We start from the raw sequence: 71370 nt of genomic DNA, 5'->3' as shown, positions 1-71370 counted from the left end.
ATTTCATACCAAACAATAAAAGCAGGTGAAGCGCAAGAAGGAGCAGGTGCAGGGATCTTTTACACAGTTCTCACAAAAGCCTCTTGGAAAGGCTTTGAATGGGCAGAAACGCCCTTAGACATTTGTAGATATAGCTGCATTTATATTTGCTGGCAATATAATACAGTTTACCTCCTGAGAATGTAAACTATTCTACTATCCCTGTCCTCTCCTCTGCAAAGTAACTGTCAAAACCAGCAGAGAACACACGAGTATTAAAAAACGCATTTAGGAAGAGCAAAGGACCAAGCATTTGTTGATCTGCACAGAGCTGCAGGAAAGAGTTGTTCTAGCTCCCCCCTCTTTTTTTTTAAGTAGTGCTGGCATAGTGAGAAGGAAAAGGAACTTGGGTCGTATGATGCTCGTAAAGTTTCAGGACTGACAGGAGCCATAGCTCCATGCAGCTTAATGAAATTCTCCCCTTTGTTTAGTTTTCCATAAGCACGCTAAAAACGCTACTGGCAATCTCACCAGCCACTCTGTAATTTATTTTCCTTCTCTCTACAAATCAAAATATTTATTTATTGTTTGCTTTGCATGTTCTACCACCACGCTCTACATCAACTCCCAGCTGTTTGTACTTATAAAAAAAAAATGCACATGCTAAAATACTAAAATAGTATCAATAATAGGCACTTAAAGATCATAAAAATACACAGAGGTATGGTAAGGATAATGGCAACAATCCAATATGAGGGCTGCAACTGAAAAAATTGGACCTTGCCCCCTTCACCTCAGAAAACTGGGAGACAATCAGATTTTGCTTCCGTGTATGGGCCAGATGGGTTGAATTGGCCACTTGTATAAACAGTAGATGGTCCTATAATGACAAGTCCTCATTTAGTGGCTGCCTCATTTAGCGACCATTTGCACTTACAACAGTGATGAAAAAGTAACTTTGTGACCAGTCCTCACACTGATGACCTTTGCAGGTCTGTAAAGCAAAGGAAAGCTGAAGTCAGATCATAAGCACAGTTGTGGTTTCCCTTAGCAACTGCTTCACTTAACTACCAAGTTGCCACCAAGGTCTACCTGTGCTTCAGTGCCAAGCCATGCAGGCTTCATAGGTTAAAACCAGCATTTGGAACCATACCTAGGAACTAGCTGGTAACTAACGCTGCAACTGCAACATAGGTGCTGTACGCAAGCCATTGCATGTTGGATTAATAATTTCTGGATGGTCTTCAAGGCCATAAGTAATCCAGATCACTGGTCATAAGTGCCTGAATCTAGGATGCCAGGGCTTCTTGATCTAGGTAGTACCCCAACTCACGCACAAGCCAACGCTAGGAAAGGTGCCTTGGCCACAGCCTCCACCTGTAGCAGTGCATTCAGGAGGTCACCCTGTCCAGAGGTATCACCAGAGCTGGCAGAGGACTCTTCTGCATAAACAGTAACTCCTTCCTGCTCCTTTTCCTTCAACCTCCAGTCCATCCAGACCTCAACAGCCTCCAAACACAGGATCAGCCAAGGTCGAGATGTAGAACAATATCATCAGCATATTGAGCTGATGAATGACCTCTTCCAGTGCTTTCATCCCTATTATTATTGCTGCCCAGAGTCACTTGGTTGAGATGGGCAGCTATAGAAAATAAATGAATAAATAAATACATTTTTAAAAAAAATATGGTCCCATAAACTCTAGTTTGACATTGTAGCAAATCAATCAGGCCTGTCTCATCCTAAATTCAGTCCACATTCAGCACACTCGCAAGGCAACTCAAAAAATGCCAGCATCAGAAGGAGGAGATGAGAGAAGCAATCACCAAGGTACTACAGATCGGTAATCCAGTCACTTCACTAATTCCAACTGTCTCCTAAAGAACAGCAGCCTCTGACCCCACCCAACCACAACTGGCCCTCATCAGGTCTGGCTTTCTTCTGCAGGCTACTCCTGAGTCATCCCCCAACCAGCTGTGTCTCGCCATCGCCAAGCACCCCTCTGCCTCTCTGGTTTTGAAGTTTTCCTTCAGACGTGGATATTCTCAGGGGTTGGGTGGGCCAAAGTCTGCTGAGTTCAGAGCAGGAACAGTGGGACCAACTCCTGGCTCAGCATTGTTGCTGGGTCTCACCAAGGCAGGTCCTAATTGTTAAGATGTCTCCTTCCAGTTCTTCTCTTTGCCTGAGGAGACCTGTTGAGACTCCATCCTAGCAATGTTTTGTAGCCGCTCACCCTTTTGTGAAGTCTTACATGGACTCTTAATGTCAGACTAATCAAGAGGGAGAAACCCATATATATTGCTCAAGGGGAGGGAATGATGAAGTGCAGGCTGTCCCCATCTACCAGCTTCAAAGACATTGTCAATTCTCACAACTCCACCGAATTACTATTGTGCAGAATCCTGTCCCCTGCTTTTGAACGTTTCTTTGCTGTCTGCGATGCATTCATTCATTCATTCATTCATTCATTCATTCATTCATTCATTCATTCATTAAATTTCTCCCCCACCCATCTTCCTCCAATGGGGGAACTCTGGGCGACTCACACAAACATTAAAACCATAAATATATATAAATACATAAAACATCAATTTAAAAACATTACTAAAAAGAAAAGGTGAGTCCAAGAGATGAAGAATCTGGGGCTGAAGACAGCAGGCCTCTATGGGGCTAGCCATCCCCACGCTTGAAGTATTCCCTCCAGCCCAGAGTTTTTCATTAAATTGGAAGGATTTCTTCCAAAATGAGCAATGGGAATAAAATTGCAATCCATGAGGCAATCGACTTTACGCTAAAAATGCCTCCGGTTCTCACAAGGCTTTGTTCCTTCAACTTTAAATCAGGGATTGGTCAGATGACCGTGTGATGCTGGGTGCGGTTCCAAGATCCTTCCAGGAATAAAGGATGCTATGTGCAAAAAAATGCAGTCTTCACATACCGACCTCTTTTTCTGCAAGAGCGTTTCCTAAATGATTCCTTTGATCCAACATGGATGCCTGCATTTGTATTAAACTGACTTGTAGTCTGCTGAGGATACCTTCAGGCAGCAGAGGATGACAGAGACTTCAATCCTAGTGGTATTTTAGATTAGCCGTGCTACTAATGATGCTACAAAACAATGTATAAGGCGAGGAGCAGCCCCTGAAAGCTTAAGGTGCAACCCTTAAGTTGCCACCAAATTATAACTTTCCAATGCAAGAAATGAGGAAAAATATTTGATATCCTACAGGTGGGTAATCATGTGGATTGCAATTGTAACTGTCAGTCAACTGTAATTCATTTTAAAATCGCATTCTTCAGCAAGTTGCAGTACCTGGCTTTTTCTGGGCTTTAAAGTTAAGGAGAGTTGGACCTGGCTAGGACTGGGATATCTTAGAGTGGCACTTTAAATTTGGAAGTAAAAAAAGGAGAGCCTTGGAGGGAGACAATGGAAAAGCACTTCATGCTCCCAATAAAAGGACGTGGAAGCATCCACGGAGCCACCAGGAGTTGGCCTGTGTTTCAGTTGCAGCTCTGTTTGGAGCTTTGGGCAATGGTAGGTCACGGTCTTCTCACCACTAGGCTGGATTACTGCTGTGCACTTTGCATGGGGCTGCCTTTGGAGATGATTTGGAAATGGCAACTGGTCCAGAATGTGCTAATCTGCCTGCTGTTGGGTGAAAAATATTCTAGCCATATAACACTCGTTCTGCAGATGCTGCTTTGGTTCCTGGTAAGTTTCTAGGTTCAAAGTCCTGGTTTTAGCCTACACATCCCTAAATAATGGGCTCCAGGGCCAGCTGCTTCCAATGGTACATGCCCACCTGTTGGTCTGGTCCAGGAGGGGTTGATGTCCTACCTTCCCTCCAGGATACCCGCCAGGGTGGGGCTGGAGGCAGCATGTCCTAGTGGCAGCCCCTCCTTCAGGAACAATTTCCTCCGGAGATCCGGATGGCGTCAACCCTGTTATCTTTTCAGAAAATATTTCAGATCAGGTTTCTCTAGGCTACTTTGGGTGCCCGATGACCTGTTTGAGTTGGGCACAGTCAGTCAAAATGGTACTGGATTTGGAATTTTTACTGTGGTTTCCATCAGTTTGCAAATTTTTGGATTTTTTTAAAAAAGCAACAACCACCACCTATTGTATAAGGATGCATTTTGAAGTCACTAAGAAAAGAAAAACCTGCCAAACTTGGGAAGGACCAAGAGGAAAATTAAAATGTAAAGTAGTTTAAGGTAAAGTCTCCGAGTTTTTATTTGCAGTTTTTTGTATCCCAGGCCACTCAAAACCACGTGTGGCTTTCAGTCATGCAAAACCTGCACACTCTTTAAAATAATCTGAAGGAACACAACATGACAAAAGACAGAGCTAAATTGAAAAAAAACAAACCTTTGCTGATGGATTGTGTGAGTTTTAATTGAACAGTTGGTAATATGAGCATTCACTTCTATGGGAGTAAAAGGGAATTCCAGAGGGAGTGTGTTTTGGTTTTTAAGTTGGTTTGTGTGTTGAATCAAATCCCCTTTAAGAAGAATCCCAATGTTAGAAAGCAAGGAACTGGATAAATGTAAGTCTGCTTTCTCTAGCATGAAGTCCAGACATTGTTTTGTAAGCCATGATTTATGGCTTCGCATGTACTGGGAATTCAACCCATTGTGGTTTGTTTAATAAACCTGGCTTAGTATGATGTGACATTTGTGAGGCTGCATTTGTGTGGCTTATTTATGTCTTTATAAAGTTTAAAGATTGCTTCAGTCTAAAAGAATAAGCAATGTAGTGTTTTTCAATCTTGGCTACTTTAAGATGTGTGGGCTTCAATTCCCAGAATTCCCCAGCCAGCTTGCTGGCTGGGGAATTCTGGGAGTTGAAGTCCACTGATCTTAACATTGCTGAGGTTGAGAAACACTGGACTAGAGCAACATTATACAAGTCAGCACAGTGCAATAATATAACAATAAAGTATAACAGTAGAATCATGATAATAGTTTTATAATAATAAAGCAGTTATCCACAGCAATAGCAACAACCATGTTGCTCCTTTAATCCACTCCCCCAAATGCGAAAAACTGGCCCAATTTTTGAGGGAGGTTCAGCATTTTAAAGAGATGATGGGGAGGCCTAGAGGCTGCCTTTCAATGGGGTAGGATTTGCTCTACCAAGTTTCAGGGACCATCTCTACAACGACCTTGGGAATAATGGTCCAAAGCTTCTGAACACCACCCTGGGGAGATTCCCTGATTATCAGGTAATGCGTCAGATGTTAGGAGCCAAAGCAAGACATGGGTCAAGCTCTACATGGCTGGTCAGGTGCACTCGCATCATTTGAGCATTTCATGCAGTCCAGAGTTGGAACTAGGATAGAACTAGGTCTGGTGGGCTACACGCTGATCCTTGAGGTTATGATATCCTCTCTCTCCAGTGAGGAGAAGCAGAGAAGCATCTTCTAGAAACCCACTCAGCAGCTACCACATAAACTAAAACAGCTTTCTCCAAGATGGTGTCTTCAGGATCCCTTGGAGGTACAGCTTCAAAAAATGTATGACAGTTATGGGAATTATCATCTCTGCACATCTCAAGGACTTTGGGTTGGAGGAAGCAGGCTAAGGAGTGGATTTGTTCTGCCAAGAGGTGCTCATCTCTTTTGTAACCAGGAGTTAGTAACCATTAGTCATTTTTTAAGGAGGAGAAGGTTCAGAGTCATGCAGCTCTGGCTGTTGATAGGGGCCTGCAGGGTTGAAGAGCTGGATATTTTTTTTCCATGCATGTAAAAAAGGTCAGGTCTTCCAACACATGGTTGAGGCCACCATCTTGACTTTCTGGACCCACTCCCTGCACACACCCCTGGCCCGCTGTATCCCACCCTTCTCTCCCCCCAAGCAGAAACGTGAGCCGGTCTTCCCTTACCAGCCTGAAACTTGGAGATGAGAAGCAGCTGAGCGACAGCTCTCTTTAATGTGCAGCCCTGCGTGCAGGGCCTCTGATGTGACATGCAAGATGCATTATCAGTAAAGTAAGCCCCTGACTTTGAAAAATCAGGCAAAGCGGGTGCATCTGTTTCTAATGAGAGGTACAAATTTAGACCTAACTCGGCATGAATCACAGCTTGAAATATATCTGGCAGGGCCAAGTTTTCTTACATTGATGCCATTGTAATGAGCCTGGATGGGGAAGCACGTCAGGAGAAACGGGGTGTGCCGGGGTGAACGTTGAGAGGAACTGCTACTTTGTGGTTAACAGCCCCACCCGGGGCTAGTGGGTGACCTCATGTTCCTGCCATGTGCAGGACCTGTTCCCCCCCTTCCCTCTTTCTGAGCGGACCCACATCTGGGCAAGGCCTTGGAGACCCACCCCGCTCCCGGAAGAAATGATGGATCTGCAAAGTGCCACAAACAGCCTGTCAAAGCTACTGAGCAACCAAGCGAGCCCCCCTTCCTCTGGCTTGGCGGGTGGGACAGAGGCTACCCCAAATGAAAACCAGATTGGTGGGGCTGCCGCTGAGTTCAGCCTGCTCATGGTTGTTTGTCAGGTTTCCCGGCTAGCTTCCTTGCTGCGTGCTGGGCTTTTATCAAAAAGATAATTTAACCGAGCAGATCTGTTCCCGTTTGTTATTTTCTTCACTCAGAATGCGCCGGAAAGGATGGGGTAGCAGGGGAGCCCTTGGGTTGGAGGAGCGACGGGTCTTTGGGATGGCCTGGGACAGTTCTTCCTTGGCAGCAGGATTTATTGTTGGAAACATCAGAGGATCTTTGATTTGCTCAACGATGGAGAAAGGAAGCAGCATCAATATTTGGAGCAGCTTTCTCCAAGCCACAGCCTGTCAGAGTGCAGAACCACAGGCCCCATCATTCCCAACCCATCTGACTTCCCGCAGGAGAGTCACCAGTTCTCAGATGAATCAGCCAGATGAGGTACATGTTGTCCCCAGTAGATAATGGTTAGACAACGGGGATTTTTGGGTGACGGTGCCTCTTTGGTATTCTCCTCTCCACCACTCCATCGCTCCTACGAAGGAAGCCCCAGGGAGTCAAACTGGACACATGCGCAGGTAAGCGTGGATAGGGGAGGATGGGCACTTTGGTCCTGCACATCTGGAAAGTTGAACAAACCAGTTGAAAAAGACTCTGCTGTAGAGACCCCTTTTCATTTTCCCAGAATTCTTTGCTTCTTACAAATCTCACCGTTTTGATAACACTGCTATCTGATTGTTTAATTCTCTGTGTATCGTGCTTATTGTATTTCGTTACAGACCCCTCACGCCATCATACCTGTCAGAAAGCAGGCAATTTTCGTTTGTCTTTCTTTTCATTTCAGTCGGAAGGGTTCCGCGGGGCCTGATCTGTTCTACGCTTTCCTGCTCTCCTGCCCGTGTCCCCACGCAGAAAGGGGCCCTCAAATCAGCTTCCCAATTAAAAAACACAACTCATTTTAAGAATAATCAAAATGCCGATAAAGACAAACAGTGTAATCAGTTCAATTCAAGGAATAGCAAGGCTCAGACAGAAAATGATTGGATCATTTTGAAAAGAGAAAACTGTTAAAAAGAAACAGGTGAAAGGAAAGGAAAGGAAAGGAAAGGAAAGGAAAGGAAAGGAAAGGAAAGGAAAGGAAAGGAAAGGAAAGGAAAGGAAAGGAAAGGAAAGGAAAGTTTTACTTAGGTATGCATTTGGGCAGTTCCCACAAGATCCTGAATCATAAACTAACCAAGCAGACTGGGTCTCTGCAGCCTGTATTTCTCGAGTTTAGCAACTTTCAGATGTGTGGGCTTCAACTCCCAGAATCCCCCAGCTGGCATGCTGGCTGGGGAACTCTGGGAATTGAAGTCCACACATCTGAAAGTTGCTAAACTCGAGAAACACTGGCCTAGACCATCCAAAGAAAGATCATTCAAGAGCTCTGATTCACAGCATCTATTGGAAGGGAGGTTAAGATAGCCACACAAGAATTCCAGCCTCCCTAGAGAGAGGCAACTGAGAGCGAGGGGTCTTATCACTTTCCTCCCTCTTTTCCCGGGTAGAGGGCTAGAAGCGGTGCACCCCCAAAATGGCATAGCCCTTGAAAGAAGGAGGCCAGTTGGACTTTCACAAGATTTCAGGTTAGGGTTGAAAGGGGTTGGATGGTTTGCATTCACTATGTTGAGGAAGCCCAACTATTTGTGGAAATCAGCTCTCATGTCGAAACCTCATATGAATGCTATGAGCATAGCAGGCCAACCTGGGTTAAGCACGTTGTATGAGTCGAGCCACACTACACCTCCCCTGCTAAATTTGGATCTCATTCTCCAGGGAATTAATGAAATGGGCTGGCTGGCTGGAAGGAAAATATATATACATTTGAGGGTGGAGAAGAGAAACCACTTTCTGTTTTCTATTAATATAATTATAAATGGCATTTTAAAGGGAAGCAGAGTACCGAATCCTGTTTTGATGGCTCTGCTGGGAGAGGAAGACACCATAGGCTAAGTGGAGTATGACAGAATAAGGTTTACTTAGGGTCGGATCCTAATATTCTTATATTCTTGTTCATTTTTAAAAGAGAATAGCTTTAGCCTCTGAGGATTCAGATGTTTGTTTCAAGCCACTTGAATTTCCAGGCGAAAATATCCAAAACTGATATTTTTTTCCCCAGCAAGGGACTATCTTAAGGATTAATGCATTTATTATTGCACAAACTTTCATGGCTCTCAGCCATTTCACAGGGCGCATAGCATATTGTTCTGAAAATGGAGCGTTATGTGTCCAAGGATCTTCTTGTGAAGGGGAGGGTAAAGAAGGTGCAGTGGTGAAAGAAAATGTGACCCAAGGTTATCTCGATCAAAGGTATCAAATGTGCCAACTACCAGCGTCCTTTGTGTATTTCTGGAATAGAGGTAGCCCAGGTTTGCTGGACAGGGGCTAGTCCGGGCTTCAGAACATTAATACTAAGATACAAAATCAGGTTTTTGGCAGATGTTTCACCCCTGTCTTTGTGATGCTTCCTCAGTGCAACGATTGGGTGTGTGCCTGTGTGGAGTGGGGTGTCGCCTTGTGGTATTTGTTCTGCGTCAGATTTGAACTCGGGGGCTGACTGGCGATCGGAGTTTTCCTGTGAAGTGTTGAATCATTGTTTCTGGGGAGCACCGTTGCCTCCAGTTAGATTGGTCCTTCTGGTCCGTTGGCTGTACGCGCTGTGGATCCGCCTCCCTGAATGAGTGGGGGCCAAAATGCTTTGCTCTGCATTTTAAGAAGCCAAATGAGCAGTCCCTGGCCTCACCCACTTTTGGAAGGCATCCTTGGACATTTGCCACCCACGTAAGTGGTACAGCCTTAGCTAAACAGACCCAAACTAAGTGGTGAAATACGAACCCAGATCAGGGGCAGCATCTAGCCAATCTTAGCTGCTCTTAAAAAGCTAAGCAGCATTGGGTGTGGTTAGGACCTGGATGGGCTCCTACCAGGAAATCCTAGGGTTGTAGGCAGGATTGGAAAGGGGGGAAACATCTGAGGAGAAGGCAATGGGAAGCTACTTCCACGCTGTTGCCGAGAAAGCTACTTGGACATTAGTAGGGGTCAAGGTTGGCCCAAAGCGGGGTGGGACGGTCCAATGGTGGCACCTTGATTGCAGAACCACATGCAGGCCATTGCTGTGGGGGGGAATCTGTTTTGCAGCGATGCTCCAAACAAAGGCAAACTTCTTCCACAGAGAAGGAAGTAGGAAGGAACCAATGAGGATTATACACCGCTGAGCATTACGTCTCCGGCGACTCTCTTCCAAGAGCTGAAAATGGTCTGGATGTGTGCTCTGGGGGACGTAGCTATGAAGGAAAAAGAAGGGGTGTAAAAGATGCAGATTTCAGGGTATTGGAGAGTAATGTGTATAAGTCACTGAAGCAACAATCTTATGGCTTTGGAAAGGCTCCTTTCCAGCGACCCAAGTTCCATTCTGTCACACGTCCTCCTCTTTTAACCCTTTTGCTGTTCTTCTCCTTCTTTTGCAAGTTACGCTGAAGCCATTTTGGCTCAAAAGGCAGTTCGTAAACGTATTTTAACGAAATAAAATACAACCAGCCCCCAAAGCAGTCCAACCCATCACTCCAGCAGTTTGTAGTAACCTGTGAACGAGCCATCTTTTTCAAATGTGTCATTTGCTAATTTTGTACCTCCCCAAACTGGAGAGGAATTGGAATGCGTGTGCATGCCGAATGCACCATTTTCGGACTGTTGCAATGTGCAAAAGAAAGTGCTCAACAGGGACATTAAGGAACGTTTTTCTAAAGTTGCATGCCAGCTAAGGCAAATGATCTCAGGGGAAATTCCTTTATAAAAATCCAGGCACTAGGAAATGTGGTCAAAATGCATATACTTTGATATGGCACGTGTTTTCCTCAGATCAAATTCCAGATCGCCTGCAGGAGGGTCCGAAAAGTCAAGATGATGGGTATTCTTGTGCAACCGCAGTTCCATCTCTTTTTTCCATGCATCAAATGTGTGATGCCCAGTTGCAGACACTGTCTTGACTTTTTGGACCCCTGCTGCAGATGCTCCTTGGTGTACAGTGCATATAAAAACGGACAGAGTTTTGATCACACCACTGTGGCCACTATCTTGACTCCCTTCAGCCGTGGACACCCCTGCCTCCCTCATTAGGTGGTTTCTCAATCAAAAAATATTCCTCCACTGATGTCTCTGTCTCTTTCTCTCTCACACACACCTTGCACAAACTCATGTGGGTCTGCTGGAGAGCACCGAGACATCTGGAGGACTCCAGATCGGAGAACGTTGTTCTATCTTTCCAAAGTCCTGTAACCTCACTCAGAAAAGCCACTCTGAGGTGGTGCATTAAATGAAAACCATGCAACAACGCCAAAAAGCAATAAAATAGAAAATCCAACGGCTAAAACTAACCATTCATTGACCAGATGCGATGAAAAAGCTGCATTGAACGTGAACTCTGCCGAAGTGTTTCACAAGCGGCTGGAATTGTCCACAAGGCGGAGCCAAAGGAGCAAACTAATTGTAACTTGTCTTCGAGGAGACTCAGAAGAGCAGAATGTCTCCCCCCACCACCCCTTTTCGTTCCTTCATTCAGAACATGCTTTATTCCCCCAACACATGTGTCCTTAAAGCCCAGCTTGGCCACCCAACTCTAAACACAGACAAGCTGTGGAAAAGCGCCAGGGAGGAAGAAGCAGAGAAAGGCAGAGGGCAGAATGCCAGCGCAGCTCTTCAAACGTCGGATCGTGGGATGGTTTAGTTAAAAAAATGTGAATAACCAAAGACAAATGGCTGCCCTCGCCACGGTGACAACCCTCGGTTTGTGCAACGCAGCTGGTTGTTGGGAGGCCACCTACGCATTTGCGTGCCCTCCAGCATATTTCGGAGGAAGGAAGAAGCACGCTGCGAAGGCTTTTTCTCGCACCAACTTTCATCAGTGCTCCATCGGTTGCATTTATTGTTTTCCATCCAGGGCCTTTGGAACACGCCGTGCTTGTAAAAAGCAGGCAGGGCTTCCAATTGCACCATTGGCTGCCATTCTGACTTTTTTGACCGCAGGCAGTAAGGAGTTCGATGCAAGGGTTATGCACAAAATACAGGATCTGGGGAAAGTGTGATAGGAGTCTCCAGCCCTCTTTTATTAATGAGTTCAAAATCAAATCCAATTTATTTAATCGGGGTCCATGACCAGCAAGATAAAAACACACCAAAGCAACAAAACCAGTGTCATGATTGTGTCACACCTAAAAAAAGGCTTAGAAACCTGAATGAGGAAAACATGGAATGAAATGCAATAACCCAATAGAAATAGAATAAAAGAAAACTACAGTAAATGAGACAGACTTCCTAGGATCTGAGCGATGATCCTAGGAAGTCTGTCTCTTTTACTGCAGTTTTTTAAAGTTTTTAATTTTTAATTTTAAAAGATTAGGACTTTTGTGCCTTCTTATGGAAATCGCTGCAGAGAAAAACTTAGCAACTCTATTGTGATGGCAGAATTTTTTGACCTGCGAGTAGAAAACAAACTCTGTTCCCTTATAGCAGGTTCATTAAAGCAGAGTCTCTTTGATCACTTTCATTTTTTTCTTCTCAGGCTTCCTGCAAGCTAGACTGAACTTCTGTTTATGAAATAAACTACTAATAAACTCTCTCATTTGCTGATTATGTCTAGAGGGAGGAGATAGGCTGGTTGTGTAGATGCAGGTGACGCGTGAGACAGGTTGCAACTGTGTTTCTCAAAGTTGGCAACTTGAAGATGTGTGGACTTCAACTCCCAAAATTCCCCAGCCAGCACTGAAGTCCACACATCTTCAAGTTGCCAACTTTGAGAAACACTGGGTTACAAGGACCTTATCAATGAACAATTGCAATGTGTTAAAAATCCACAGTGTGTGTTGAGACCTTCTAAGACTGCCTGAAATCTTTTGATGCAGATGACTACAAAACCTGAGCCATTGAAAGACTAGAGTTAGACCAAAAATCTGAGGGTGTGCATGGTTAAGTTGCTGCTTAATACATCAGCTGGAACATCATCAGGCACGTAGTAGGGGTATCTGCGGGGTATGTCAACAAAGGCAAGATGGCAGCTGCAACGGTGAACTCAAAGCTCTGCATTTTTTTATATGTGTTGCTAAAAAACAAGTGAAGCTTTTATGGCACTGTTGTGGCCACCATCTTGACCCTATCCTGTGGACACCCCTGATGCAGAGGGCAAACACTATCTTTGAAATGGCCAAGGGGCTTCCAGAAGCAATATGTCCTGGGAGTCATCACTTCATGGGACCCCATTGTCTTCTGGAGCATCAGTGACTGGAGCAGGTCCAGAGAAGGGCTACCAGGATGGCCAAAGGACTGGAAAGCAAGTCCTATGAGAAACAGTGAAAAGACCTGGGTATGTTTAGCTCGCAGAAGACAAGGTTGAGAGGGGACATGATGGTTATCTTCAAATACATGGAGGGCTGTCACATTCTAAAGTAGTGTTTCTCAACCTTGGCAACTTTAAGATGTGTGGACTTCAACACCCAGAATTCCCCAGCCAGCATGGCTGGCTGGGGAATTCTGGGTGTTGAAGTCCACACATCTTAAAGTTGCCACGGTTGAGAAACACTGTTCTAGAGGGTTTGGACGACTTCTCACTCACTCCAGGAGGTAAGACCAGAACGAATGGGATGAAACTTCAAGGATGTTGATACAGATGACATGAGGAAGGACTTCTAGACAGGAAGAGCTGTCCATTGGGGAAGAGGTTACTGCACAGAGTAGTTTCTTCCCCATCAGTGGAAGTTTTCAAACAGGAGCTGGATAATCATCTATCTGGGATGGTGTAGTGAATCCTACAGTATGCAGAGGTTGAGCTTCATGACCTCTTAGGTGCCCTCCAACTCTATGATTCATTGGGAAGGGGCGGCTGCAACTTCATCTCATTTAAAACTGCTCATGGGATTCTGGGAAATTGAGTGCTCAGCAAAAACCTTTGCAGCCAGGAACTCCTTCACTTTGATTCTTCAGCTGGTTTCAAAGTTCCAGGTATGGCTGTGAGTCTATTTTTCCTGTCGGTGCTTTGAAACGGCAGGCCAGAAGTTTAAATTCATAAAGTCAGGCATTAAGATCTAGTCATCCTGGGCTATCAAAAGGAGGAAACAGGAACAGAAGCTGGAGATCCTTGTTGGCCAACTTCTATCTTTATCTTTCATTGATTTGATCGTAATTTCTTTGCTGGATTGCTGTGAGCCTCCCAGCATACAAGTTTAATAGATGATGGCTAGTTGTTTAGATGTTTAGACTGGATTTGGCATTTTTATCCACCCATTGAGTCCTTCCCAAGGACCTGGGATAGGCAGATGGTTGCTGTTATTATTATTAAAAGAAGAGCTTTTGCAGAGCCAGCTAAAAGAGCTGACCTCCCTGAGCCCGGGGGACCCCAATGGAAAGTTATCTTCTGCTAAGAAAGTTGCAGGGAGTCTGGCAGCATATAAACTGATATAATAATAGTTGTTATTATCTACAACAAACCAGGGTTACTGCATTCCCAAGAGATCCTTGAGAGCGGTGAGTCCAGTGCTATCTTGGGGCAGCGGGGCTAGAATAATATATAACTTCGTGAAAAGTGAATCACCGCCTGCCAGAAGATGCGCATTTCAGACAGAGGCCAAGACGACAGCAAAGCAACTCTCAGATTTTACGCTGGCCCCAAATCGGAGAAGGATGTTTTCTGCTTTGTCGCATCAATACATCTGCCTTCCTCTTGAGCATCTGATGAAGGGAGCTGCAGCTCACAGAAGCTGATGCCTTTTGACACAATTTGTGAGCTGGGAAAGATGCTACCAGACTCTGCCTTTTTTTTTTTTTTTTGGATAATTTTATCAAAGATTTTTTACTAAGAAAATAAATACTAATACAAACGAATATAAAATGAGAAGAAGAAAGAAATCAAAGAGAAAGCTAAAAAGTGCCAGAAAGGGGAAAAAAGTAAAAGAAAATTAGAAAAGAAAAAGGATACAAAGAAGTGGCTTCCGATCTTCTTTACAGCAGTGATAAGTACAATTATCAGTTTACCTCTTATTCTATGGTGACAACGTGACTCTCTTCTTTCTAAATCTATTCTTCCAATCATCAAAACCATAAATCCTAAGTTCATTTTTTTCTGTTTCACACAAAAAGCCTACAAGGGGTTTCCAGTCAGCAATAAGCACAGATATTGTCTTTTCTCTGATCGAAGAAGTCATTTGAGCCATCTCAGCAAGTTCCATCATCTTCACCAACCATTCCTCCATTGTGGGGCTATCAGACTCTTCCTGATTTGGGGCCAGCAGAGGCTAATGTGGTTCTCCTCCTACAACGTCCTTCTCTTGAGGAAATCATCCAGTTATGACTGTAAATCTTCTCCATCCCAAATTCCATTCCAGGAGGTGCAGTGTTGGGAAGTGATTGGGCAGCCTGGAGTGACAGGTGGGCTCAACTAGTAGAGAGCCAGTTTGGTCTGGTGGTGAAGGCCCCAGGCTAGAAACCAGGAGATCATGAGTTCTGGTCCCACCTTAGGCATGAAAGCCGGCTGGGTGACTTTGGGCCAGTCTCTCTCAGCCCAACTCACCTCACAGGGTTGTTGTTGTGGGGAAAATAGGAGGAGGAAGGAATATTAGGTATGCTCGCCACCTTGAGTTACTTATAAAAATAAGAAAGGTGGAACAAAAAATTTAAAAAACAAATGGGACTGAGGAGTGTGGAGGAACTCAACCATTGTGTAAGCATGATGGGTAAACCTGGTCATCGTCTTAACCCATCATGTGGTCTACCTGCTTGGGAATTTGCTGGTGGATGGGGGTCAAAGGGGTCAAGATGGCGTCTAACGACCATGCAGTCAAAGCCTTGCCTGCATTTTTCACACGCATCACATAAACAATAGCCCTAAACTATTCCAGTGGCCTGGGGTCCCCCAACCCAGCAAGCTGGTAAATAAAGAAAGAAAATCTGGGTTCAGCATAATGAAGTTTGCACGGTGGGGGAATAAAAGTGCTCCCCAACCTGATTCAGATGTGCAGCGTGACCCTAAAATACCCATTCTCACCGAGTGCTATTTCATTCGGTTGCTGGAAACAGAAAGGAGTCAGAAATCTATGGGTCCCCCCCCCCCCTTTGAATTTGACGGTAGGTGAACAAATAAAAGGAAACAGCAAACTGTAATACAAGTCAAGTGTAGATTCCCAATAGCCACTAGATGGCAGCCTTCTTTTACTTTTCACAACTCTGCAAGAGAGACAGAAAACCTGGGTAGCAGCTGCGTCTGTATTTCTTATGGCCTTTGCTGGACAACGTCAGGGTTGATGTAACCGGTTAAGCTTTAACCTTGGTTAATTTTCAGTGGCTGAGTTGTGTTCTGGCTTAGTGTACAGCAGTGTTTTTCAAACTTAGCCACTTTAAGATGTATGGACGTCAACTCCCAGAATTCCCCAGCCAGCATGAAGTCCAGGTGAAGTCCTCACATTTTAAAGTGGCCAAGTTTGAAAAACACTGCAGTATAGCAAGCAGCTAGTCTGGATAATTGATGGTTAGATGATCTGCATGAATTCAGAACATGGGTTAATTCAGTAACCATAATCTTTCACTGTGCATAGGTCATTTCAGAGATTTTCATTCAGCCCAAGTTTTTATCACTCTGATGTTACTCAATATTCAAGACTTTCCCTCCGTAAGCTTCACCTTGCCAGACATCCAAAGTTCTCTAGTTTTCTTCAATGGCTCCATATTTTCCTTTAGTGGAAATTTCATTGCTTGCATTTACATTATCATTCTTTTCCTTCCATCCTTCCTTCTTTCCTTCCTTCCGAGTGTCCAAGAAACAGCTCAAAATATCAAGCATTTTTTGAAAGACTCTCACTGTTGTGGTTTTTCTTCTTGGTTGCTGAAAATCACAGCTATAGCTTCAAAAAGCTTCTATAGCATTTAAACCAGAATATGTGTATTTCCGTTTATCTGAGCAACAAAACCAGTCCACATTATTCAGGATTTTTTTCCCTCCTCCCTTCCAAATCCCTTTCTTTGTGTATCATGTCTTTTCAGCAGTAAGTCTTTGACCTGTGTGTGTGTGTGTGTTTGTGTTAAGAACGCATTTTGCCTAAACAGCAGGGAAAAAATATTTAAAGAGAAACACAGAAGAAAGGGTTCTCTGTTGCCTCCATACTATAAACCAGTATTTCTCAGCCTTGGCAACTTTAAGAAGTGTGGACTTCAACTCCCAGAATTCCCCAGCCAGCCATGCTGGCTGGGGAATTCTGGGAGTTGAAGTCCACATATCTTAAAGTTGCTAAGGTTGAGAAACACTGCACTAGACAATACTGGGACTCTCATGAAGCAGCTATCTAAAAGAGCTAAGCCGGCCTTCTGGGATGGAGAATCCCTCAGCTGGCTGGGGAATTCTGGGAGTTGAAGTCCACACATCTTAAAGTTGCCAAGGCTGAGAAACAGTGCTATAAATATTCTGGTTCATCCAATTAAATGAGAATGTGCATGTTCAGCGCTAAAAATGCAGGGTGAGGGCTGCTTCCAGTCTGAACACCTTAACTGGGATGGGTTCGGAGAAATTTCTGGAGAATAAGTTTTAAAAAGAATTCTAAAGCCCATCCCATTACTTCTAATTAAGGACAGGGACAGGGAGCAATTTATTCTGATCTTCCCTTTTGCATTTTCAGTGAAAACTGTAACACCATTGTTTTTGCCATCCTCTGCATGTCACGATGCAATTCCAATTTAAAAGCTATGTACGTAGAATTAGATTTAAAATCCTTGAACATACGGCTTGGATTTGAACGGGCAAAATTTTATTCTGATCTCTGTTGAGGGCCAGCCAAGCTCTAGCCAGAGAAATTTGCCACTGGGTGGGGAGCGTGGAACATGGTTCTCAGGAAGCCGGCTTGGCCTGATCCTATCTTAGATATGTCCTCATTAGCATCAAGGTGTGTGCCACACATGAGGCTTAGTGCCTTCACTTCGAATCATTGGCTGCTGGAACAAAATGTAATTACTGCATTAGCGCGTAGCTCTGTTTTATTACATCAGTTCTGACAAATGATTTAAACAGAACTGCATGGGAATAAGGATACAAAGAGCAAAGTAGACAGATAACCGATGACTAACAAAACAAAGTAAAAACATTATGAAAAACAAGCCTTGGTAATATCTTCTCCTCCCCCACCCTTAATTTTCCCAACTGCTAACTACTACCTAAATATTTGTCTTGTACTTTGAATGTTAAACATTGGAGATTATTGGTAGTAATGTCATTTCATCCATAGTTTTTGACTGGTCTCTTAACTCTTTTCTTAAAAAACGTGTTCCAAATGTCTGAATTTGCCTTGCTGTGTACGTACACACACACACACACACACCCCTCATATATATATATATATATATTCCTGCTTGAATTTCAAGTCATAATAGAAGTTCAGCTTCTATTATGTATATTGTCAGTTTGGCCATTACTGAATATTCTCCAATTTTGGTTTCCCGCTCTTCTGTCGTTGCAAAAGTTTCATTTTTCCAATATTGTGCCAAATTTGTGCTTGCAGTTGTCAACATATATATTAGTATATATATACATACTCTCTCTCTATGTGTGTGTGTATATAAACACACACACACGCACACACAATTTACTATATATATGTACTTATATTTTGTTAGTATACATGAAATGGTACTTTTCATATATGTTTTCTGGAATCATTCCTCATAAAAATATTTGTGGTTGCAGTTCAAATATTATGTTTCAATGTTTCTGAAAGTTTTGATGTGTTTTCTTCCTTCAATACTTCTTGAGTTTTTTTGCACAATCACCCCAAGTAGTAAGTAAAGTGTTCCTCCTCTGTTGTAGTGTTTTCCACTGTTGCTGTTATATGATTTGTCTATCTTAGTCATCACATTGACGGAGTTATATACCATCTGTAAAACATTTTATATCAATTTTCCCTGAAATTACAGCTTGAAGTAAATTTTATTGATTTTCCCCCTAGCTCTTCCCTTTGTTTTCTTGTGTTTACTTCTTTCACGTTTTCCATCCACTTTATCAATTTTTTTTATTTGTTCCATCTCAATGTCAGTAACAGTTTATATACGTGCCCTAATAGATTGCCTTGGTATTGTATCAGTGTTTCCAATGCTGTCACCTTTCTCTCTCTTTTTTTTTTCATAATATTTTATTGAAGTTTTAAAGATACGTATTTAAAAGTTAGAAATAGAAAATTTGAAATACAAAATATAAAGAAAAGGAAAAGAAATGGTGAAGTAAAGAAAAGGTATGAAAAATAGATAACTTCCAATCTATCTCTGGTCTTAGAAATAATAAGGCTATCATAAGTGCTAGTTTTTAATACATTAAATAAGAATAATTCTTTGTCTAATATGTCCCATTACATTTATAATCTAATCTTCAAATCCCCATGTAAGCTTCACCCCACCTGCATTTTGCAAATAGTCCATCAATGGTTTCCGCTGTCACCTTTCTCAAGGTCCCCCCTTCTTTCTTGGAATCACTTTTGAGCAGTTTGTAAATTCATCAACGGTAGTAAATCTCTACCTTCTTTGAGCAGTTCTGGCTGTGCGTGTCAGAAACCTCACAATCAATCACTTTCACTGCTAGTCCGCTTGCTTCGTTTCTGCCATTGCAGTAGAGGGGGAGGAAGGGAGGGAAGGTTGGGAGTGAACCGTGGGCCATTATCTGTCTCTCAGGAATGGCCAAGGTCGTACCAGCGTGGGAACCTGAGAGCATCTTCAACGTGCGCAAGAGAGATTCAAAGACAGAAGGCAGGGGGTGAAATAGGAGTGAGGTAAAACTCAGTTTTGGCATGCGTGGGACTCAGTTCCAGCTATTGCCTTAGACCTGTGCACTACTTCCCAATAAATGAACTTTCCTTTGAACCGGCCTTGGTTTCAATGAGAGTTGCTTTCATTGGGAACTGAGTGCCATGGTTCGTAGAGTGTTTTTTTGAGTCTGGATGTACCACGTTGGTATATGTGATTAAATCCCTCTTACTATCGTTGTCCTTGAGATAAAAGGCATTTGACAATGATGCTAATGGCTAGAATACTGGACTTATTCATCTTTTTAGAAGAGTTCATATTTTTAACAAACATCTTATACAGTAATATGTCCCTTCAAATTCTTCTGTTTCTTTATATCATAAATACTTATAAAGTCTGTTGGCTAAGCCAGCTTCTTCTAGAATTGACATTCTGCTGTTCAGGGATTTTATCCATTCTGTTCTCCATGACAGACAGCTTTCTTGATAATATAATTTTAGAAAATGCAAGTTTGACTCTTTTTCCGAGTCTTGCAAAATTTTGAATCTTACTCTCAGTTTTTCCCTACTTTGTATAAATCTATTGATCGCTTTTTGACGGTCCTGCAAATTTCTGTCTGAGATTGGAACTGGTGCCATTTGAAATAGGAAATTTAACTTATATAATACATTCATTTTTAGTGTCACCATAAACACTTTTAAGCTTTTCCACCCATCGAGCTCTTGTTTTCTTTCTTTCCATAATGTATTACTATAATGGTTTTGAAATATGTTTAGTTGCATCATGTCAGAGTGTCCCAAATATTTCACTGGTTATTTTGTTATCTTCCAACCCGTCTCTTTTTTCACAAAGTCTTCTTCAGAGGTTAAGTACCTTGTTAACTATTTTGGTTTTTTCCCATAAATTTTGTATCTGGACAATTGGCCAAGGTCTTTGCTTGTTTTCATCAACTGTCTTATGGAGCTCTGCAGTTGCATAATTGTTAAAACTACACCACCTGCAGAGCATTTCATTTTGTATACCTCTCCTTGAATTTTGATCCCAGTTCTTCATTCGGACCTTGTCCACCAGAACCTCTGGAGCAATTACAAAAAGGAGAGAGTGGACAGCCTTGCCCTGTACCTTTACCTCTTGACAAACGTGTGGAGGATATTCCACGTGCTGTAATCTTTGCAGTTTTCTTTTGCCCAAGAGAAGATCTCAGTTCCCTTCCATGCCATCAGCGGCAGCATTCAGGCAGATTATTCAGAAACAGAATCCGGGACCTGGACTAGAGTCAGAGTTAGGGTTTTTCTTTTAACATCTTCAAATGCGTTTGATAATGAGGCAGTCATCTGCAGAAAAGAGAACGTTAGAAAGTATTAAGCTAGACCAGTGTTTTTCAACCTTAGCAACTTGAAGATGTGTGGACTTTAACTCCCAGAATTCCCCAGCCAGCAAGGCTGGCTGGGGAATTCTGGGAGTTGAAGTCCACACATCTTAAAGGGGCTGAGGTTGAAAAACACTGCCCTAAATTCTTCGATGCTTTTTGCACACCTAACAGAGTTTCCTCCAAATGTTTTTGCTGCAGCAAAACAGTCTCTGAGGATCTTTGGCCCATTTTATCTTTTTAGGCTGCTGCAGCAAAATAAAACCACTTCTGAAAATCCCACAGAGGCCTATTCTAAAGGGACCATGCAAACATCTACAGATTGCATGTTTTGATTGGCTGGTTCTGCACCGAGGCATCTCCAACTCTTTTCTTCATAAGTGAAGTTAATTGCATTAATCCAGGCAAAGCAGTATCTAAAGCCAGACTCACTCTTCTTTCTCTGCAGGATGGCAGGTTTTCTTCCTTTGCAGAAAACAGCTGCTTGGTCCTGAGTGGCCTTTTTTGACTTAGGACTTCTCGGAGGTGCAATGACTACAGTTCCCATAATTTTATATCAGCTTGATTATTGTCTGTGTTGACGGAGAGTGAAATGACTTGTCCAAACCAGTTGGGCACAGTAAATCATGTTGATTACAGACTTGCCTTTCATCTACATCTGGACATTGGCCGTAATAAAGGATTCTTATTTTATTTTATTTTATTTAACTTGTCCTTCTTCCTTTGCTTAGTAAGGTGACATCACTCAGCTGGCCTTGATGGACTTCAAATCTTAACAGGGTCAGATTTAGATGGGAAACTGCCCAAATTGCCAGGCCTGTTGATTAAACTAAAACAAAAGAAACAAACATTTCCCACTGGCTAAGTTTGCACAACTCGCTCACCCCATTTTAGTCTAGCTCAGTGTTTCTCAACCCTGGCCACTTTAAGATGTGTGGACTTCAACTCCCAGAATTCCCCAGCCAGCCATGTTGGCTGGGGAATTCTGGGAGTTGAAGTCCACACATCTTCAAGTTGCTAAGGTAGAAAAACACTGGTCTAGCTTAATACTTTCTAACGTTTTCTTTTCTGCAGATGACTGCCTCATTATCAAACGCATTTGAAGATGTTAAAAGAAAAACCCTAACTCTGACTCTAGTCCAGGTCCCGGATTCTATGTTTCTGAATAATCTGCCTGAATGCTGCCGCTGACGGTATGTTGCATGTTGGCTGGGGAATTCTGGGAGTTGAAGTCCACACATCTTAAAGGGACAAGGTTGAAAAGCACTGGTTGAGGGGCTCATCATGGGCAGCCCTGGATCAAACCTGCACTCAAAAGCTTTTGAGTGAGCCTCTAGCTCCAGGGCACCTTCTCCACCAGATCAGCTACTTCCTATTACGTACTTCAGCAATTTTTTTGCAAAACAGTATTTTGGGCAACGGGTCTTTTAGCTTTTATTGCCTCAGGATGAAAACATCTCAGCTGCTCCTTCCCTGTCACCCAGAAAGGACAGACAGAAATGGGGGAGAACCTGGAAAGGTTAAGATGGTCTTGCTCTTGCTCTGCACACATGCAAAGTATCTATTCATTCATTCATTCATTCGTTCGTTCGTTCGTTCGTTCGTTCGTTCCATTTATATAGTCATCCATCTCAAATTCATGACAGTGGGCAGCAAACAATACTTAAAACACAGCATAAAACATAAAAAGCAGGAAATGACAATATACCTATTAACTGCAGTAGGGGAGAAAACAAACACATCGATAACCAATTTGTGTACAGTAACCAGCATACAGGCACACCCACACCTTATGCCTCTGAGACTCGGTAACAGGAGAGGAAGGCGGGAAAATGGAAAACCGGAGGCACCTCTGAGCATGTACAGAGTGCCCCTACATTTTCCTCTTTGGGTCACTGAGATTTGGAAGGCAGAAAGTGTCTTGAATCAACTTGTGCTTAAGAGATAAAAAACAATGAAAGTGTCAGGTCATGTGCAGAGTGCCTTTCCTTGTTTTGCAAGGTGGGGTAGAGAGGAAGGGAAGCACACAAGCTCAGAGGAAAGGAAGGAAGGAGGAAAGGAAGGGAGGAAGGAGGGAAGGAGGGAGGGAGGAAAGGAAGGAAGGAGGGAGGAAAGGAAAGGAAAGGAAAGGAAAGGAAAGGAAAGGAAAGGAAAGGAAAGGAAAGGAAAGGAAAGGAAAGGAAAGGAAAGGAAAGGAAAGGAGAGAAGGGAGGAGGGAAGGGGAAGGGACTGGGAACGCAAAGGGAAGCGGCTGGACCGGCTTGGAGTTGGCTCCGATGTGCGTCCGCCAGAGACCCGCTCGGAGCGGCGTTTCTAAAGCGCGGTCCGAGGACCCCGGGAGTCCCCCAGACCCTCGCAGGGCCCGCAGGACCAAAGCCTTCTGCCAGCCGATGCGGAAAAGTGGTGCAGCGTTAAACCCCCACCAGCCGCCGTGAGGAGAGGCGGCGAGCGCCCCGCGTGAACTTGGATACGGCGAGCACTGACAGGCGGGCCCGGGAAGAAGCTCCTTCGGGGTCCTCCGGATTCCTAAAGGCGGGAGGGAGGCCCTGAGGAGAAAGCTGAGGGGCGGCCTCGGGGGTCTGCGGGCCGTCAGAGCGCGTCGCCCGCGGGCGCTGGCACCACCCGGAGAGACTGCTTGCCGAGGCAGGTCGGGCCAACTTCCAGGCCCCTTCCCCGAGGAGGGAGATGGGCGAGGGTGCCTCTGGGGGGGTGCAGAGTCCCACCCTCGCCTCTCCCGCGGGCGAAGGAGACGCCTCACCGCCGTCCGCCTCCGCGGGGAGTGGCCCAGAGGGCGCGGGGGCCCGAACCGCCCCCGACTCCTCAGCCCACCAGCAGATGGCAGGAAGGCGACCGCGGGGAAAGACGAGGAGGCCTCTGAGCACGTGCAGAGGGCCCCCCTTCGAGAATGCAGGGAGAGGGAGAGATGGGGTGCCTCTGAGCATGAGCAGAGTTCTCACCCTCGAGGGAAGAAGAGGCGGGGGTGCCTCTGAGCGTGCGCAGAGCTCTCCCCCCTTCGAGGCTGTAGGAGAAATGAGCGTCCTTCCCGGAAGAGGGTGCCCCTGAGCGCGGGCAGAGCGCCCTCCGCGGCGGGCCCCCAGCGCGCAGGCGCGGCCCCTCCCTCCTCCTCCTCCTCCTTCCCCTCCCCTCCCCTCCTGGGCTGGCGGCGGCGGCGGCGATTTTCATGCTTTTTGCGGCAGCCGCAAGTGAGGTGAGTCGCAGCCCCGCCGCCCCCTCCCCTCCCCTCCCCTCCCCCGGGGGAGCGGCGGCCCCCGGGTGAGAGAGAGAGAAGGGGGAGCCCCTTCGGGCGGGGGTCCTCCTGGCGCCCCTCCTCCTCTGCAGGGTGCCCGGCGCCCCCTCCGTGGGAAAGGGCCCCCCGAAGAGAGCGGGTCTTTGGGGCGGGGGCGCTTGGGGCTGCTGGGGAGCAGCGCCCCTTCCGGCCCGCGGGCTCTGCGGGGCGCCCTGCGGAAAAGCCTCGGCGCCCCAGCCTCGCACGACGCTGCCCGCCGCCCCGCGCCTCCGGGGGGCACCAGGTTGGAGAACGCGGGGCCGGGGGCGAGGCGAGGCGAAGGAGCGGGGCGCCTCGGGCTCGGGGGCTCCTTCCGGAGAGGAAAGCCGGCGAGGAGGGGTCTTTCCGCGCCCAAAGCCACCCCCACCCCACTGCGGGGGAGTGTATGTTGCAGACCCCTTTTTGGGGTCGGGGTTTCCTGGGTGAAGCAGCCCGGCGCTCGGAATAATAAAGGTGGTGTCGCCCGGTGCGCTTCCCGGGCAGCCTGTGCCCATCAGTGGGGGGCCTGGGGCTAGGGCCCTGTGCCGTTGCCCCTGGGCATTGCCCCCCAGATCCCTCCGGAAAAAGGTGGCCCTCCAGATGTGGAAAAACTACAATCCCAGCATCCTTCACTCTTGGCCAGGCTGCTGGGAACTGTATTCCAGCACCATCCTTTTTGGGGCGGGGTAGCGCTAAACATCACCAGGTGGTGTTGAATCTGCCCCCTTTCCTGGATTTGCACAATACAAGGACTGTAGGCTAACACGACCGGCATGTCATTCAGGCAGTTGTGTGAATGTCGCTGCCAAGCGTTTCAAGAGCATTGGGGGGGGGGGGTTTCTCTTGGGTAAGCCCCGTCTCCTTTTGGGGTATGTCCATTACCGGGAAGAAATTATCCCAAACTTTGGCAGGCAGGCAAGGAATCAATAAGACTCACTTTTATTCCTGGCAGAGGGACAAAGGGGCAGAGGAGATAGCGAACAGGCCCCCTTGTCCGCCTGCCCCTTCTGAAAGCAGCCTGTGCTGAAGCAGAGCAAGAGGGACGTTGTGGGATCTGCCTGCGTGCTGCAGGATACTGCATATTTAAAGAGTTTGGGAATCTCCTTCAACTCCTTGGATGCATCCCCAAGGGAAAAAGGAGGATTGTTCTGAATAAAGAAACAACAGCATTCCCAGAACAGGAAGAGGGTCCTCTTTGAGCTGGGGCGGGGAGTGTGTGCGGATAACTTTGCTTTGGGTTGAGACCGGAGATGAGAAGGAATAACCACCACCCCGCCCCCCGTTCTCTCCACCTTCAGGACGAACCACGCTTCACGTCGGGAACCAGCGAAGGGGCAACTGGGCCATTCTGCTTAAACCAATGCTAGATTTAGAAGTGCTTCCCGAACGGTCTCTTGGGAATGAACAATGGGAATTCACCCTGGGTAAGTGCCGGATCCCCTCCCCTCAGGGGCTTTCCTCCCAGAATTAGGGGAAAAGTGGGAAGAAACTTTCCTTCGATCCAGCCTTATCATCCTTCCCCGCGGGGTGGGCTTCAGCCCCATCATCCACCTCCAGCAGAGCAATGGCTGAGGATGATGGGAATCTCAGTGAACATCCCACCTGTTTGGGGGAAGATTTGTCTCAGGTGCTTGGAATGGACTCAGTTTGGGGAAGCGGAAGCATAACATTAATAGGGAGCCATTAAACCTGAGTTTCTCAATCTCAGCCACTTTAAGCTGGGCGGGCTTCCACTCCCAGAATTCATAGCATGGCTAGATAGGGAATTCTGGGAGTGGAAGTCCACCCAATGTAAAGTGGCTGAGATTGAGAACATTGCTTTAAACTCCCCATTTTTAGCACTTTGGAAAGCTGAGATGGAGGTATTTGCCTGCATGTAGTAAATTAGCACCTCAGTGAGAGATTTAACAAAGCCGCCTCCATGATAAGGCTAGGATTTTTTTTCCTTTTTTCTTTTGCAGAACTCTCAAAATACTTAAAGAAGGCTTCCCGCCTTCTCCGGAGTGTCCTTAAAAGGGGTCGTGTTCTGTTTTTGTTTGGCTTCGGGACTCCAACGTGTTTAGCAACATGCATTAGCAATCACATGGGCATTGCTCAGATCACCTGGCATTTAGCCTTGTTGAAAGCTTGGCTAAAAAGATGTGGGGTGTTTTTCCAGATTCTGGTCTGGGTGCCGTATTTCAGAGTAAAGCTGGCAGAGAGGATGCCAAAAGGGGACGGGAGCGGGGTGGGAAGGCTGTTGGGCCTGGAGTCTTCAGCAAGGCTCAGTTTTAGTTTCAGTCAATGTTTGTCACCAGGTTTCTTGGTGGTCTCTCTGGGTTGAAAGGCAGAAGACAAGGAGCGATGAGATCATGTCTTTGAAGAGAGGCGCCCCAGGCCTAGATCGTTGCACTTGAGCCCTGGAGACACCAGTTCAAATCCTCTTTTATGCTAAGTGTTCTTGGCCTGATCAGGTTCCTTAGCCTTTTAGGGCACTTTAGAAGAACAAATGGAACAGCCTTATGCACAGCTTCTTAGAGGGAAAAACAGGGCCAAAAATAATTTTAAAAACAGCCAGCAGTACTGAACTGAAGAATTGGAAATACAGGTAGTCCCCAGTTTAAGAACGATTTCTGTTCCCAAGGTCTGTCCTTAAGTCAAATTTGTATGTAAGTCTGAACGGTATTATTGTATAATACCGTATATGTAGTATTGTATATTTAACTCAAATCATTGTGTATTTAACTCAAATTGTGCCACAGTAGGCTCCGTTCTTAACTTTGGGTCATCTGTAACCTGGGAATTCTTAACCCAGGGACTCCCTGTACGTTTGTCTTGGTTTCAATACTGAATTTACATTGCTGGACTCTCTTACTGTGTTGCTTTGAAACCTGGATTATTTTCATGCCCAGTGATATCTCTCATGGAATTGATTTAGATACTAGCCACCTTTGTGGCTATAGTTTAATACAGGTAATCCTTGTTTAACGACTGTCTCATTTAGTGACCATTTGTAGTTACAACAGTGATGAAAAAGTAACTTTATGATCAATTCTTGCATTTATGATCTTTGCAGGTCTGTAAAGCAACTTGCTGGCTGAGGAATTCTCAGTCCATACATCTTAAAGTTGCTGAGATTGAGAAATACTGCTGTAAAATAAAGGAAAGCTGAAGGAAGATCATAAGCACAGTGCGATTTCACTTAGCACCCACGTTGCTTAATGACTGAGTTGCCAGTCCCAATTGTGGTCACTAAACGAGGACTACCTGTACTGTTTCTCCACATTTTAGGTGCTTTTGTAATCTAGTACATGGGTTAGATGCATGTGTTAAACAGACTGCTCTTCTCTTACCCTTTGCACAGATTCTTAATGAAGGCTACCTTAAATCCATAGATTTTTTCACTTTGTCAGCAGAAGGCAGAGGAAGTGCTATGTAGCTGAGTGAAATTCTTCCACCCAGCTGTAGCTTTCGGTTTGTTCATTAGGGCTGTGTTTCTCAACCTTGGCAACCTTAAGGTGTGTAGTCTTCAACTCCTAGAATTCCCCAGCCAACAATGAACTAATGGATAACCTTTTCCCATATTTACCTACTTAGAGTTTTTCTTCAAATGTCAGAATGAAGTAATTTTCTGGTTTCTACTCATTTGTGTTTTCTGCTCCAGAAAAAGTCATTTATTTGCTTAGCATCCTCATGCTCATATTTGAATTTAATAGTTATTGTTCTATTTTTATCTCCATTTTAATAACATTTTGGTGTTCTTTGCTTCCTCTGTGATGATGCACAGTAAATAAATAAAAGCTGATTTGGGGTTGACCCCTTTGCAAGACAGTTATAAAATACAAAGCCTTTATTTTGGTTCTGCTGTGGTTCTAAACTGGCCAGCCTTTGGTGAATTTTTCCACTCAGTGTACTATTTCAAGAAAACCTGCAGAGACCATGCATTGAAGGGCATATTTTAAGCATAGCCTTATGTCTTGTATAGGCTGGGCAAAGTCTAGAGAAAAGTTGTGCTGCTATTGTCGTCCAGCAACATCTGGAAGGCCTTGGATTATTTTGAGGATGATGGGTTGATAAATATTTAAGTAAACAAATGGTAGACAAGTTTTACTATTGGAATATTGTTTCACCTTTTACTGAGTTTTCCTGTTGGGGCCCCTCTACTAAGTAATGAGAAGTTTCTCAAAAACCAGTTTGAGGAACTTGAGTTAAACAATAGCTCGACAGCAAGAGGTTGTCTTTTTGGACTATGCAACACTCTGGATTCAGAGAGAAAGAGAGGCCTCAGGGGCACACAGCCCACAAGTAGCACCTCTTAGCAACTCAAATCACATGTGTCTTTTCTTGGGATTGCGTGCTCTGCAGCTGCAGCGCAATCCCTGGATCATGTGGTTTAAGGAATTGCAAAAAGAGTCTGGCTGTGTCCTCTGGAGCACCCGGTAGCCTTTGAACCCAAAACATAGCATAGCTCTTTCATCCATCCTTGCTTTAAATCAGTGTTTCTCGACCTCGGCAACTTTAAGATGTGTGGACCAACTCCCAGAATTCCCCAGCCAGCTAAGTCCACACATCTTAAAGTTGCCGAGGTCGAGAAACACTGATTTAAATGTTTGCTGAAAGGATCTGTATTCTTAATATTTCGACCCCTTTGTTCTCATAGCACCAACCATGGCTGGCATTATGGTAGTGAAAGTGTGAAACACCTGTGCGAGGGGAGGCAATTGATGAAAGAGTGTTGCAATGTAAGTGCTGCCCTTTTTGTATGGGTATCATGATCTTACACACACATATGAAAGAAGCAGTGATGGCGTTGCAATGGCGCAGCGCTCGTTTTGTCATTTTGACAAAACTCAGATTTGCAGTGGTGGTGGTTCTCTTCGTGGCTGGGTCAATCATTTCCTGGTTTTGGCTTGGAGTGATACGTATTCTCAGCATAGCATTATCTGTGATGCAAGCCAATTATGGTTTGTTCAACAAACAATGGTTTAGGAAGTCTTGTTGAAAAATGCTAAAATACAGTTCCTTCCCAGATTTTTTCTGGGTCAAAAGGTGGTCCTTTTTTTATAAAAAATATTGCTAAGGCTATTTTAAGCCTTCCATTTCATCATTGCGTTTTCCCGGTCAGTATGGTTTAAAACCATTCCACCATGGCTAGCGGAAAATATTCTGAAAACAGCCCCCCAAATATGAAGAGGTACAAAAGTGTCAGGCAACCGAGAGGATCTTAAGTCTTCCCCCTTGGAAGATGGATATGTTTTAATGTAGTTAAATATATAATAAATTCAGCTGTGACTAAAAAGTGAATATTACCCATATTTTGCATTATTCTACTTTAAAAAATGAAAGAAGAAATTATGGAGAATTCCACCCTCCCCGTGGTTAAAAATTTCCAGATTTTTTCTGTTTCTAGTCTGAATGGTAAAATGCAGCTTTTTTCCTGAAGCAAATGTGAGAAATGGAAACTAATCTTTTTCCTGGGCTAAGACCTGATGTGGTTCCAGGTTGCCTGTTCATGTCTCAGTCATTATTCATTTAACTTTTCTCCCTCTTGCCTTCTCACCCCAAAGTCTCTTTCACTTCCCTTCACATTCTCCTATTCTTCGGTGAGATCAGAAGGGTTAGGGGGTTCACATTTAGCCCAGAGGAATATCCTAAAAACCAAATGACCAAATATCTTAAGATGATAACAGGAGTTTATTCTAGTTTTGTACACCACCCAAAGTTCACTGGAGTTGAGCAGCCAATAAATTTAATAACATTAATAACGTTAACAACCCCTACTACAACAACAGCCTGTCCCACCCAGTCAGGCAGAAGGGGCGTGTTGCGGACCCCATCACCAAGAGAATGTGGGCTGGTGGGGGCCAGGAGGAGAACCTTCTCTGCCGTTGCCCCCACCCTTTGGAATACTCTCCCCCCAGAGGTGCAGCAGGGCCCTACCCTCCCGGCTCTCCTGAAAGGATTAAAGATTGGACTCTGCCAGCTTGCATGGGGCGATAGGAGTTCTAGTCGTCCCTAGCACTGGTTAGCGCCCTGATGACGCTTCCTGAGTTATTGTCAGGCCTAGCCCAAGGAACTCCAAGAGACAATGCAAATTCAGTTCAGCTATGTTTATTAGCTACAACCTCTAGCAAGAATCTTCCCAGACTGAAACTCCAGCTCCCAAGCCATCCAGCCACAACAATGTGAATTCCTCAGGGAGGTGCCAGTCTCATCCTCTTGTATCTCCCACGCTGCTCTGGCGAGCTAAGAAAATGTTTATCTCCCTGAGCCTGGCCTTCATAATTCCATTCCATCACAGTTATTCGCTGATTCTCCATCTCTCTTGGAATGTATTTAATATTAAGATTGTTTTTATATTGTATTTTAATTGATTGTATCTCTGCTGTAAACTGCCCAGAGTCACTTTTTAACAAGATGGGTGGTGACAAATTTGATAAATAAATAAATAAATAAATAAAATGATGTGAAGGGATGGGAGGCAGCTTATAAATATTAAGCAAAAAAGAGAAAGTACTCCAGAGTGGTTTTAAAAGATTTCTACAGTACACATAGAAAAAGTCATAACAAAGATTAATCAGTCCAAGAATTCATTTTTTCTCTATTTGCAGGGGCCGTTGTTGTTTAACTTCTGATCACTCTCATCCTCTGATTGCTTGATTGATTATGTGCCATCAAGTCATTTTTGACTCCTAGCAATCACATAGATAGATTTTTTCCATGACGATCTGTCCCTAGCCTAGTCCTTCTGGTCTTCCAAGGGTGCCCCCATTGCCACTGTAACTGAGTCCGTCCACCTTGCTGCTGGTCGTCCTCTCCTTTTCTTTCCTTCCACCTTTCCCAGCATCAGAGCCTTCTCCAGAGAGCTGGGTCTTTGCATAATGTGTCTGGAGTAGGATAATTTGAACCTGGTCATTTGTGCCTCCAGTGAGAACTCTGGGTTGATCTGTTTGATGATCCATTTGTTTGTTTTCTTGGCTGTAATCCACCATTTAGTGCTTTCCAGATCAAAAGAGCATGGCATGCTTTCTTGGCATGATGGGGGTATAGTGTAAAACATCTGGAAGGAACCAGTTTGGGGAACTATGTTATGAAAGGAGCACGAAGTCGAACCCAAGGTGGAGTGATATAGAAAGTGAGTGGATTGGGCGGCTAGGCTAGAGAAACAAATTGAGTCCTTACTCACATTGTATCTGCAAATTCTGCTTTTTTCCTCCTTATGTGAATGGTTGCCATTGTTGGTGGTCTGAATTGCGCCTGCTTGGAATGGAAATAGCTCATAATTCCCTGCCGCAAGAGCCACTTTTAAAAGCCTAGGAGCTCTTGACTTTATCATAACAAGCAACATCAGCAGGAGTTCTTTATGACGGTCAAAGACCAAAAATACTAACAGAACATTAATACAATTACTAAAGCTGACAAGGTCAATGAAATATTCATTCTAGCCCATCAACCCTGTATAAATTCTGCAGGCATTATAGTAGAATTTAGAGGTATTTAGAGAAATTAAATCATTCTGATCTGACAATAGGTCTGGAAGATCTAAGTGAGAGCCCTGGACAATTAACTGTTAATGGATTTATGTAATATGTATGGATGTTCTTCAGAGAGTGCAATATATTGTAAAAGAAAATGGGCAGTGGTTTCCAGGTGACATGAGGTTTCCTCATGGACAGAGCAATATTTCCTTTTTTTTCTTCTTGAAAAGCCTAGACTCTGAATCTTAACTATGCCCATGGATGGTCCCTTCACATCTGCCAGGTTCAATGACCCACCTGATTTTTCAATAAAAAAAAGAAAGAATGAATGAATGAAATGGGGAGATTCCGTACTGCAAAGTAAAGGCTATCTTCTGGGGCCCTTGTAGGCTTTGGAGGCATCTTGAAAAATAAAAATAGCCCAGTTCTTTGGTTAGAAACAACCCCATCACTAGGAAAAAGAAGGAGATAAGGCAGGTAGAAGACAGTATCTTCAAAGGTTAGAAAAGTAGTGAAAAACAGTCCTTCCAGATTACTTCAAGGGGGATGCTTCATGGTTGGCCACAACCACCATGGTAGCCATTTTAGCAATGTGCCTGTTACACACTCTCAAAAATCCAAGTATGGCAAGCGGGTTGGGGAACCCTTGGTTGACCTGGGCTTAGAAGCCTGTATCAAGCCATGATATTCTTTGTATGTTTGGGTCAGTCTGTGAATCCAGAGAGTACTGGCTTGATCAACAAACTACACCCTAGCATACCATGCCTTAAACGCAAAGCTGAGTCAACCAGAATGCTGTGTGTCATCGCCAGAGTTGCATCTTGCAAACATCACAATGAAACACTTCATTGAGAAATGGGGATGCAACACTGGGAAATTGCAGCTGACTGAATGACTTAGTCAAGATAGGAAAAGTATTTTTCTTAACACTTGAACTGGGTTTGGCTAATGAGGGTTGCATACAAGTTTTGCTTAAGATGCATTGGCCAACACCTGATCTTAAAGAGTCTTGTTTGTTTCCAACAAGTCCACTACGCAAACACTTTTTAAGAGAAACTGTTCACCAATATCTCTGGTTCATACTTTTGAGCTTAATGTGCACAATTGTCTTCAAACTTTTTCAGTATTAATCCCAATAAGATACTTTAAAAAGATAAGTCAGAAAAAAATTAGGGTAAGCTAAACCCCTTAAATATCCTTGGCTAAACTAAAGCTACTTCATAATGAAGGTAACTTTAACCTACCAAGTTTTTAGTAATATCACTGGGCTTTTATTTCAACATCAGTATTCTTTGGAAAAGTCCTTTTTATGAATATTCCCCTCTTTGGGCCTATCTGGAGAGAAATCTTGAAAGTTTAGAGTCCAAGTATATTAATCCAGCTTTGAGATTGTCAGGCATATTTGGTCATTAATAGGTTAAGTGGGTATGTTTTGATTCCAAATCACATGAGAAATTAACATTGTGGAATAACCCAAATTTGAAAATAGTGGGGAAGATATTTTGGTTGGGCCAAACAAGGGATCAATACTTTAAATCAGTTGATCTGTTAATGGTTGTTTTAAAGATGTTGAGATATTGCATTTTGAATATGATTTATATACAACATTTCCTTGACAATATATACAACTGAAATATGTACTAATTAAACACTGTGGCCTAGATGCCTTAGCAGCCTCCAAGATACTTGCAGTTTTAAGATCCTTAAGAGATACAATGCTTAAGTGAAAGCAAACGGTCCAGTTTATAAGGAATTAAAAGTAAAACGAAGGTTAATATTAGCTGTGTATCTGAATTGTGGAATGAAGAATTGATATATACAGTTTTGGAGAATCAGTGGGTCCAGGTGTTAAGAAACACAACGTATACTTCTTATGATTTAAAAATGAAATTAACTGATCAGAAAATACTCTTTTGTGTTTATTGGACCCTCAAAGAATATTTTTTAAAAGTTGGATATTGGCGGGGGGAGGGTTGCTGGTGTTGGAGGGAATGTGAGAGTTCTTTAACTCATACGATCTGTTCTTGTCCACCTATAACTTTATTTTGCTTTCAGATGATTATATATGCCAGTACAATTTTGTAAAGAAATAGCATGGTTAAAGATCTTAATGTGACATTGAACTATATTCTGAAAACTTGGAATTTGTCATCTCAAGAAGAACTTTACTGTATTGAGCCTGGGGGCACAGCAGGGAGGATAATTTTAAGTAAAGGGAAAGAAATTTATCCTCCTGAGATTAAGGAAAGGATTCAGGATACGAGCCTGTCATCTCTTTTTGAAAAGTCTTTGTGTTCTAGAAATGAGAAGATGCAGTAATATGTTTCACTAAGGATAAAATTTAATGGTGCCGGAAATATGATCATTGTCTTTTTCTGTGATAGGATTCGCCAAATATCGCTGCCAAGGCTAGAGCATTCCCATGTAAAGTTTGCCTTCCAGAAAAAAGGGAATTTAGGTCAATCAACTTTGAGGTCCTTCAACTAAAGTTGATGTACCTAAACCTCCTTTCTTCTGGAAAGCAAATTTTCTGTGTTTTTTTACACCTTCCCCCTCCCTGGTGCTGACCAATATGCTGGATTGCAGCCCCCATCTTCCCCAGCTGGCACACCCATTGGCTTGGGATAGGGAGAGGAATTGCACTGGCTGTGAGGGGAGGATGGAACTTGAAGTCCATTTGGTGGGAGGACACTTGTTTAGCTATCTTTCTTAAGACTACAGTATATGTTGAATTATATTTGGCTTGTTTCCCAAATGACTGAAAAACATTTTGAATTTAATAGTCTTTCTTGATCTTGTGGTTTTAGATTATAATTTACTAGTGCTCTCTATTTGTAAGACGATAGCACTGAAATGATTTTACTAATAAATGTTGTAAGACGCTTACCTTTCTCTTTCTGCTCAGTCCCTGTTTTTCACCCCTATGAAATGATTTGAATATTATGGGTTTGGAAAGCAAGTTTTTTTCCTGGGATCGCCACATTGTCCTGCTTTATGCTTGATAAGGTCCAGATCTGAAGTCTGAGCTGTACAAACTTACTTTCAGAATCAATTTGCATCAGATGGGAGGCAACTGATCAGTTCTTCCCACACCAGAGGAACAGACTTGCTTTTATGCTATGTGCATTTCTAAAGAAATTCTTGATTCCTGCACCATTTATTTTTTCTGCTCTCCTTCATTTATACTTCATCAGTTACCCTGTAAATATGGCAATAAATTCACAGCCTATAATCAGTTCTGTTTGATGCCTTTGTTTTTCTTGGAGCTGATAAACAGTTCTGCAGGGCAGTCTTGGAAGATAAAGCTGTAAAACATACAGCCTTCTTGGGATGCTGTAACTTTCCACTGCTGCTGTAAAATCAGCATATGAGCCTGTCCCCTACTAGTAATGATGTGTTAGTTTTGCAGAGTTTGTATTGATTTAGGATTCTGAGATTGATAACCCTCGGACACAACCATAATTGCATTTGGCCAGCCCTTGGGGAAGGCTGGATCATTAGATATATGGCACTCTTGCCAGTTGTGTGCTGTGAATAGACATGTGCACGCAATATTACAATGATATATGGATCTGTGTGTCTCTTAGCACATAATGTGCCCGAAGGCTGCTTGTCCCAAAGCAGATAAATCGCTTCTTGTAGGCATCTACTTTTGTTTTCAGTTAGTATCCTACTGATATTCCTATTTCGTATTTATTTTTTTCCCCAGGGGGCTGGGAGAGCCATTTTATTCCACAGCATGTCTGGGTTTACCTATTGCGCTCAGCCACAAGCACTGTGCACCTTTGCAGGTTCACATACAGCACCAATCCAGGCATTTCAATATATAAACCAGGATTCACAGCTTGGCATAGTGTATGAACCCAGTCATTGTGGTTTGCAAGCCATGGGTTTTGGCTTCATGTGTTCTGTGAAACCAGCCCAGCATGTGAGAATCCAGCCATCAGGGTTTATAACCAGGATTTCTGGCTTAGTGTGTAGATGTGTACCGAACCATGGAATTTGTAAGCCATGGTTTACATGTTGGCTGAACCCAGTTGCTTGCAGGCAGTTGATGACGAGGGCTCCCAGGCCAAAAAAGGAAAGGAAAAAGGATAGTTCTTGTTGCTTCCATCCAATAAGGAAAGAGATTTGAAGATGGCAGTGGAAAGTCAAGGAGGGTGGGACTGTCACCATGTAGGAACTGTTTTAAGCAGTTTTCTCACTCATTGCCCATCTCTTATAGTCTTAGACAAAAAACCCAGCTTTCAGCAAGGGCTGTATTCATTTGCGGAATGTCAAATGACTTAAGAAGACCAACACACCAATATGAACCAACAATATGGGCACCTTATTATAACAATATAGAAAAAACCCACTGTGATTGTATGTTCTATGCAGCTTATGTGTAGCTCCTTGTAGCACTTATGTTCCTCTGTTACAAATAGTCAACAGATAAAAGACAGGCTGTCTCAGTCCTGTCCAGTCCTCAGGCTATGAGAAGTGAACCCAACTGAGCTTCAAAGGGGTCTGTAAGTAAACTACAATTGCCTGTCCTGAATCCATTCCCCCAACGGTGCAGATCCTATCATACATGTACTAATATGGTACACTTGATTTACAGCCCCCATCCTACCCCTCTGTTATATTTGATTATAATATAGTAATAGCTGTGATCTATTTAAGTGAAATAGTGGCTAAGATTAATTTTGAACATGCACAAGAAAAGTTATTCTTTTTTTAGATGAGGAAAACATGTTGACCCAAAGAAGGCATAGGACACTTTCACCTCCCACCTAGAGTGATAATTTAAGCAATTGCATATTAGAAGAAAGAGGAAACAGAGAAGCACAGGTATATTCTAAAGGTGCACCTTATGGACAGTTTTAATGAAGAATTAAAAGAAATATGGAAGAACAAGTAAAAATTGCTTTCAGCGGGATGGAATACTTGGGGTATAAATTTGTTAAAATTCAAACAGAGTTATAAATCTTAGTTCAACATTCAAGTGGAGACTGGATGGAGAATGGTGCAGCGTCCAAGCATAAAAAGGGTTTCCTCAAGTTGTGAACACCTAGACACTGATCACAAGGACTGGGTACCCCAATGTTAGGCCTGTAAGCTACTAACCACTATCGGTTGAAAAAGCAAAACTTTTAGAGAGTCCTAAATCCAGATCACAGTAGTCCAAAAGAAACGGAGAAAGCAACACAAACGGAAGAACAAGGAACAAAGGGTTATAATCTTCTAAAGATGCAAAAGATAGAAATAGCAATGAACAAAAGAGCCATCAAAAAATGGAGAGCTTTAAGCTAAGCTAAGAAACCAAACAAGATCACAGAGCTGTATCCATCTGACCAGCAACAGATTTTCTGTCTCATGAGGAGAGACTAAAAGTCAAGCAAGCAAGCAATCATAAAGATACTCATCAGAAAGTGGGTCATAATTCAGAATTCTTGAGGCCAGGAGTTTCCAACGTTTGGGTGGGAAGGGTTGGGGTAATTCAGCATGGAAGAACCAACAATCATGACCAAATGTGACAGAAAGGGGGAGCAAAGAGGATGGCTGGGAGAAGAGTTGGAGACATACTGGTAGAGAGAAAGGTGAAAAATGGATCTAGAAGAGTCAAGTGTGAAGTTCTGTGGGAAGGCTGGATTGGTCTGGGATCACCAAGAATGGGAGAGAGTTGTGATGCAAGAGGAGTATTTTTTTTTTTTTTTTTGTCTGCACTCAGTCATTACTGACCCTGCAGTGACTGCTCGGACGAGTCCTTGCAGTTTTCAAGGCAATTGTTTCAGAAGTGGTTTGCCAGAGCCTCCTTCCTAGAGCAGAGCCCAGCTGGCGAGCGCAGGAGGCGGGGTTTCCGTTGCTTCGCGCCCTTTTCGGGCGAGCGCGGTTTCGCGCTTACCGGCAACTGCTCCCGACTCCCGTGCAAGCGCCGCCAGCATTTTTCCTCCCACCGGAGTGAGAGTACCCATTTGTCTACTCACGTGAGTTTTCGACCTGTTGGGTTGACAGGAACTGGGGAGGAAACAGGAGCTCACCCTGTTTAGCATGAAGGCTGGACTCGAACCGCCGAAGCGTCAGCCATTTCTGGCCGGCAACTTTCAGCGTCATTAAGCCACTGCGCCACCGCGTCCCCAAGAGGAGTTTAGGGTATAGTTTCAGGGATATGATCTTGAAAGAGAGAAAAAAAAAATGTGTGTTGGAAGACACAATTGGGGAGGGTGACATTGAAAAGGAGAATGAATGGACATGATTAGCATTCCATTTAGCATCTGAAATGGAATTAGATAGTTTGTGGTTTGGTGTGTTGCATTGTGAGAACCCAACCTTCATCTCAGTAGGTTGTCTGAACCAGGTCATGATGTTATGCCATAATAGAATTTATTTGTTTGGGCATTGTTGTGGTGTTTGTTTACCTGGGTTTCAGGTTTAGCATGCTGTGTGAATCCAGCTGATTGATAGGTTGAGACTCTATCTTCTCTCTGCCTGATATTCAGAACTTGGGCAAGTTATTGTCTGTTCACCTCACTCATCTGATTTTGATCATCTGATCAACAACTGTTGCAGCACCTTTCCAGAATAGATGCTTGCTTTGTAGAAGCCATTTTGTGAGGGCACCCAAACCTGACACCCTAAGCCAGTGTTGTCCAAACTTGGCCACTTTAAGATGAGTGGACTTCAACTCCCAGAATTCCCCAGCCAGCCATGCTGGCTGGGGAATTCTGGGAGTTGAAGTCCACTCATCTTAAAGTGGCCAAGTTTGGACAACACTGCCCTAAGCTGTCATTACAAAACTCGGCTGTTATCCTAAAGCTAGAACCAAATAAAATTTGAGGGAAGACTGTTTTGGGTATCAAGAGAACATTTGAACCAACTTAAAAGAAATCAGAATTAGCAGCTATTTTATTCAGGCTAGCTTCTGCTAAACAATATGAAGATGAACAACTTGGTGGCCTTGTTTTGCTGTTGAAAAGAAAGATTTTGTCCGGTGCTGTATAGATAACACAGTTGTACAGTTGGAATTATGAAGATAAATTTGTTGAGCAATTAGAGTGTCATGGAATAAAGCAGATACAAAACCACAATATACTTTGCCCGATTTGAATATATGTTGTAATGTTCCTAGAAGGCCTTGCATTATGATGAAGATTTTCTGTCAATCAGTTTGATAAATGCACATTTTGGCAAATACACATTTGTCTTCAAAGGCTTTAAAGCAGGCACAGACAACATCCGTGGCCCAAGAGTTTTGGGAATGTGTGATGGGACCTCTCACAAAATGGCTTCCATGGGGATGGCCATTTTCTGAGGGCCTCTAGGACACACACTCCAATTTCCAAGCCTGTCCACTGGCTCAAAAACCTGCCAACCTCTGGATTCATGAATATGCTAGCAAACCAAAATTATGGGTGCCACCAGAAATACACATGATGTACTTATTTTCGTACTTTGTAAATGGAAGGAATGTTTAAATTGTAGTTCCTAGTTATATCTGAGGGTGTAATGATTCTTTTTTTAAGTCAGAAACTTTCTGCTCACTGGTCTTGCCCAGCTTAGGAAACATTCCCAGTTTTATGGCTTGTTTATATTCCGAAAACACAGGTTGCTTTTCCTGATTTGATGCACTGAGCTGAGCTTACTCACTGGCTGGAAATGTTTGTGCAGGTCAACTGGTTCTTCACCAGTGGGCAGATATTGCCCCACAAGCACTCTGCTGAGCAAACACCTTTTCACCAACATGATTAAAGTAGGAGCAACAACTGCAACTCTCTGTCTTCCTTTTTTTTTTTTAGGAATGCCATTGGCTCAGGCTGTAGCAATTGTTCAGAAACACTGTCGTATCATCAAAAATGTCCAAGTTCTCTACAGTGAACAAGTAAGTCTTGCTTAAGCTCGCTTGCTGTTGTTTTCTATGTGCAATCAATACCCTGCAAGGAACAGGATGTGTCAATATTGCGTGATGTTATTGTGTGTGTGTGTGTTGGTCTGTATAATATCTAAACATTTTTGGCAGTTGCCACATCCTGAGGAATGTAGTTTTAAAAAACATGGTAGCTTTCACATTGTGTCAGTCAGGTGTGTATATGTGTGAGTGTGTGTATGATTAGTTTTATTCAAGAATATTTTCTGACCTTATCATAGCTTGCAACTCCAAGGGACTGATGACATATTTAACTTTTCACAGAATCTGTATCTAATCAGAACATGTATTGGATTCAGAGAGCTGAACTGAAACAGGTCACTTTGATTTGGATTATTGATTTCATTTGGAAATAAGAAAGGAGTTTTGCGCATATCGAAACAATTTAGTAATTCAGTCCCATCAAATCCCTGAATTTCCCAATCAGAGCTCTGAACAGATTGTTAACATCCCTAATCTTTTTGGATTGGGAAAAAAAGACGTTTAAATGCTTCAGAGAGTCACCTGCTCAAGAGATTGTGATGGATTTTCGCAGATAATGTGCTCCCATCTTACATTTAGACTGTTGCATCAGGGAACAAATCTAATCAAAATCAGTTAATAATCCTGTAAAAGCAGGAAAATTAAAAGCAGGATTTAAGACATATTGATGCTTTAAACAAACAGCTGCTAATACATGATTAAAATCTCAGTCAGCGTTACTGTAATCCCTGTTTTTCAGATTCACACTTTGCAATCTAAAATCACAATACAGTACTTTAATTCATCAGCACTGAAGAGTGCCTTTATTTTGCAGTCTGTTATACTTTTGGTAAGGAAAGGCAGTGAGGATTTTAAAAAGAAAAACCTAGGAATCACTGATTTCCTTGTGGCATGGATTTTGCTTTTTAGAAAGAAATGAATTAAAAAGAGCTTACGTTCTTATCCATAAATAATCACAATTTTTGTCAGTGCTCTGGCTGATTTGGTCCTCAAATATATATTGACTTTTGTAAATTTTAATATTTTTTTTGCCCTGTTTATACTCTCTTAATTAATATATTTTCCTTTATTCCAGTTCACATAGATAGCTGTTTAATTAATAAGGAAGTTTGTCACACATAGCCAGTTTGTTTCATGGGAGAATTCTGCAAATGATCCTCCTGATGTGAAATGTAAAGTATTTCAGGGATTTTTATATCATTTTAAATGTTGATCTTAGGATAGTGATCAATTCTCACATGATGGCATTGTAGTTTACTTCTTGGTTCATCTGGTCAGAATTTGGGAAGGTCATTCATTTCTTCTTGTATATCCCATGCCTGTTGAAGGATGTTAATTATGAGTACAAGAAAATATGGCTGCTTGTTTTTAATTTTGTGATTCCTAAGCTGTGGTCCAGATCCAAAATCTGCTAATAGGATCAAATGAAAATTATTTATGATCGAAGCATAATCAGGTTACTTCTTGGTTCTCATAGAAAAGCCCATAAATTAGTTAGAAAATATTTGATAGGAAGGAAGGAAGGAAGGCAGACAGGAAGGCAGGCTTGAAATCAAAATATTTAATAGAGGCATTTATTCTAGATGGTTTAAGATGACTTAAGCTAGTCTCAAAGAGAAAAGTAACATACAAATCATTACTAGACTAGGTAACATCATCAGTGCTAGTGAGTGTGGGGTTTGTTCCCTGTTTATATACCGTAGCTTGCCCTGTGTCAGCCTTACTAGGTAGACCAGACCGGAAACACAACCACATAAACTAATTTTACTTTACTGTAAAGCTACATAACAGAATCTTGCATGTCTGAAAGTACAGTTCTCCCATTGTCACCTTTACAGCCCGAGAACTTAGAAAGGGTCTCTTCTGAGCCTCTTGCTCTTCCCATTATGCAGCTTTGGGCTATGTTGTCTCTTATCTGACCATTCACTAGGCAGTGTCTCTGGGCCCAGTCTCCCAAGGTCTTTCCCACATACCATTACACACCTGCCAGTGTTGGTGGGGTGTGGTTTTCTCCTTGCTACTTCTTTGATTAGGGTATTGTTTTCTGCTTGATTGTTTGTCTGGTGTTAATCCCTGCTTATCTGGGTGTTGGTTGCTGGAGAGGATCTTACAAAACTTCCATCGGCTGTTTTGTAAAATCGCCCAGAGGGTGACCTAAATAGTCTAAGTATCTCCATCAGCCCCAAAAGATGTGGGTTCCCCTGAGCTAGATATTCAGGGACCTTGACGTTGGAGGAATATGGGAAGGCCAGTACAATTGCAAGTTTATTTAAATTTGGATGTATTACACATAGGCTCTGGGCTCCACAACCAGCTTCTGGGAGTGGATGTGCAGATTGTGTAAATTTGTTCCAGATACACTTAAGATTTTAAAGGAGCAGTTCTCAACCAGAGGACATATGGCCCCTTGGGGACCCTAGGATTTTGAAGGGGCCCACAGGTGAAAAAGTGTAACAAGGGGCCACAGCGCATACCGAGGGGGCCACAGAAAAGCAAAGTATATGATACTGCAAATACTGTCTTGCTGACATCAGAAAATACACCAGTTACTGTCCCATGTCCCTATCCAATAATGGGACTGGGGGGGTGGCACAGGAGAAAAACAATGTTAGAAAGGGGGCACAGGCAAAAAAAGATAGAGAACCACTGTTTTAAAGGATCTAACAGGCTTATTTGAACATGTTTTCTTGGCTCTGATTCTCCTATACTTCTGTTAGCTGTCCATTAGCGATGATAAATCCAAAACTATTTTGGGCTGTCCTGTAGTAACCTGGGTCTCAACTAAACTTAGGCCCTGCTGAAAAAATGGTCACATGAGAATTTAGATTTAAAATGTATTTCATGAGCATTTTTAATATAAATAGGAAAAATGGAAATTGTTTTTCATGCTCAAATTCAGACATTGAAAAGTTGCAGCACAGAATGGCTGCTCAAAAAACACTTAGAAAAATGTTTATATGATGGGAGAACTGCTATTTCAGAAAAAGCACACACCCCAAATTGCTGTTTACGATGGATACGTATGCAAAGAAGTTAATGCCATAAAAAAAAAAGTACCACGGGAATTAAAAGTGAGCAGAAATATGCTTGTGAATATTTGTGCAAGACGTTTTTGCTGAATTCCTAAAGAGCAGGGTGGAAGATACAGGCAAAATGAAACTGTTGATACGAATGAAGGATTTATCTATCTGTAAGCCTAAACAGCTGCATATTACTTCTGTCCTGTTAATAAGCTGGATGTTCTGTGTTCAGCCTTTCTTTTCCTTCTAATGTGAATGTTGACTATTCTCTGCTCCCTACCATGGGGAGCACATCCATGTCTAACTCAGACTCAAGATGTAAATGTACTTCATTTTTCCTCTATTCTTCTCAAGAGCTGGGGCCACTATATACTTGTTAGGCTTTAAGAAGGCACAAGAGCCTTACTTTTGGTGAAGTAGAGTAACATGGCTATTCAGCCACCTGGAAATCCCATTTCCTCTTCATTTCTCCCTCCGTCCCTCTCTAATTCTATATTAAAATATAACACCACATCAGGTAAAATTACCTGCTGTTTCTCAAGCTCTGAGCTCAGAGTTGAGACATCCTTTACATACACTTATGCGCATGTACACGTCCACATTTCCTTTAAGAAGCTGCCTTTGTCTGGTTTTAAGATTTGCTGGGGAAGAAAGCCACAGGGTGCTGTGACAATTAGAGCAATTTCTTCAGATGTGTTCTGTTCTCTTTTCAGCATAAGTTCGTAAATATACTGTATCATCACCCATCTAACAAGGCTTGGATCACTGAGTTGTTAGCCCTCCGAGATAGTCCAGACAAGAAGCACACCCAGGAGCACTAGCTCTAACTTTAATGTAAGGTTAAATTAACAGAATCTTGCAAGTCTGAAAGTACAATTCTGCCTCCTCGCCTTTACAGGTAGTCCTCGGTTAATGACTGTTTAATGATGGTCCGGAGTTACAACAGTCTTGGGAAAAGTGCTTTACAACCCCCACAGTCATATGAATGCAATTTGCAACCTTTTTACTACGGTCGTTAGGTGAATCATCACAATCATTAAGTGAATCACGTAGTTAAGCAAATCACGCAATTGTTAAGCGAATTCCAGCAAAAACCGTCCATTGGGGAAGCTGGATTCACTTAATGACAGGTGATTCACTTAACGACTGCAGTGATTTGCTTAACGGCCATCGTAAAAAGGTTGTAAAATCAGCTCCAATTCGCTTAACAACCAAATTGCTTAGCGACCTAAATTCTGATCCATATTGTGGTCAGATAGCAAGGACTACCTGTACAGTCCAAGAAACTAGGGAGTGTCCCTTCTGAGACATTTGCCCACCCCCATTTCTTTTGTGGGCTCAGCTGCCTCTTACCTGACTGGTGCCTAATCTGAGGCTCTTCCTCCTCTCTCCCAAAGTCTTTCCTTCATACCATCACAGCCGGGATGCAGTGCCCAACCCTGCCCTGGTCCAAGTCTGTATCATGGGGATCTTGCTTAGAGAGAACTGTGTGCAGACCAAGCATCATTCCAGGGGGAGGGGAATTTTTCTGTGCATAGGACACCCTATGTAAATAATAGCTACATGTTGTTTGTATAGTTTGATTTTATAATCTGACATTTCTACAGCTGTTGTAACAAATGCTTCAATATTTGCATTCATTGTATTCCTGTATTGCAGTGTTTCTCAACCTGGTCAACTTTAACATGTGGACTTCGAATCCCAGAATTCCTCAGCCACCAGTTGGGAGTTGAAGTTCACACATGTAAAAGTTGGCCAAGTTGAGAAACACTGCTATATTGGATGGAAGCTGTTCTGCCTTGCTTTTAAGAAAGGAAAACATGACTCTGTTTTGATAGTGCCCTATCTCTGTTTCAGCATAGAAGAGTGCTTAAGGCTTGGATAGAGCCATTTGTATTTTTAAACGTCCCAACAGCACCTTCCAAAAGCTACTGTTTGCACTGCACAGGAAATTTCAGAATTTGTTCACTGCAAATTGTTCAGGATAGAAATGGATGCTCTTGAAGAATCTTAAGTCCAAAGTCCCTATGCGCACTTATGTCCCTTGCTAATTCTTTTAAGCCTAGCTTTTGTCAGTTGAGGAGGTCAAAAGCCATCTTTTAAAAAAATACAGTATAAAACAGCTGGGTTCTGAAAGTGAGTTAGAAACCTGCCTGAAACCAGCTGGGCAATTTTTAGCTCATTGTGAGGAATAGACGCTTCTTCAGAGCAATAGATATAGTGGGGATCTACAAGCACACAAAACATATTGCTCACTCTTTCAGCTTGCACAAGAGTTTCTAGGAAGTGATTCCAGAGGTGGGAGTTAATGCATCGTAAGAGTAAGAGTATGAGTGATGGACTGCTTCTGACCAGCATGCATCTGGACTTAATTATTTAAGTAATCTAAACTATGAACGCCAGATGTGCGTCTTGTGTTGATTGAGTTACTGTTCCATATTTGACACTCTTCCCCAAACGGAAGCCTTCTAGAGGTGTTAAGACTTCAGCTCTCATAATGCTCAGCCAGGAGGACCCATCCTGATTGGGAATGATGGAAATCAAAGGCAAATATCTCAGGAGAGAGCATCTGGTTGGGAACAGCTGTTGTAAACAGTCACCCCATTGGAATGGCATTTTGCTTTGGCGCGATTTGACAGTTCTGTTACTGGGGAAGAGAATTACATCATTTCCCCTGCAAACTACCTGGGAGGATGTTGTCATTTTCAAGCAATTAACATGCATCTGTAAATTCTCCATTCTTCAATCTTTTCCGCTCAGAAGCTGGGAAGGAGTTGAATGAATTATTCTCTCCCATTCTGATTGGCCATGGACTAGCAGTGGCTGTTCATTAACCATAATAACAAGAATGGATTTGACATTTTCAGTGGAATTTAAAAGTTGATGTAAAGGGGCAGAATTCCAGCTTTTTATTTCTCAAGGCACTCATTGTAGTTGTGTTGATAGTGTGATAAAAATGTCTCTCTCGTGATGCATTTTGGTTGTTCGTCCTCAGCCAGGAGCATGAGACTTAGCTGATATTCCTCTTCTGAGAAAGCAGTTTTCTCTGAATTTTAATGTAATGTGGATCTTGCCTAGTGCCCCTATATTTTATTTAAATAATATGAGGAAAAGACATTTGGCAACTGCAGTTTTTGGCATGTCTGTTTTCTGGTGGCCTCTACTGAACTTGCAACCTTTCCTTGTGCCAACTGAAAGAAACCAGTGCCAAGGTTCTTTCTTTTGGCTTTCAGAAAACAGGGCTCCAGAAATTCTCTGCCAGCTATTTAAAAATGAATTTCTTTTATTTATTTTCCAGTCTCCTCTTAGCCATGACCTCATCCTTAACCTGACTCAGGACGGAATCAAACTGCTATTTGATGCTTTCAATCAAAGACTAAAGGTAATCTCACATTCAGAAGTTACAATTCTGTCTCTCTCCACCCTCCCGTAAGAGTCCATGAGTACTGCCAAAGTGAATTATCACAAAGCTGACACCAACCATGTTCTGAGCAACAACTGTGCAACTGGGTCTCCATGGCTACTGCTTGTCTCATTATTTAGATCTTGTGTGTTTATGGGGCTGGGTGCTGCTGAAGCACGTAGCGATGCTGATATTCACACTTCTTTTGGTCGTGATTTAATGTCTTGATTTTAGACCACTGTACAAGGTTTGAATATGTTGTTTCAGCTAGAATACATGACAGCTGTTGGATAAGCAGCTCTGGAGATGATTGATTTCAAAAGAAGAAGCCTTCCAAATGTGTTAGATATAAAGAAGGGGGTGGGTGAGCACCTGCTTTGACTTCCCTTCTCCATATTCTGGCTGGTGGAGCATATCCACCATCTCATATGCACCTTGGACAGCTCCCTCTTTTCCTCAAGCCCTGTAGTCATGATATCAGAAGGAAGCAGAGGGACTTTCTGACTTAAGCAGGCCATAAACGAGGAGAGTCCAACCATTTTAGGGCTGATCTAGTGTGGATTTCCCCCAAACATAGGCAGGACCAGGAAAAAAATAGATATAATTAATAAAATTAACTCCAATATAGACAATTAGAGAGCCAGCATGATGTAGTGGTTAAGGTGTCGTACTAAAGGTGCTGGACTAGGAGCAGGAAGACCCATGTTGTGGTCCCTCCCTCAGCCATGGAAGCTCCTTTTGGCACGGTCCCTCCCTCTCAGCCCAAGAGCCAGGATGGTGCAGTGGAGAAGGTGGAGGACCAGGAACAGGGAGACCCAAGTTCTGTCCCCTTTTGGCCATGAAAGCTCCTTGGAGGAGACTTGGGGCAGTCCTCCTCTCTCAGCCCCAGAGCAAGTGTGGTGTAGTGGTAAAGACACTGGACTATGAGGTGAGGCCCAGATTCTATTCCTCCCGTAGGCAGGCAAGTCATCTGGATGACCTCAGGCCGGTCCCTCCCTCTTAGCCCCAGACAGCATCAGGCTCTCCAACAACCAGGCTGAAAAATAAAATTTCTTGTGTGTCACACATTGACAGCTACAGGAACTGCAGGGAACACACTGCAAAACAAGAGGAGCCCTGCAACCCATCAGAGCACACACCGCTACTTCAGTATAGCTATCCCCTGTGCGTTTAATCCTTTTCTCCTCAGTTTAATGTTCAACTTTTCTATTTGGCAGTGCCTCTGAGGAGCAGTGGGGCCCCCTTTTCCTTACTGGAACATGTTTGCTCCTATCCTTTTTTCTGCCACATGGGCAAAGGCATCTAGAGTTTTGGGGAAGTTTTGCTTTTCTTCTCACTCAGGGCAGCCATGCTTGTTTCCCTTTTGAAGCTCCTGCTTGGTGTGGGGCAGGATTTTTGGGGTTAATGGTTTCTCATAGATCAGTCAATCTCTTTTCGTAGCATTAAGCAGCACAGGGGTTCCCAAGCTTGTGCAGGCTTGAAGTAAACCTTAGGTGAGGTCACTCGCTCCAGCAGCATTTTAGGGGTGTGGGGTTTACCATGTGTGAACCAGGTCATCATGGTTTATTCATGGAAGATGCAAACCATGATTGACCATGATATGCAAAGTAGCGACTGAAAATTGATTTTGCACTTTTTGAGACTGATTGTTCGTGTTTGGTGTTCTGACCTTCTGCCCTGACTCTCCATAGGGATTCTTGGTCTCTACTGGTCACCTTCTGATGGTGTTCTGCTCAGCCCTGCAGCTTTCTCTTGTGTTCCTCTACCACGGCTGTGCTTTCATTTCTTATCTTTTATCTCCTTCTCTGCTTCTTTCCTATTCCAACCCACCCTCTTCTCTTCCTCTTTCCTGTAGTCTTCCTGCTTTCCATAACTCACATCTCCAGGCCCTTAGCTCCAGGCATTAAAACGGTGTTTTTCAACCTGGCAACTTTAAGATGAGTGGACTTCAACATGCTGTCTGGGGAATTCTGGGAGTTGAAGTCCACACATCTTAAAGTTGCCAAGGTTGAAAAACACTGCTTTAAAAGCATATCCAAACTAAAAAATAGAAGTAGCTGGGATTAAATATCATTCTCTTCCTCTGTTTTATTCAAATGTAATCCTAAATTTGAGTTTTTCTTTGATTGTAACTCCCTTACAGAGGGAAGTTGAGTATTTGTGTAATTCCAAGAGCCAATGATTAGTCTTTCATAGTTTTTACAATTTGTTCCTCTTTTTTAGGTGATTGAAGTTTATGACTTGACTAAAGTGAAGTTAAAGTACTGGTAAGTAGCTAGATCAGACAGTCTCTGCATTGGCCATGAAAAATGCTTTTTAAAAAGTTCGCAATTCTGCAGCAGCTGGGCTGTCTGCAGGAGGAGTGTGTCATAAAAGTCAGGATGGTGGCCATAACTATGCGACCAAACCCCTGCCCATTTTTATGTGTATTGCCAAGCTTCAGTCACATGCTTGTGGCAACCAACTTGACTTTTTTGACCTACCCTGAGGACACCCCTGGCAATGACAGCAGATTGATTAAGCCAAACAACATTTTAGAATAATCATAAACTTTTGAATTTCTTAAGATTCTTCTTGAAGCAGAATGGTTAAAACTGGTTGATTTTAAAAGAGCCATGTCTGGTCTAAGCATGCTTAAATGGAGTGAAAGAGAAAAAGAGAGATTGGGTCTCCAGGGATTACAGATTGTATTCTGTCTGATGCAGCCCGGTGTGGAGGCATGTTGAGTTACATCAGATGAGGAAGCTGGCTACCTACTTTGATTTTTTTGGTAGAAGCTTTGTTTGCAAATTGCTGGATAGCTACTGTAATGCTGATTGCCTTCTTAATTTATTGGGGAGAAAATCTGGAAAGCCATTAAACTAAACATCTTTTTTAAATCTGATCAGCTTAACAAGTAAACATGTGGCCAGTTTTTTGCCTACACTTGATGGTGTGAACCAGCAAACCAAAAAGTTCTATTTAATTTCAGTTTCTCATTGTGGGTGAGCTGGAGAACGATGCTTACTTTCAGGACAAATTTTGGGCTATTTGAGGCAGGATATTCGGGACAAATTAGGATTTTCAGCCCCATGTGGCATTGAGTATCCTGGCTGATTCCTAATGGGTTACCGTAACTTTGTTGTTAAATTCTGTGTCATAACACTCACTCGCTGGTGTCTTAGAGCAACCCTTATCTTTCCATTGATCTTAATCCACAAAATTGTTGGGACAGGACTGTGGGAGGTACAACGCAGATAAATTCTGCTGCACCGCATCCCATCCTCCACACCCCGTTCTTCGAAGTTGCTGTAGGGGTGTGTCTGTGCATGTGTGTGAGTGTATGTGAGAGAAGGAACAAGACACTTGAGTGACAACCTCTCTAAGATGGTTGTTTAGAAGACATTGCAGCAAAAGAACCTGGGCTTGCGGAGAAAAAAATAGGCTTGCTAGATCTATGTGGAACACATTTCTCACTGAAGCTCTCAAAACAAATGTACAGATCGTCCTTGTTTAGTGACTACAATTGGGACCAGCAACTCGGTCATTAAGCGAAGTAGTCGCTAAGTGAAACCATGATTGTGCTTACTATCTGACTTCAGCTTTCCTTTGCTTTACAGCAGTGTTTCTCAATTTCAGGAACTTTAAGATGTATGGACTTCTTGGGGTATGCTGTCTGGGGAATTCTGGGAGTTGAAGTCCATACATCTTAAAGTTGCTGAGATTGAGAAACACTGCTTTACAGACCTGCAAAGGTCATAAATGTGAGGATTCATTGCAAAGTTACTTTTTCATCACTGTCGTAACTGCAAATGGTCACTAAACGAGGCAGTTGCTAAACAAGGACTGCCTGTACTACAGCTCCCCCAGCCCTGCACTGTGTACATGTCTGAAATCAGCAGGAGGCATCCAAACAGACCTTCACTGCTCACATACAACTGCATAGGCAGACAAATTCAATAAATCTCTACTATACATTTGTAAAATTTGTAACACTCAATTCAGTTATTGTAATTTACCTCTTTCTCCCCAAATCAAGCAGGGGACAAGTGGCAGCTTTACAGTTGGGGGGGTACTGCACAAGTGTGTCACTGGAGCCCCCACCAAAGATTTTTTTTTCATAACCCATGGGGCTGAGATACCTGATTTTATTCTACGATTTCTCAATCTGTGAAAGTGTAGTTATCATAACTCATGAAGGAAAGCAGGCCCCCCAAAAGTTAAATCCTGTTCTTCATCCTGTATATCCTATCTTATTTACTGCTGCTAGGTCAAAACTGGGGGGCCTGAACAATTGTTCAGTTTGCCCATTCCTAAGGCTACCAGAAGATTGCCTTTGGTGGCCTGGAGGCCAATCTTAATGATATTGTTAATAATATTTCTGTCGCTGTGGGTAGGGTGGTGTGATTTTTCTCTCCTGCATTTTGAGGACCGAAGCTTAGTATTTTTTTTTCTTGGCTTTTTAAACCATGATAAATCTGTTTTAGCATTTGCACGATCTCAAAATGGCAGGAAATTATGCCACCCATTTCAGTTGCCAATAATCAACAAGGTTTCTGGGACCATAGATTGCTCTCCTCACCTTAAAACTTGGTCAAAATACTGAGTATTATTTCTTGAAAGGCATTTTGGTGGGGGGAAAGAAATGGCTGTTAAATGAGTTTAAAACTGTGATGAGAAGTTGCCAGCAATCCATTTTAATGCCTTGGACTTTCTCTTCTCTCACATTTTTACAAATTTAGAACTGGTATTGCAGAAGATCTGATGAAATAAGAAAACATAGACTTGGCTTGAAAAACTATTCTGTTTTTCACCCCGTTGAAGCAAGTAATTGCAACAAAAGCATTTTGTGCATGTCATTAAAGTGGATGAAATGTACTTTTGAGCTCTCTTTTACCGAGAGCCTCTTTCCAAGAATTTCACTTTTAAGCATATTTAGTTAGAAGCGGGGTAGAATACAGTATTTAACTTGAAACCCCAGATCAGAAATAGCTTTAGGCAAGGTAGCTGTCTTGGCTACAAGTTTCCATTCTGCAAAAATGGAAACATTCTACTTTTTTAGATGGTGGAAATCAGAAAAAACAGTGAAAATGAAAGGATCTTGAAGCAGTGAACGTATGGGTAGCTTTGAATTTGATGGATGGGTTTTAATCTTTCTTTTTTTTTTTTTTTCCTAGTGGTGTTCATTTTAACTCCCAAGCTATTGCTCCCACCATTGAACAAATTGATCAGTCTTTTGGAGCCACCCATCCAGGAGGTGAGTTTGCACATTGGGAAGATGTAAAATCTTGCTTTGCAGGCTATACATTGAATGAATAAATAAAATAAATAAATATGTCCAGAAGAACCCAAGAGAGTTTCTCCTTCCATTTAATTTCAGATTCAGATAGACCACAAAGTAACAGGTTTATATAGGGTTTTATGGCCTGGAGAGTCCTTTGGTTTCTCTGTGGGATTACCTTGGACAGGAGAAAAACATGTGTAAATTTAGAGGAGCAGAGAGATTACTTTGGAGAAGGTATGCGGCAACTTAGTAAAACATGAATTTAACCCTAGAAAACAGGAAAGGATGAGAAAGAAACTCAAGGTTGCCTCTCCTTGATTCTCTTTGGCATAAGAGGAAGGGAAGGGGAAACACTGTCAGGCTTTCAAGACTCTATTGTTATAGCCTGTATCAGTAAATTAGAGTTCTAGTATTTTTTGTGTCTGTTTCCCAACCTGGCCTACTTCAAAGGGTTGACAAACAGAGGGATTTAGCTCTGGCCTTGAGAAGGAAGTGGAGAGATAAAACTGTTGCTCAGGCCTGGGAAAGCAGGAATCATGAGAAAGAGTCTCAGAAGAGCCCTGCCTTGACCACGTGGTCTGTAAAAGGGGCAGGGAAGGTTTCAGACTTTCAAGATTCTGTTAATAGACCCTACAACAATAAAGTAGCATTCCTGGGATCTCTGCCATAGTGGTCTCCCTCGAGGGAAGAATTTATCTCCATTGACTCTCCTAGAACTCTTAGTGACTTTTGATACTGTTGCTCCCAGAGTGTCCCCCAGGGTTCCCAGCCCACAGTACCTTCCCCTGGTGTCCCATTTGATTCTGATTTCAAAATTCTTCTTATCTTAAAAGAAGTTAGATGGGAGGCTGGTCTGCTACAATGCAAAGAGCCTGCCTCGAACGTAACATCTGTTCCCAAGAATTTTTCTGGGATCCATCTATGTTTTGGAGGCATCTTAGAAAAGTAAAACAGTGAAAACATAACCCAATCCTTGGATTCAAGGCCTGCCCACAAGGAAAGACAAAAGAAGTAAACCATATGAAGGAGAGTATTGTGAACAGTTAGGGAGTGTGGTGGGGTCCCAGCTCACTAGAATGCCTACATAGGTGTTCTGTGATTGACCACAGAATGACAGCCATTTTGTGACAGCACCCAAAGGGGTCCTCAACATTCCACACGTCCCCACAGGCCATTGATTGCAGTATTTTCCTGGAGAGGCTTTCTGAGCTGGACATTGGTGACATTATTTTATAGTACTTCTACCTGTCTTTGGGCAGCCAATTCTAGAAAGTGGTGCTGGATTAAGAGGACTGGTGATATGCAAAACGCTTCAATTTCAAGATGATTTGGCATGAAACACCCCAATCTGGGCCTGAAACAGTTGTTCCTTGCAGGGAAAGTTCCAACCCTGTTGGGTTCATTCTGAGAGTATTCTGAGCTTGAGTCAACTCCATTTTGATTCAGATAATTTCCAGAATAGTTGGAATGCTTCTTGTAAAATCAGAACAACCTTTTGAACCTGAGATCCTTTACGCGCTCCAGAGGGAGCAGGTAGATATTCTGCTTGGTTGAGACTTTGTTTCTGATCTGTTATGGATCTATTCAGATCGGTTTGAAACTTCTGGGAGGCTTTGAGATTTGATGACTTTTGGCTTAAGATACCCTTTGTAGTCCTTAAAATCCTACCATCACCCAAATTCTGCCAGTTTTCTCATGGTGAGGGGAGTTTAGGCATCTTGAGTGCCATTTAAATACCTCCAAATCCCACCAAGAAGCCTGTAGATCTCCTCACTGGCTAGGGGCCACACACTCCCTGCAACTCCCAGACATATATAAAGAGAATGCCTCAGGATGGAAAAGTTACAGACCTGTGGACTACAGTAATTCATGCAATGGTAACCTCTTACCTGGATTACTGCAATAATGTACTAAGTGAGATTACCTTTGAAGATAAAGATGCCCTAGAGTCAATCTTATCTCCTGTGACTGCACCTATTCGCATTTATTTGTTTGCTTGCTGGTTTGTTTATTTGAGTTCGACCCCACCTTTTTGTTCAGGAGCTCAAGATGGCCTACATGGCACTCCTGGCTGCTGTTTTTCCCCACCTCAACCCCATTTCACCCCCCGCTTCTGTCTTTGAATCTCTCTTGCGCGTGTCAAAGATTCCCTCCGGTTCTCACATTAGTACGACCTTGGCCATTCCTGAGAGCCAGATAATGGCCCACCTGTGCCTCACGGTTCTCCTCCCAACCTTCTCTCCCTTTCTCCCTCTCTACTGTAATGGGAGAAACGAAGCAAGCGGACTAGCAGTGCAAGTGATTGATTGCGAGGATTCTGACATCCTATTTGTCAAGGCTGTATGGTATCTCTAATATTGGGGATAGTGGCTTGGTTCATACATCACATTGAGCTGTTGTTTGGCTTAACCATGACTGGTAGAATAAGCCATGGTGGCCTGGATCATATATAATTCTTGGCCATAAACCATGGTCTTGACTGGACTAATGGGCTCTCTATGAGGCTGTCCTTGAAGAGCATTTGAAGCTGCAGTTAAACCAGGATGCAGCAGTTCGAGTAGTTTTGAGTGTTTCCTGATTTGCTCACACACCACCACTATTTCTTCATGGGTTGCACTGGTTGCTAGTTGACTTCTAACCCTATCAAAACTCCCAGGGGCTGGAGTGCTAACAGTAGAAGTGGTTTTTTTGTTTTGGCTTATGGGTGGACGAGATTCTTTAAAGAAACAAATGGTTTACAAACCACAGTGACTGGATCCACACCGCCTGTTAAACCAAAATCAGATCAAAGGCAGGGTGGCTTTATGCCACCTTCTCCAATCTGGTGGAACTCCAGAATTCCCCAGCCAGCATCTGAAAAGTGCTCGGTTCAGAAAGTCCCAAGATGTGAGGAGGACATCAGATTGAAGAAGACTTATCTCACCATGATGCGTATCTCTCAAAACAGTTGAGCAACACGAAGGAGAGAAAGTATTGCAGATATTTGTACCCAGTTTGTAAGTTTCTTGTGCTGTCTAGCAGGATTGTGCAAAACCTTCAAAGAGATCCTTGTTGGAGCAGCCAGGACCAGCATCCACAGCAGCTGTGCAAACCTGAAAAAAATGCAGCTGCTTTAACAATTCAAGAAGTTGCTGTGAAGCACCTCTTTTGAAGGATTGCCTGGAAGGATTTCTCTGGGAAGATGGGATTAGGCCTTTGGTCTGATTTTATTCTTTCTGCGATGTTATAGCACAAGCAGTCAAAGTTATTTTAAACTTTTATTACATGCCTCAAAATACTATAAGTAATTCACATCAGGAGAGCACATGTTGCTTGGAAGAGAATTTGCATGCTCGTTCATATGCTATGGGTGTTTTTTTCTTGTTAGTAACATTTAATCTGCTTTAATTGCTTATAAAGATACTTTTCTTAGTCACCAAGCTGAACGTTCTACTAAAAGGTGAACCATCCAATTTATGCAGTACTAAATTTGTATACTTATTATAGTATATTTGCAATAAAAACTGTAAAAGTGAAAATGCAGAAAAGCTCTAAACATTTGCCATTGTCAATTATCAACAAGATATAAAGTATCAAAAGCTGATCAACAAAAGAAAATTCAACAGGATTTAAAAGCCAGGATGAAGAAAAAATACATCTAAATACTATTTTTCTCCCAAGAATTCAGCATTTGTAGGAGACAGAAAATCAAGAAAAATGTTTGAATTTAGACCAGAAACTCCTATCTGTTTATTCGTTTGATCTCATTTCTTAATTTAGTTGTCCACTGACACCCTGTAGCATGTTTCCCTGTGTCTTTTCATTGTTTTCTTCTTCTTCTTTAGCCCCATTATAACATCCAGCCAAACAGGTTAGGTAGGTTGTGTTAGTCCTGTAGAAACTTGCAGATCGTGTTTGACTTGCGCGCCACAGGAAACAGTGCCCCAAGAATCCAGAAATGGGGGCATCTGATTTCTCATCAGATTAAAAATACCTAGTGTGATCCCATGAACAACTTATTTTCTTGCCCTTCCTCTTGGGTTTTTCACTGTGTATATTTAATTTTTCTATACCTTAAAGTTCTTATTGCTTTACCAGATGATCTGGAAATTTTAGATATGCTGTAATGAAGGGCTCAACACTGGGACAGATTGAGAAGGGAAATGTTTAGATTATTAACAGGAGTGTAGTGCATGCAATATTTGGTTGTATCAAATGCAGATTCCATTTTTTAAAAAGAGTTCCTGTTTTTATACACTGCCGTGTGCTTTTCTCCAGTGTACAACTCTGCTGAACAGCTTTTCCATCTAAACTTCAGGGGACTGTCTTTTTCCTTTCAATTGGACTCATGGACTGAAACTCCGAAGTATGAGGTCAGCTATCTTATTAATAAATAGATGCCAAATGAAAGAATTTATTCATTTCTTCCTTGTGCCTTTCCTTTATGATAAAATGTGTGGTTTAGACTACACGGCAGGGGTGTCTCCAGGGAAGAGTCAAACAAGCCAAGATGGAGGCCACAGTTGAAACTACCCATCTTTTCACATGAATGCACGACACATGTAAAAAGAGGTGGGCTTTTGATCATGCCCTTGTGGCCACCATCTTGAACTTTTGGAGCCCTGCCCACAAAGGCCCCTGCTTCAGGAGGCTCGACCCCCAAGCTGTAGGCATCATGTCAAACTATGGCATGTTTATCCATGTTTTGTTGAATAAACCAGAGTTGTCCAGGTTTACATCATACACTAAACCATAAACCTTGATTTTAATGGGAACTTTAAGTTGTGTGGACTTCAACTCCCAGAATCCCCCAGCTAGCCATGCTGGCTGGGGAATTCTGGGAGTTCAAGTCCACACATCTTAAAGTTCCCAAGGTTGACAAACACTGTTTTAGAGACACAGTGGCTGCATTCTCATGGTAACCTAAGCCACAACCAAAGTAAATCACGTTATGGCTCACCGAGATGTATGAAGGAGATCTTGGTTTTGCTAGCGATAGCTTAAAATTTTCTTCCAAGCACTTTGTAGAGATTGTTATGCTGGTTTGGGAGTGTGAAGAAATAAATGTCAGTTGTGTGTTCAAAATAACTGTATTTTAATTTCCACAGCCAAACTTTGCCCATGGCTTAGCCTCTCTGCAAATTCCACACGGTGCAACTGTGAAACGCATGTACATCTATAGTGGGAACAGTCTACAGGATACGAAGTATGTCACTCTGATATTGTGGAAAATATCCCCAGATTGATCGCGAATGTTGCTTTTTCATGAATATAATCATATGAATAGGGATTTAGGAGAAATCCATGTTTTCGTATTCTAATGGCAAACATACTTCAGTCATACTTTCTAAAAGCATGCAGACCAAAATTAGGTATCTTTTGATATTTGCAGTCCTCTCAATTTTGTGGTGCGGTTAATTTTTTTTAACAAAAAGAATGTGTAGTAAAACTGTACACAGTGTGTATACCCAATATAAAAGTGTGCAGTGCTATTTAGAAATGCATGTGGGCTGTTATAAGAGAAATTGTATAGTGAAGGCAGCAGAGTAAAACAGTTGTGAGGTGCAGTAATGAGAGCGATTGAATATTTTGCATTAATCTTCCATTGAGATGTATTCTATCTTCTGTTTTGGGCTTAAGCTGTTTTTCTGGCTGTTCAGTTCAGGAAACTGTTTCAGTTTCCTTGCTGAAAAAGTAAGGTCTCTCACACATTGATTTCTTGGCACGTGAACCTTCCTTAAATTCTGCCCTTTTATCTGAATGCAGTGGCCTGTGGCAATACAGTGAATAGCCAGAATTAGTTGATCAGTTCAAATATCACACCAAACTGTAGAGCATGGCTTCTGGCTTTCATTTGCTGGCAAACTCCAAACCATGGTTTGTCAGTTCAGCCATACTTTAGCAGAGCCTTCCCCTTCGTGTGTATTGGACTGCAGTTCCGATCATCCTCCAGTCAGCTTCTGTGTCTATCAATTCAATTGCCCTTCCATTGTGGTGTCTTATTCTGAGTTAGGAAGTTTGGGGTATAGAGCCTTCAGTATTAATAAAGGAGTGTATTATGATTTATTTACGTTATTTTGCTGTTTTCAGGGCACCTATGATGCCCCTCAGCTGTTTCCTTGGAAACGTGTATGCAGAATACATTGATGTTCTGAGAGATGGAGCTGGACCCTCAGGTTTACGACTACGATTGCTCACCGCAGGTATCATTCTGGGTGGAGATATTTGTCCTCGGCTTTCCTGTTAAAGACGGGAGAGGGAATGCTGCCCAGTTGGTGAGGTTGGTCCTTTCCAGCTTTTCTAGCCCACTCACAGGGTCAGAAGCAAAAAACCCAATACTAGATCAGGCTGTGACCAAAACAATAACGAATGGAAATTATATCTTCCACCTAAGAGATTTGCTTCCAGCCCTTTACGTAGAGTAGGCTGGAGAAGTAGGCGCAAGAGGTTTCAACACGGATTGTTATAGTATAGCTTGCATTTGACACGCAGCAGTCACTGGCATTCCTTTGTGACGGCAGTGTAGTTTTGCTACAATCAATCTACTTATCTGAGCTTTCATGTCCTGGAAAATATATTCTTGCAATGTTTGGCCTTCTTAGGCAGGCAGGTCTGATATCTTTGGTTGTTTTTTCCAGATACATAGGCAGTTTTCCAAACAAAGCGCTGAGTTTACCATTTTTCTTTTCTTTTCTTTTTATTATTATATTAACTAAGAATTTTTCTATAGAATAAAACACAAATCAAAAGAAAGATAGATAAATCATAACTTCATTTCTTCTTTCAGCAAAAAGTCCATATAAGGTTTCCAGCCTTCAAAAAACCTTTTGGTGTTGTTTCATTTTTATTTTTTAAGACTATTGGGGTCAATGCAGTTTGCTTTGTGGCATGAACTTCTTATGAAGTTGCTTCCTTATTTGAAGATTCCTGAAACCTGCCCCAGAATCATCATCATTCTTACTGCTGTCAGATTTCACTTTTGTATTAGCTGTTCAGTGCCTCGGAGCTATAAAGTTATTGTATCTTCCCTTCTCCTTTGTTTCTGAGGTTGCGGCCTGGGCGTGTTAGCCGATGCCAAGATGCGGGTATCCGAGCGCTGCGTGTATTTTGGTGATTCGTGCCAAGACGTTCTGAGCACTTTGGGGTCTCCTCACAAGGTTTTCTACAAATCAGAAGATAAGGTTAGGCAAAATCCATGCAGATTATTTTTATAAGCACCCTGGCCAAATTGCAGTGTGCAAAGGCCTTCACCCTGGTCTTTCTCGTATGAATGTTGGATAAATTATTCTGTTTGGTTTTTGTTTATTTTTCCTGCTTGCATTTGTCAGTGGGAAGTTTTTAATGTCAGTTTAATTTATTGAGTCTTGTGGGTTTTTTTAATTGTAAACCACCACTGTACAGAAAGTGGCATAGAAATATAATAAGTAATACCTTCAGTTGCTTGATGTTTCCTACTAAATACTAAAGCCAGATTTGATCTTTTTCTCCAACCCCGATAATTTTTTTGGTTTAATTTGCCTTGCTTTGTTTGTTTTGCATCTTATATTTTTGATCCCCAAATGGATAGGTTGTCCACATATATGCTATAGTTCTGAGAAACTGTAGGAGAGACAGGAAATCATTTCTGGAATACACAACTTCAGGATTTGCAAGGAGTGTAATAGGGAGGAGGAGGCAATGAGGAGGAGGAGGAGGAGGCAATTGGAAATCAGTGCCTTTCTGGAAAACAAAAACAAAAGCCTTTCACCTCTGCTAATCTGTGTTCAGAGTTTATCCTTATTGGTGCTGTTGTTATTATTACTGTTACTACAGTGAACTTAGTAGCAGCACAGCCCCTCTGAGTTTTCCAGAGTCCTAGAATTGCAAAGGAAATTCATCCCTAGAATTGCACATCGCTTTTGCAAGATGATTTTCCTTGGGCACCTCCCGTTATCCAGGGACAAAAATGAGTGCTGGGGCTGAACCAATTCCTGATTTCTCCCATAGAGGTCATTTCATCCATTCAAAGCTTAGGGGCCCCCTTTTTCAATAAATGCCACCCACTGTTAAGTTTGAAAATGAAGTGTCAGGTGTTTCTTGCTTATTTTTGAAAACAGATGAAAATTCATTCACCCTCGCCTCACAAGCAAGTCCCTTCGAAGTGCAATGATTTTTTCTTCAACTACTTCACGCTTGGAGTGGTGAGTTAAAGATTGGGTTAGTACACTCCACTGAGCCATATTTGTTTAACCATGGAACATAATTGGACAGGGTCACCCAACATGCCGAACCATGTCAGCTCAGGGCTGGCACCATATGAGCCTATCTGGTCAAAGTCCCAGAGCCAGAATCTGGTTCCTGCATCTGCAGTGTCACTAGATGGCACCCAAGGGCCTCAATAAACTCATTAAATAAATAAGAAGAATCACTCCTTCAGTTGGAAAGCAAAAGCTTATCAGATCTTTATAGTTTTAATTTAAGAAGAAAGGAAGAGAGGTGCTACCCGTGACACTATGTGAACTAACATGCTAGCTGCTTGAAAAGTAGCAGATTCCTGGTCCTGCTCATTTTTGAATTAGTTGAATTTTCCAAGCTGTTCCCACATGTGCAGTGTTGCAGTAATTTGAAGGGATTGATTAATTTTGTGCCATTGAGTTGTTGTCGATTCTTAGTGACCACGTAGATAGATTTTCTCCTTGACAATCTCCCCAGCCTGGTCTTCAGGTCTTCCAGGGTTGCATTCATTGCCTCTCCAACTGAGTCTGTCCACCTTGCTGCTGGTTGCCCTCTTCTCTTTCCTCCCATCTTTCCCAGCATCAGAGCCTTCTCAAGAGAGCAGGGCCTTTGCATTATGTGTCCAAGAGAGACAGACAGACAGATGGATGAAATACTGTCAGTTGGAGACCACGTGGATGGACCTTTTTCATGATGATCTGGTCCTTCAGGTGTTCCAACTGTATATCCATCACTGCTGTAACTGAGTCCATACACCTTGCTGCCGGTTGTCCTCTTCTTCTTTTTCCTTCCACGTTTCCCAGCACCAGAGCCTTCTCCAGAGAGATGGATCTTCACATAGTGTGTCCAAAGTAGGATAATTCAGCCTGGTCATTTGTGCCTAGAGTGAGGACTCTGGGCTGAATCTGAAGGGAAGGGAACTAAAATTTGAATGTGTGTTGCAGAGTGTCACTGATAGTCGACAGGGTGAAAAATGGCATTTGGAGTCACCAAATAATCAGAAACAAATCCAAGAGTACACCTGATCACTTGATCCATTAGGGCAGGACTGGGGAATCTGCAAATCACTTCTCCGCACCATTTAGCAACCTTGAAACTCCCAGGATTATGCACCTGCAGTTCATCAGTAAATTGCCAGGTTTTGGTGGTGCAATTTATTTAATAGTAAATTAATAATCCTCAGAGAAGATGATGATGATGATGATAATGATAATGATAATAACAACATCTGACTGACTGTGCGACCAACAGTAATAATATTCATTAAACTTGTTTGCCGCCTGACTCTCAATGACTCTGGGTAGCTCACAGCAATCAAAGAAATTACAATAAAATCAATAAAAGATCAAGATAAAAGATGGCAAGCGCTTAATTAAATTAAATACTCAATTTGGCTTTAAGAAATCCAATCTCTGCACCACTGCCACTCCAAAATGTATTCCATTTGCAGTTGTTAGAGTTACATTAAAAAAAAAAAAAAAGGATTCCCCAACCACAAAAAATGTTGTTCAGTCCTTGAGGAAATGTGGACACTTTTCCAAACCAGGACCTTCACATTCCCTTTAAAAAGTTTCAAAACTTTTCTTTGCGATAACTTGTTTCATCACTTAAATTTAGTATCCATATGTATTTTTTCCCTGTTCTGTTTTCTCACACAGGACATCCTTTTTGATGCAAATACCCATAGAGTGAAGAAATTTGTTTTGCATACCAATTATCCTGGTCATTATAACTTCAACATGTGAGTAAAGAACTCTAATGTGCCCCATCTTCCATTTCAATTTTGAAAAATTATGAACTAGCGGGTAGATGTGCAAAGGCCCAGAAACTTTGTGCTTTGCTGGATTTCCACATTAATTTATTGGTCCTAACTGGTTCAACTTCATTTGATGAAGTTTAATAAGTTTTCCAAAATATTTTCAGATGGTCAAAAGTATTATCTTCTTACTCCATGCTATATGTGAGCGTCAACAGTAGATAGCTTCTGACATTTCAGTAGTTGCTTAACTACAAGAAATGGTGAAGAATGCTGGAAATTGTAGTTCATCAACATCTAAAATATTAGAGGTTGCTATTCCTAAGGCAAACAGAATCCAGTAAACCCTGAATGTTTGCAGTGGTCTGATTCAAAACCTGAAATTCCAAAGCTTTGTTTTTCCATTACAAAAAGTTGTCTGTAATTTGGAAAAGTCATTTCTGACCGGATGGGAGAGAGCAGAACGTTAAATTTAATGCATGTGCCGTCTCCAGTTTTTGATATTATCCTGATCAAACCCTTTCCCCAAGCATCTTAATATTATTGTAAAATGGATGCTGATAATCATAGTGGTTGTTCTAACAAAACTCATGCAAGACTGCAGTATATAGAATGTGCATGACGTTTCAAATTTGAATCATTTTGAATCTGAAGTATATTTCAAGTGTGAGACAATGCATGCACACTTCCAAGCCTGAAACAGCAGTTCTGAGTGTGAAATGGGCTGTTTTGATCATTTTGGAATAAGCTTGAAAATCAAGGTGTTATGAATTCAGAACAGTTCAACTTAGACAGGTTTTGTTTAATTCTAAGTGCCCAGCTCTGCTGCACAGGATTTCATAATTCATTTACAGTCAAGTACTTTTGAAATAAAATTTGTGTTTATGGTTGTCCTTTCTCTTAACTGAGCAATTCCACTCTTACAGTTACCACCGCTGTGAATTCAAGATTCCACTAGTTATTAAACGAGGTAAGAAAGAGGAATGTTTGCCAAAAGGTATGTGTGAATGGAAACATCTAACAGGAATGAATTACGGTTTCCTGTGCATTCTAGGACATTTTCTAATGTGTCCTAAAAATGTTTTAACCAACCAAAGTTGAGAGTAAGCCCAAAGTTAGGGGTTATTGAGCTGATCTTTTTAGGCTCAAGATGGCCAACAAAATGGGTGGATTTACATAAGATTAGGGGAGAAAAACAGAGAAAAGCTAGAACTGTGCAGTGCTCACATCCTAATAGATTCTCTTTGTGTATGAGAATATATATATGGAGCAGCTACTGAACAGTAAAGCTGGAGTATAGTTCAGGGGCAGGAGAGTTTCTCCTCTTAATGATACCAGTGGCATACCTCAACAGGTTGTTGTGGACATACGAGTAGGAATAGAATCCCAATAACCTACTTACTGAGCAAGTTATAAATCTGAACAAGTTGCTGTTTTATTATTAAGAGTATGATTGACACAATTTGGATTCGCAGAAAGAAATTGTGGAAAAATGAATGAATGAATGAATGAATGAATGAATGAATGAATGAATGAATGAATGAATGAATTGATGTTCAAATTCTGTATTTAAAAAATTCAAAAGTCACGGATCATCCAAGGGCCTAGATAGGCAAGGTGATTCAAGAAGCTGGCTAAATACTGGCAAACCTCTTATTTATTAGAGGGCAGTGAAAGGCAGACAACCAGCAAAAATAAGGCTTTAAAATTATTAAGAAAAGAAAACCGGTTACTAAAATAACTTACTGTCATAATTTTAATTTTGAAATTCTTAGTGCTAACTTTAGCCCTTTTTTACATAAAGAAATAAATCTGTTATCCTAACATTTTCTAAGCAACCCAAGTGATTAAATATATTTTAAAAAGGGAAGGTAGAATTTTGTTGTCTTTGACCAAAAGCTCTCTAATGCTACTTCAGATTTTCTTATCTCTGGTTATATGTGTGTTTGTGTGTATGTATGTGTGGGTGTGGGTGGGTGAGAGAGAAAGAGAGAGAAAGACTACCAAGTTTCTTATTTCAGAGCAGATTTCTTGGAAAGTATTAAATATGCCCTGGCCTGAAAGACAAAAGCATTCTAATTAATTCCAGGTTTGATAGAAATCCTTTTACAAAGTCATTAGAGAAGACTTGTCTTCATGTATCAAGAGAAAAAAAAAATCAGTGTTGCCCTGTTCTAGTAGTTTCTGGAAGAATAAGGGAAAAACAGACATTTGGCTACAGTATATACTCTCGTGACCCGTCTTTTAAACTTAAGGAGTTCAGAATTCCTCTTTTCGAGAGTATTTTTATTCTGAAGTATAGCTTGCCCTCTTTTTTCTCTTTCACTCCCCATTTGTTTTGCTGTTGTTTTCCTTCACTTCCTGTTTCTTTATCATCCTAATTCCAACACGTACACACACACACACACACACACCAAGTGATGCTCTGCTTAGTTCAATTCACCTCCCGTCACCATGGATTAATTTTCTTTATGCTCCATATTGAACAGCTGGGCCAAGGTAAATTCTGTCCTGCAGACTTGCACAATTTTAATTTTCTTTTATGTTGTTTAATCACCAGTGGCTCATTTCTCTGTTGTAATCGGTCCTGTTCTTGTGGATCGCTCACACGGCAGGCCCGCCCAAGGCTCCTGCCACCACTTTCTCAGACTCCAACACCCAAGCCCACATGCTGGCAGGCATTGCGTCTTTTCCCCGCCATAAGTGTTGTTTTCTAAAATAAAACTAGACAGCTGTACGAAAGCACAGCCTGCGTTCTTCCTCTGCTTCTAGAGCATGGAGAGCATTCTCACACATGCCATCATTTTGTGACTCCTCTTGCTCTCCATTTTTTTAAGGAATAAATAGACAAATATTTTGAGCCAGTGGGCAAATTTGGACTTTGGAGAGCAAGTTGTGGGTGGTCTCCAAGCATGGCTGCCACAGGATATGGTTACTACACCCATTTACTTCCTGCCAGGAGGATTTGCAGGGGTTTCAAAAGCATCAAGAGCCGTGTGATGAAAGCCCCGCCCCTTTTGCACATACAACATGGTTGTGGCTGCTGTCTTGACTTTCTTGACACTCAGCCCTTATACACTCATGTTTTCTGCCATGGTCTCGACATCCCCACCTCTGCAAATTCTCTCTACCCACCTCAGTTTACCTTTGTCCTTCTTCTGGACAGGTGGGCATAGCTCCAAACAATAAGTCTGTCACCATTTATTTCCTAAGAAGGATTAAGGAATCTTTATAAAACCCAAGTCTGCATCCTCATCAGGTCTCGACTGTGATCACAAAATCTCATGCTACAATAGGGGCCTTGTTGAGCAGTTCTCCTGAGATTTGGGGACTCTCCACAGAAATCTTGCAGAAATGTACAGGTAGTCCTCACCTAATGACTGCTATTGGGGCCGGTGACTCCATCACTAAGTGATGCAGTCATTAAGTGAAATGTCATGTGACTGCACCAGACTTAAAACCTCTCTTCCACTGCTGTCATTAAGCAAATCACCTGAGGTTGTTAAGCACAATGTCATGTGACTGCGACTTGTAACCTTCTGCTGGCTGCCCCACTGACTTTGCTTGTGGGAAGCCAGTAGTGAAGCTTGCAAATGTGTGATTACAGGGACGCTGCGATGGCTGCAAGTTTGAGTACTGGTCATAAACCTAATTTTTCAGCGTCATCGTAACATTGAACGGTCACTGAACAAGGCAGTCAGTAAGTGAGGACTACCTGTAATAAAATCTGGAGAACTTGCACAATTTTAGCCATTTTACTTTTTTTTAATTATACATTTTATTTAATTTGAGGGTTCTGGGATGACATTCTGTTTCAGGACTGTTTTGAAAGTAATGATGCTGGACATTGCTGTGTTGCTTTGCATCATGCCAGCTTTTCCCTTTTATTTTTAATTTAATGTTAAGAAATTGCCTACGCATTGCTTATGCTTCACTTACGTATTACAAATTTCAGCACTGCTCTTCTCAAAACCTATATTTTTGTTAATCACCCTAGAATGACCTGTTTTTTGTTCTCAGGTAGCCTCTGTGCATTCCGCCTCTCCCCTCACCCACTTCCCACTTGGCTTTTTTCATTTTTTCCCCTGTCCAGTTAGAGCAAATTGTTAGTCCTCCTACAAATGCAGAATTAATTTCATATCAGTTTTTAGGGTAGGAAATGTGGTTGAGCAAAACCTACCTGAGTATTAGATACCCTCAAACAGTGAACAAATATTGTGCATTATCAAATGTATTAGGATAACAAATCCATATTACAGCAACCATCCAAAAGAAATTAATTAATTGCGCCTACCAAAACTGGCAGGACAAGCTACTGTATATAAACAGGCAGCAAACCCCACCCATAACTCGCACTGATACTACCTAGTTGGGTCGTGAAACGTCTGCAGGGAAACCACCAAGCTCCGAGAGCACCAAGGACTGCACAGCTGAGCTACGGATATTCTCTTCTGTTACAAATTAATTAACTTACATTAGCAAATGCTATCCTCCTAGCTTTCTCCTAGATTGTTTATTGTTGAGGTGGGGACCTTAATGAGAAGGATGCAGCGCAAAGTCCTGTTGTCTGCTTTCAATTTAATTATTGAAGGAAAAATTGGTGAGCTTATAGCACGTGCTTGAACCTGAAATCCAGGATAACAGCACCCAGCTGCTGGGTTCTGAACTGGGCCACTAACTACCAATTCTATTGTGTTTATGTTATTATTTATTTTATTAAATTAAATTTACACGGCCACCCAGCTCACTGCCATGACTCTGGGTGGCTAACAAGGTTAAAAATCCAAAAAAAACAGTACAAAAACAACCCTTACTCTAGTGCAGTGTTTTTCAACCTTGGCAACTTTAAGATGTGTGGGCTTCAACTCCCAGGATTCCCTAGCCAGCATAAAGTTGCCAAGGTTGAGAAACACTGCTCTAGTGTGTTTAAGTCAGTGTCTTGCCCCTAAATATATAAGAATACCAGAATAGCAACCAAAACATTCCATTCTTTGTAGTATCACCAGTTTGGCTTAACTGGGTCACCTTTTGAGAATAAAACCAAAACCTGCCAGATGTTCCAAAACACACAACACCATGAATAAAAAGTCAGCACATTTGGCCCCGTTTTTGCATCCTGGGTGATTAAAGGGTTATCAAAGACGCTTGTCGTTTGAGATGCGGTTGAATTGCCTCACAGTAAGTGTCTTGCTCAGAAGAATGATTTGCACAGAAAACGATTTGCATTATCACTCTTATGCATCCTAAATCTCTTTCAAGGGTTCGAGAGAAAAATGTGCCATGGCTCAACCAGAACTTCAGGAAACACTCATCTAAAGAAACCCTTATGAACTTCCTTGAAAATACATTCCTTTTATGTTCCAGGCAAAACCCAGCTTTTTGGTCTTAATTAGGCATTCAGTAGGAGGAATGTTCCACTGAAATGTAATCTTATAGAATATTTGTTATTTTTGTCCCCCAAACTAGAAAGCACCGATTCACAGATGGAAACCTGCACAACTTATAGCAAGGTAAATCACAAAGAGGAATTTGTTAGAATAGCCCTGACATTTGCAGGTGTACTGCCTGTTTTTTGTCCAGGTGAATAGGAGGGGTGCTGAAAGACTATTTTGTATGGGCTCTCTCAGAAGAATTTGGGGTTCATGGATTCATACCAGAAAATGACTTAACCTTGAGATATTTGCAGTCTTAAGCTTCCAGTAAAGTCAGACAAAGAGCAGGCCTCATTATGATGCATCCAGAAATGAGGTCCAACAGCAAGGAAGACCTGCTGTTTGGTCACTATGATACCTGTTTGCACCTATTCCAAAACACAACTTGGCACCTGAATTCTGGAAATGAGATGCACGCAGAACCTTTTTGCTTTTTTTTTTTTTTTAAATAATGACATTCACAGAGTGCTTCATTCTCCAATTTCCTTTTGCTTGTAGTGGGATAATATTCAAGACCTTCTTGGACATCCGGTAGAAAAACCTGTTGTTCTTCACAGGTAAAAATAGTGTCCTTTGGGAAGAAATAGATGGGCTTGCTAACAGGTATGAAAAAAAAAAGGCTCCAAAGATGATGCTAAGGATCTGAAAGGGGATAGATTCTAAATTATTTAGTACTGTTGCAGAATTCTGCTCTGCGTTCACTTGCCTCACGCAAAGACTAATTGTGGGTTGGGGGGTGTTATGGAGAGAACCCTAAAGTAAACTTTGTCACTTTGCTGGGAATCCATCTTCACGATTGTTTTGCTTGTTGAATAATGTATATCATGACAGAATTTATTGCTTGCTGAGTAACATATAGCGTGGCAAAGAACTTAAGCATCTTCATTTTTGGTAAGCTCGTGATGTCTGTTCAAGGCCAGCAGAACACATTGTGAAAAAGCACTGCGTGTTGAAAAATCTGATTCAACATTCCTAAAAGGTTGGTTTCTAACTCTAGCTGAGGTTTGCTTTAAATTGAATGGTAAACATATTTGCTTCCTTATTTTCTACAGGTCATCCTCTCCAAACAACACAAACCCGTTTGGGTCAACATTTTGTTTTGGATTACAACGGATGATCTTTGAGGTTAGGAAAACAACGATTGGTTAGGGTTGGGTTGGGTTGGGTTGGGTTGGGTTGGGTTGGGTTGGGTTGGGTTGGGTTGGGTTGAAAGGTGCCTGCTCCTATAACTCTTTTTGAAATGGATGTTTTGAGGTGAGAAAGGCCATGATGCATATTGGATATTTCTCCAAGCTTGTTTGTTTGCTTATTTATTCCATTGAGAGGTTGCCCAACTCCGCAACCCTTAAAAGCATTTAATATGCTATTATTGTATTGAAATATTTTGCTTTCTTATCTCATACCTTTGGACTAAAATTGAACGCAGAAGTCTTATTCCAGTGTTTCTCAACCTTGGCAACTTGAAGATGTGTGAACTTCAACTCCCAGAATTCCCCAGCCAGCTTTGCTGGCTGGGGAATTCTGGGAGTTGAAGTCCACACATCTTCAAGTTGCCAAGGTTGAGAAACACTGTCTTGTTCTCTGATGGTATGCGGGAATGACCTTGGGAGATAGGGGGAAGAGCCACAGCCAGGGTAATTGTCGGATAAGAGGCAGCCGAGCCCACAGCAGGATTGTGATGGGCGTGGCAAATGTCTCAGAAGGGACCCTCCCTGATTTCTTGGCCTGTAAAGGCAACGGGGGAGAAGCATATGCTCAGGCTTGCAAGATTCTGTCAATGTAAACTTACAATAAAGTAGAATTACAGGTAGTCCTCGCTTAATGACCATAATTGGGACTGGAATTTTCATTGCTAAGCAATGGAGCTCCCTGTTGCCATCATTAAGCAAGGATCTTAGGTCCTTAAGTGAGTCCCAGGCAGCTTGCAAGCAGCCCAGCAGGCAGATAGGTGACTGCTGTCAGGCAGAGGGGTGGCAGGTGAGGTGTGGCATGAGTGTGGTGGGGCCAGGGGTGGCTGCTGCGGGGGGCGGAGAGTATGAGCGACTTAATGGAGCAACTTGTAACCTTCATTGCTAGCTTCCCTGTTTCCACTTTGCTTGTGGAAACTGGCAGGGAAGGTTGTCAGTGGCGATCACGTGACCATGGGATATTGCAACTGTCGTAAGTGCGAGCCAGTTGCCAAGCACCCAGAACGCAATCACATGACCGCGGGGATGCTCAGATGGCCAGAACTTTGAGGACCCATTGTAAGTACCACTTGTTCAGCACTGTCGTAACTTTGAACGGTTGCTGAACAAATGGTCATTAAGCAAGGACTGCCTGTAGTTCATCTGGGCATGCTTCCTGTCTAGACTACCTCACATGGTTGACATGATCTTTCCAGAGGACTGGCTGAGACATCCCTTCCCTGGGGGTTCTGGGGTGATGCGTTCCCTTGCTCCAAATCCATTTGGCTGCCATTTTGAAGCTGACGGTCGTCTCTTCCTGCAGGTGATGCAGAATAACCACATAGCGTCTGTCACTCTCTATGGCCCAGCAAGACCCAACAGTCAGACGAAGACCTTAGATCTTCCCCAGTGAGCAATATCCATCAAACACAATGCTATGAAATTAGTTCAGCGTGCCTTCAGTTTCTGCCACATATAATGGGAAAGCACGGTGTGATGGAGAGCGCGAGTGTGTGTGTGTGTGTGTGTGAGAGAGAGAGAGAGAGAGAGAGAGAGATCGCCAGCATATAAGAAAACCTGCCCCTTGCGATCTGTGCATGGCGCAGGCTGGCAATCCTCTGGAACTGTACGTTGCAGGACTTAGAGCCAGTGGTGGAGGCACACCCAGGAAGGCGGCTACGTCATTGATACTCTCTTCTCACTTGCCCTCGGATTATGCAGTGTACATGCAAAAAGACTGGTCCGGCTTTGCCAAGCTGGACGGAGGATGAGTTTCCGAAGAGATTGCTCTGCAAGGACTGCACAACTTAGAAGCACAAGTTTCTCCGCCTTGGGCATCTGGAAGCAGGTTTCTCTTTAAATATATATATGTACCTATATATATATGTATGTATACGTATAATTTTTTTTCTTTCTTTCCCATCTGTGTTTGCGTTAAATGTATTGTGAATAGTGTTCGTTTTATTTTGTTTCTGAAAAAAAAAAAGAATAAGACAAGGATATGGGTGGATCCATACTCATGCAGAGCTCATGTATAGGTGTATATATAAAATAAAGTACACGGGCATTTCTGTAGCTTGGAATATCATACCAGGCTCGACTAGTAGATAGAGACATGTCCATAATTTCAGACATCCGACGTTGGAAACGACACGCAAAGCAACATAAAGACTTGGTTGTGATTTTTTTTTTTTTTTTTGCACTACATACACTTTAATTACTTGATAAGACCTTTTGAACTTTACTAAGGAGCATCTGTGTGCAGGGTGTGAGTGGGGAGTGCAGTGGCTGAATTAAGTGTTTGCCACACATAAACGGTGGGGAAGAATCCTGTCTTTTTCTGCACTAATGTTTACTTGATGCAATGAAGCAACTTTGTTTCCTGCCAGGTCTGGTTAACCAAACCCCAGTTTCTGGGGGGTAGGGGGCGGGGGGGAGGAACAGAACTCAAGTAGATGATTCCTATGAATTATGCTTCTAGGAATGGCTGGGATACCATTTGTTTTGTTTGTATGCAAAACAGATAATAATGCATTCTTGGAAGAATCATCGTGGCTATCTTAACTGTCCACAGCATGATGTGGATCTCCTTAGAATGTCTGGTTTCCTCTTCCTTGTCTTGTCCACAAGGTTAACGGGGAAATTGGGGGTATTTCTACCAGGTTCTTTTTTCCCACGTATATCCTGCTGAGATGAAACAGAAATCATGTAGCCTTAATGCACAGGAAGTTTCCCAAGGACTTTTGGTGGAACGCCAACCCTGGAGGAGAATTTTCTGGGTTGTCTACTCGTAGCACAGCAGAAGGAGGACTGCCTCTTTTTTTAATTTAATGCCAAACTATTAGCCAAAGAGATCCTTAATCTAGTTTCAACATTTCTACATGTATAGATAGGTATACTGATAGAGATCATTATTTGGCAGACCCACTTCCTCCATCTGCAGCAGGGAAGAAAAATTCAGCGGCTTCTAGTTAAAGAGAAGTTACTTATTACTTCAAGAAGAGTTAAGGGACGCATGTGATTCTCTTGCTGCTCTTTGTCTAAAAAATAATAATAAATTGTCTTGCTTTTCTTTCAATAGTAACCCTTTTTACAAAACAGCGGAGAGAATTAAAAAAAACCGCAGAGAGAGAAGTTTATAATTTTATCCCATTTTTAATATTTTGGTGTAGCAACTTGTGATATAAATTATAGATGATTTTTGTGAGTTTTGAAACTGTGTGTAAATACAGATTTTGTAAATACAAAAGCATTTTGTAATTTTAACTCTGTGTACAGCAAAAGTGTGTATAAATTTATCCACAAATGAAGGGATAGAGAATTTTAGAGTGTTAAAGGTTATGAATCCTGGACCGGTAGCAGGATAAATGTAGTGTGGGTTTTCTGTAAGTGTGTGTGTGTGTCCCTCCTTTTTGCCATTTTAGTCCTCTGTATGCTGTTGGACTAATAAATAATTAAATCAAGGAAGCCCCACTGAAAACGTAATAGATAACAGGAAAGAAAAAAAAATTAAGATTAACCTTTATTCTTAAATGTTATTCCAAGTCCTGTTTTTCCTTGGACCGTTGCTTGCTGAGAAATTTTCTTTTTCTTTGTCCCATGAATTTCTGTTGTCCTAACTCTCCTGTAAATTCTTTGAAACACATTAACATCTAGCATGTACCTTGAAAGGAGAAATAAACAAGACTCAGTTGCTGGGTATATGTATTTTGCAATAAATGGGTGAGTCTTTGATTTGTCTTGCCATCTAGTTCCTGCAGATGAGATGATTACTCCCCCTCCCACCTTAGAGTGACCTTGTAAAGTAAATTAGTTTATAAGAGATTTGGGGTGAGTAATCTTTTTGCATAGCACTCAGAGGTAAGTCTCTTTAATGCCAGGAATACTTTAATACATTCTGTGAACTCATGTGCGTGGACTCTGTTTATTAAACTTC

The 71370-nt window shown here is 42.4% G+C and overlaps 1 protein-coding gene across 3 annotated transcripts; it reads left to right on the top strand.

Moving 5' to 3' along the window:
• Positions 1 to 23713: 23713 nt before the first annotated feature.
• PHAF1 (phagophore assembly factor 1) lies at positions 23714 to 71153 on the top strand. Of its 3 annotated transcripts, none has more exons than XM_088135912.1 (17): positions 23714 to 23798; positions 25154 to 25279; positions 39091 to 39173; positions 45519 to 45602; positions 47847 to 47890; positions 50780 to 50859; positions 55144 to 55238; positions 55974 to 56071; positions 56956 to 57068; positions 57913 to 58046; positions 58962 to 59045; positions 60738 to 60820; positions 61762 to 61805; positions 66302 to 66345; positions 66766 to 66824; positions 67320 to 67392; positions 68758 to 71153. In XM_088135912.1, exons 2-17 carry the CDS (start codon positions 25216 to 25218, stop codon positions 68845 to 68847), a joined length of 1272 nt encoding a protein of 423 aa, XP_087992038.1. In that variant the 5' UTR covers positions 23714 to 23798; positions 25154 to 25215; the 3' UTR covers positions 68848 to 71153. The 3 variants fall into 3 exon arrangements, with proteins under 3 accessions (XP_087992038.1, XP_087992040.1, XP_087992039.1); XM_088135914.1 differs by lacking the exon at positions 23714 to 23798 and adding an exon at positions 23839 to 23863; XM_088135913.1 differs by lacking the exon at positions 23714 to 23798 and adding an exon at positions 23988 to 24120.
• The last annotated feature ends 217 nt before the right edge of the window (positions 71154 to 71370 follow it).

This window comes from Python bivittatus, unplaced genomic scaffold (assembly GCF_059951505.1).
Source record: "Python bivittatus isolate LINGU-HERP-01145 unplaced genomic scaffold, Pbiv_v1 ctg000190_np1212, whole genome shotgun sequence".
Classification (NCBI taxonomy): domain Eukaryota; kingdom Metazoa; phylum Chordata; class Lepidosauria; order Squamata; family Pythonidae; genus Python; species Python bivittatus.
The sequence above is the reverse complement of the archived record's forward strand: the minus strand, read 5'-3'. Positions and strand labels throughout refer to the sequence as shown.

What these genes read in the sequence shown, in the direction of transcription:
- PHAF1 (XM_088135912.1), top strand. Translation starts at nt 25,216, where the DNA reads ATGCTAGATTTAGAAGTGCTTCCCGAACGGTCTCTTGGGAATGAACAA. An exon ending in ACAATGGGAATTCACCCTGG is followed by an intron (nt 25,280 to 39,090) that starts GTAAGTGCCGGA and finishes TTTTTTTTTTAG; the next exon opens with GAATGCCATTGGCTCAGGCT. An exon ending in CCTGCACAACTTATAGCAAG is followed by an intron (nt 66,346 to 66,765) that starts GTAAATCACAAA and finishes TTTTGCTTGTAG; the next exon opens with TGGGATAATATTCAAGACCT.